The sequence below is a fragment of the Heterodontus francisci genome, chromosome 34 (genome assembly GCF_036365525.1).
Source record: "Heterodontus francisci isolate sHetFra1 chromosome 34, sHetFra1.hap1, whole genome shotgun sequence".
NCBI classification, from domain to species: domain Eukaryota; kingdom Metazoa; phylum Chordata; class Chondrichthyes; order Heterodontiformes; family Heterodontidae; genus Heterodontus; species Heterodontus francisci.
Window position 1 is genome coordinate 6,728,085 of NC_090404.1, and position 72,089 is coordinate 6,800,173.

Consider the following 72,089-nt stretch of genomic DNA (forward strand, 5'->3'; position numbering starts at 1 on the left):
GGAGACTGGGATTGTTCTCGTTTGAGCAAAGACGGATGAGATCAGATTAATCAGGTTATGGGAAGCAAGGGATGAAATTGCAGAGCCGCTGGCAATGATCTTTTCATCTTCTCTGCTGACGGGGGTGGTACCAGGTGATTGGAGGGTGGCAAATGTTGTGCCCCTGTTCAAGAAAGGGAATAGGAACAACCCTGGGAATTACAGGCCAGTTAGTCTTACTTCGGTGGTAGGCAAGTTGATGGAAAAGGTGCTGAGGGATAGGATTTCTGAGCATCTGGAAAGACACTGCTTGATTCGGGACAGTCAGCACGGTTTTGTGAGGGGTAGGTCTTGCCTCACAAGCCTGATTGAATTCTTTGAGCAGGTGACCAAGCAAGTGGATGAGGGTAAACCAGTGGATGTGGTGTACATGGATTTTAGTAAGGCATTTGATAAGGTCCCCCATGGTAGACTTATGGAGAAAGTCAGGAGGCATGGGATAGTGGGGAATGTGGCCAGTTGGATTAAGAATTGGCTAACTGATAGAAGGCAGAGAGTGGTCTTAGATGGTAAATACTCAGCCTGGAGCCCAGTTACCAGTGGCGTGCCGCAGGGATCAGTTCTGGGTCCTCTCCTGTTTGTGATTTTTATTAACGACTTGGATGAGGAAGTCGAAGGGTGGGTCAGTAAATTTGCAGATGATACAAAGGTTGGTGGAGTTGTGGATACCGAGGAGGGCTATTGTCGTCTGCAAAGGGACTTGGATAGGTTGCAGTGCTGGGCTGAAAAGTGGCAGATGGAGTTTAACCCTGAAAAGTGTGAGGTCGTCCATTTTGGAAGGACAAACATGAATGCAAAATACTGGGTTAACGGTAGGGTTCTTGGGCATGTGGAGGAGCAGAGAGACCTTGGGGTCTATGTGCATAGATCATTGAAAGTTGCAACTCAAGTGGATAGGGCTGTGAAGAAGGCATATGGGGTGTTAGCGTTCATTAGCAGAGGGATTGAATTTAAGAGCCGTGAGGTGATGATGCAGCTGTACAGGACCTTGGTAAGGCCTCATTTGGAGTACTGTGTGCAGTTCTGGTCGCCTCATTTTAGGAAGGATGTGGAAGCCTTGGAGAGGGTGCAGAGGAGATTTACCAGGATGTTGCCTGGAATGGAGAATAAGTCTTACGAGGAAAGGCTGAACATTCTAGGCCTCTTCTCATTAGAAAGGAGAAGGATGAGGGGTGACATGATAGAGGTTTATAAGATGATCAGGGGAATAGATAGGGTAGACAGTCAGAAACTTTTTCCCCGGGTGGAGCAAAGCGTTACAAGGGGTCATAAATTTAAGGTGAAGGGTGGGAGATATAAGGGGGATGTCAGGGGAAGGTTCTTTACCCAGAGAGTGGTCGAGGCATGGAATGCCTTGCCCGGGGAAGTTGTTGAGTCAGAAACTTTAGGGACTTTCAAAAGGCTTTTGGATAGGTATATGGATAAAGGAGAATGATGGGGTATAGATTAAATTGTCCTTGACAGAGGACAAAGGATCGGCACAACATTGTGGGCCGAAGGGCCTGTTCTGTGCTGTATGTTCTATGTTCTATGTTCTATGTTCTATGTAAATAGAAATGTTCAAAATTAGGATGGGTTTGATGGAGCAGATAGAGAGAAACTGCTTCCAATGGCAGAAAGGTGCTCAACAGGAGGACACTGCTGCAACGTGACTGGGAAAATAATTAAAGGGATGATGAGGACTTTGTTTTGCACTTCGACCTCTTGTGATCTGGACTGCGCAGCTTGAAAGGGTTGTCGAAGCACATTCAATGAAGCATTTAATAAATAATTGAAGGGGAAATAAATTGCAATTCTGTGGGGAAAGACCAGGGCAGTGGAACTAATTGGATAGCTCTTTCAAAAAGCTGGTATAGGTATCATGGCCGAATGGCCGCCTTCCGCGCTGTATGATGGCATGATTCAGTTGTCAGGAATTGCACTCGGTGCTGCAGCTCTATCTGACCGCACTGGAACACATCCTCTGCCAAAACAGACCGCAGTCAGTTTTTGTACGAGTGGACCATTAGGTTGTATCACTGTGCACAGTGGCACAAACCCGCACAAATACTTCACTCACTCTCTGTTCGGTACTGCCTCTCAATATTCACTTCAAATAGAAGTTCACTTCTGATCTAGTTTAGAAAGATCCAAAAGTTTACAACATGCAGTAGGAAGTTAACACAGCTCCATGTAACTCCGTACAGGTAACAATCACCTTGAAACTAGCATCTTATCCAGGTCTGCAATTGCTGACACTCTTAAGGTTAAAATTCAGCATAAGCAAAATTACTCATCAGAACGGCAGTCCGTTCTTAGATTTGTTCCATTGAATCTCAGCTGGGTTAGTTTTGTAAGAGACCCGTATATGGTCTGGTTCTGAACACTGCCGTTAACATTATATTTAATACAATTACTGACCGTCAGGTTATGATGGAATGTGTCGAACTCCCTCACGATCTGTTTTTGTCCGGTTCCAGCCCTGGTTCCCCTCACTGTGATTCTCTTGCACAGTAATAGATGGCGCTGTCTTTGGTCTTCAGGTTCTTCATGTCCAAAGTGAAGATATTATTTGAAGTTTCTTTGGACGCAGTAAATCGATCCTTAATCTCTGGGGCATAACCATTGCTGGATGAAGTATTGTAGTGAACCAACCACTGCAGCCCCTTCCCGGGAACCTGTCGGATCCAGTGCATCCTATAGCTGCCAAGATTGAATCCAGTGGTTTTGCAGGTCAGTCTCAGGGAGCCTCCGGGTTTCCCGGTCTCTGCCTCTGGCTGAGTCAACACGACATCCAAATGGACACCTGTCAAAATATCAAAACCCTGAGGATTAATCCTGGTGAATTGATTCCTGACTCTGTAACATTCCAGAGAGACTAATACTGAGACAGTAACAGTGAGAGAAACGGACAATCAAAACTACGCACGGGATAAGAAAACCAGTAACAGACTGAGAGAAATCGCCGACCTCATACTTCTGGCAATTCGGGAGAAATGGTTCTGATAAGAACTCACTGAGCAAACTGACTCCCGGAATGTTGTATTGCGGTCCCAGTGACCGGCATTTAAAAACCTGGCAGAAGGGGGCGAGGTTACAGGCCCCGCCTATTGATTCCCTGATAGAGGCGGTTACTGGATCCACGTCCCACCTTCCACATCACCAAAAGAATGGACTCATATCATTACACTGGGATATTATTAAATGTGAACTTTTTACCTCTATCTCGGGATTGATATTTGGCTATATGGTTTGAATGCAAACTGTTACTTGGTACTGAATGGAAATATTGCAGTTGAGAATGCGTTCAGTAATAAATAATTGCATTGTGGATTGTGAATTAAACCCCTTTATTAAGTCAAAACTACACTAAGGATGTCAAAGTCTAAGATTAAATTATATTAAGGGCGTCTAAAGTGACTGCTCATTGCTCTGTCTCTTGCTATCCAACCCTTCAATCTATAGCAATAAAGTATCCCCGATAATGTTTTTTTAAAATCATTTTATGCAACAATGTGTGGGATAATCGAGAAGTGATTCTATTTGCAGCGTGAATGACTGTAGTTACACTACTAAGGACCAGAGTGAATAGAAACACTTCACATCACACAAGTCTCTCTCTCTCTATTTCTCGAATGGCTGTTGATTCTGTTACCCTAAGACAGCCATTTGAAAATTAGTTGTAAAATAAGTTGACTTGCTTGATAATGAAGGAGTGACATGCAAAATTCAGATCAGCTTTTGAAAAACAGGAGCTAGTGAATCAGAACCGATAGGGCGATCAGCAAATCTATCCCCCTGCACCCAAATCATTGCAGGTAACTGTAATAGCGACAGACTGTGCAACATACTATGGTATCAGAAATGCAGCTATCAAGACTTAACGCTATGCTACATGGAAACGGATCACAAACTGGGGATTTCTCGATCCATCGGTAGCCTGGCTATGAGAAGGCAAGTTTGACAATGGAAATCATCAAAAATTAAACTGTACGGTACGCAGCTGTTATCAGTAATAAAGGAGTCTTCAATTTGAATGTAATTCACACCTCTGTGAGAAAGGTCAAGGAAATACAACGGGTTCAAGGCAATTCCACCTATTTATTTATTATGCGATTCCCACTTATAGCAATATGATGTGGGTATGGGGTTATTAAAATCTCTCTCTAGGACTTCATGAAGTACGAAATAAATGGTCTTAATTATCTAGAATCATATTTAATTGACATTTGGGTCAATTTATTATTTTGAGCTCCCATTATATCATGAAGTGAGCACTGAATTTACCTAAGATCATTCTTTCGATGTGATATCACGTAAAATGCATTCTTTTTTTTTTGTAAGAGCGCTGCTGATTAAGTTAATGTTTAAATGTTTAAATCCCATTTTTGTCCATACCTATTCACGCTAATCTGCCCCGCAGAATATTTGGCAGCAACCCAGCTAACTGCTGTCAGGGAGCCTCGAAAACCCAATGTTATTTACAGGAAGCATCTGAGGGCTCTGTGCAGTAAATCAAAGATCTGTTTCATCATTACTGACTGCTTGGCTGCAAGCCAACTTCAAACTCTTCACATTGTGAATGAAGCCCATTCATAAACAAATCTACCCAGCAACAATACTGGAGTCAATTTTATTTTTTTTCAGTTGTGGAACTATGCGAACTGTTCCCATCTCTCAGAAAAGGAAGTACTTCCAACGTCTAGACACGCTGTTAGTAGCAACAGTCCACTGGAGGATCTGTCAGCACATCATAACATTGCTATAGATATGCAGATAGATAGGTAGACAGACAGACAAACATATATACAGACCGACAGACAGAGAGGGCATCAGAGAGAGGACACATTCTGAAATAGATAAATATGCTGATTTGTATGGATGGAGGGACAGATGCAGCGATGTTGGAATAAATGGATCGTTGGATGTCTGAATGTTTTGTTTAAAGGGCCGATGAACGGATTGATTGATGGATGTATGGATTGATAGATGGGAGAATGAATGACGGATGGAGAGATGGAAAGATGGGCCTGAAAGGTGCTGTTTTACATTCTCATCTTTCTGATTGACTACTCCTAAGACGAACCCGCCCCTTTATTCCATTTGTATCAATCTGAAGACTTCAATCCTTCCTGATTTTCTGGATCACTTTAATCCACAGGTTATCCGAAGCTAACGAGCTGAATTCACAAAGAGAAACCTGAGGTATCCCTGTGGTACTGATATTCCATCTCTGCTGATGGCGAATTTTCGTCTCAAAGGGAGAATATGACTGGGTTGAGAAAGGACGATTGTAATATTTCTGAACATGTGGTCCTTTCACGCACAACAAATCACTCACCCGAATTACTTCAATCACAGCAGAAATATAGCAAACCATTAGATACATTTTTCCACTTCCCTATATAAATACTTGTTCCTCTGTGAGACTGGTACAATCCCACATAGAAGGAGCATAAACTGTAACTTTATTTACCGCCTTATATTCATTGTAAGTCATTGCCACAGTGAAATATATTCTGTGGTTTTTGCACACTGTGGTCACAAATTCAAATGTCCTGAACTCCCTGAAACACACTCCCCAGAGGCTCTCCATTCAGTCCATTCATGTACTGAATGAATTATTCCCGAATTGCACGTGTGAGTTCAGTACTTCAGTGAGATGTTCTGAGGTTAATGGTAAAGGGTCACTGTGATAAGAACATAAGAAATAAGGGCAGGATTAGGCCATTCGGCCCCTCCAGCCTCTCAACCATTCAATAAGTTCATGGCTGATCTGATTGTGACCTCAACTTCACTTTCCTGTCTGCCTCCCATATCACTTGACTCCCTTGTCAATCACAAATATGAGAACATAAGAAACATGAGCAGATGGATACATATGGTTAGAGCAGACATGGTGCAACAGCCGGACAGAGCTGCGTCTGAGACGTTGCTGAATATGGTGATTCAAATCACAATATTGAGCATGATTATAAGGCCAGTGCTCTATAGCATGAGGTTAATGCAGAATCCTGCTTCACACCCGGTTGCACTTCTGTGTTAGACTTCTTTGGTGTTGGGGAAAACTGCTGTCAGGAGATAAAGCCTCCAATAACATGCCAGTATGTCAGTATTCTGTAATCACTTCTCCACACACATTTCTGCTCCGATTTTATACCTTGACACTCTTTCCGAATGTTCCAAGGCCCTGCAAAATGAATTATTAATATCGAGGTGCAATTGGTGACGTTTTTTAGGGGAATGGCGCCGAGTTGATCGATTCCCGATTGACCCCTCCCCCTGGTATAAGAGTCTCTCTCCCATAATCGAGCATTATTAATCTGGTTTGTGCATAGTTCCCATACCCCCTCAATTCCCCACTAACAGGAGTAACAAACTGTCTCTGTGCCAACTAACAGAAACAGATAGACAGAGAGACATTTCCGAATTAATAGATATTTCCCTCTTATATGGTGGGTTGGAGGGAGGGGGTGCTGTTAATCGAGTGGCATATTAAAAAAAATGATATTTCTCAATATGTCTGTCCTTCATCGTGTTTCCCAAGCATTAGATGTTCCTCAATTCATTGTTTGTTCCAATCTATTGATACATCCACAACCATCAACTTTCTGAAACAATCGATAACTTGCAACCGATTGATGACTCTCGATGTATCAATTATTCCAAAGCCTTTCACCACTCTCAATTGATTGATGTTTCTCAATCTATCAATTGTTTAACAATTCACATTCCACTGAAGTTTCTGATGTAGAAAATGACCGACTTTGAGCACACAGCCTTTGGATTATTGTGAAGTTGTGGGTTACCTATTAAATGGTTGAAAGATACAGTACAATTCCCCGAATGGCAGAAATATTCTGGTGCTGGATTTAAGGTCATACCCACAGTCAGTTCCTGCACTACCGGCCATACTGTACATTATGGGGGAAAATCTGACAGGCCCGGACTCTGTCTGATTGAACACTGTATCTAATATTGGAAGTTGAACTGTTGAATTCCTGGAATTCCATTTACCTATTCCTCCCTGCCCTATATTTTAATTAGCAATAACCCTGGCTCGGTTGCTAGCACTCTCCCTGCTCTGTATTCCAAGATCAAACAAATTTATATGTCCCCTTTGGTTACGTTGTGGTTCACCTTGAATCTGTTTCCTCTGGATACTGACCCTTCTGTCACTGAAAATGTTTTCAGTTCATTCATTCTATCAAAACGCTTCATGATTTTGAACGCCTCTATGAAATCACCTTTTAATCTTCTCTGTTCTCAGCAGAACAATCTCGGTTCCTTCACTCTCTCCACGTAATTGAAATCTTTCATCCCTGGTACCATTTTGGAAAATCTTTTCCAGACATTCTCCAACTTCCCGAAGTCCTTCGATGCCAGAACTGGGCACAATACTCCCGCTGAGGCCTACTGGAGTTTTGTAAAAGTTTATCATAAGCATTATTTTTCAACTCGAGTAATCTATGGCCTAGTGCAATTAGAACTGAGACAAGGGTTCATGTAATATAAACAGATACATGGCGCGGTTTAATTATTACTGAGTCAGAATCTGGTGCAGTATAAATTGACACATTGTGCAATGCAGTAATAAATGGGACAGTATCTAGTGTAATAGAAAAAAAGCCGTAGTCGTGTGCAGTAATAATTGAGACGATGTCGAGTGTAATATAGACAGAGACATGACATACCGTAATAGAAACAGCGAAATCGTCTAGTGTCTTTCACATCCCTTCCTTTCCCTTCACTAATCTCCTTGGACAGTTCACAAATTCCTTGTGTATGTCATCCTCTAACATGCCTGTGGTCTCCACTTTAAATACTTCAATTAGTCTTACACCAACAGATAGCAATGAGATTACTGTTATCACAGGAATCTGTTCGGAAATAAAGTCACTCTGATTGCAAGATTTCTGGAGTAATACACTGATTTAAATCCTCCGACCTAACACCAATCTATATCCCCATCTGGGTTCCAGATTTTCATTTGATTGTCTAATATTGAAAACATATATAATTTAATCCTTTTGAACCTGATTCAACACATCCTGTCCAGACTTTGAGATCATTGTTCCTTTATAGTCTGTTATTCTGCATGTTGACAGGATTAACCTCTAAACTGTCCTACCTCTTCGGCCAGTGCATTTATTTTTAAATGCCCGACTCGAATCGAACACGACACATGTATTCTAGTTTGGTCAGGTAGCAAGGCTTTAGACCAGTGATCGAGTACAGGTGTCAGTTGTTGATGTCGAGTCATAGAGTAATACAGCACAGAATAAGGCCCTTCAGCCCTTCGTGTCTGTGCCGGCCATCAAGCACCTATCGATTCGAATCCAATTTCCAATCCAGTGCTCATCTAGATACTTCTTAAATGTTGAGAGGGTTCCTGCCTCTACCACCCCTTCAGGCAGTGTGTTCCAGATTCCAACCATCCTCTGGGTGAAAACCTTTTTCTTCAAATCCCCTCTAATCCTCCTGCCCCTAACCTTAAATCTGTGCCCACTGGTTATTCACCCCTCCGCTAAGGGAAAAAGTTTCTTCCTATCTATCCGATCAATGCCCCTCATAATTTTATACATATCAATCAGGTCCCCCCTCAGCCTTCTCTGCTCGAAGGAAAATAACCCTAGCCTATCCAGTCTCTCTTCATAGCTGAAATGCTCCAGCCCAGGCAACATTCTGGTGAATGTCCTCTGCACCCTCTCCAATGCAATCACCTCCTTCCTATAGTGTGGTGCCCAGAACTGTACACAGTACTCCAGCTGTGGCCTAACTAGTGTTTTACACAGCTCCATCATAATCTCCCTGCTCTTATATCCTATGCTTCGACTAATAAAGGCAAATATCACATATGCCTTCCTAACCTGTGCTGCTGCCTTCACCGATCTATGGACAAGTACACCAAGATTCCTCTGACCCTCTGTACTTCGAAGTGTCCTACCATCCATTGTATATTTCCTTTCTTAATTAGTCCTCCCAAAATGCATCATCTACCACTTCTCAGGATTAAATTCCATTTGCTACTGCTCCGCCCATCTATATTGGCTTGTAATCTAACCCTTTCCACACTATTTATGACACCACCAATTTTCGTGTCATCTGCGAAGTTACTGATCATACCTCCTATATTCACATCTAAATCATTAACGTACACTACAAACAGCAACGGACCCATCACCAATCCCTGCGGTACACCACTGGTCACAGGCTTCCAATCGTAAAAGCAACCTCGCCCGTCACCCTCTGCCTCCTGCCACTAAGCCAATCTTGGACCCAATTTGCCAAATTGCCCTGGATCCCATGGGCTCTTCCCTTCTTAACTAATCTCCCATGCGGGTCCCAGTGAACACGAGGTTTGATTTGATTCTCACTCTGCACATAGGAGCTGGAGAACTGAACCCAGCCAGAGTAGAGGGAGGGAGAAAACTGGCAGTGGAGGAAAGAAATGTTGCAGATGGTGCGATGGGTTTGGATTTCAGCACAGGGAGGAGGGAAAGTGTGTGGGACAGGAATTTACAGCTTTTGGGGAACAAGAGAGGAAAAAATGTTCCATAGAAGCTGGAACTGTTTGTTCTGAATTTCTATCCTGTACTGACAGTGATGACATTTGTAAACTCCTTTTACAGGGTATTAGAAGGGGAGCATTTGCAGACAGGAAATTCAAACCAAGCTTCACTACAAGATCTGACAGTCACTCAATTCATCACGGTCTGAATTTCATCGGCCTTTGAATGTGGAAGGAGAAATGTTTGTTTGTTCTGTCTGTGGGAAAAGATTTCAAACATCAGTGTGACTGGAAAAGCACCGAGGCACACACACCCGAGTGAGAGTGTTCCAGTGCACTGACTGTGGAAAGAACTTTAACCAGTTACACAGACTGAAAAACCACTCCACCATTCACATCGGGGAGAAACTGCATGCGTGTGTGGAAGAGGCTTCAACTTGTCATCCAACCTGGAGCGGTATAAGGACACCCACACCATGGGGAAACCGTGGAAATACAGGGACTGTGGGAAGGGATTCAACTACCCAGCCCAGATGGAAATTCATCAATGCAGTCACACGGGGGTGAGACCGTTCACCTGCTCTGTATGTAGGAAGGGATTCACCCATTCATATGACCTTCTGACACAGCAGAAGATTCACAGTGGGGAAAGGCCATTCACCTGCTCTGTGTGTGGGAGAGGATTTACTCGGTCATCCCACATTGTGACACAACAACTTGTTCACACTGATAAGAGTTTACATGTTTTGACTGTGAGAAGAGCTTTAAATGCAAAAAGGATACACCGACGTATTCACACTACTGAGAGACCCTTTAGCTTCTCGATGTGTGGTAAGGGATTCACTCAATCATCCCACCTTCGGACACATCAACGTGTTCACTCTAACACCAAACTTTTTAATTGTTCTGACAGTGAGAAGAGCTTAAAAAGCAAAAGGGATCTGCTGACACACCAATATTCGCACACTGGGGTAAGACCTTTCACTTGCTCTGTGTGTGTGAAGAGATTCGCCCGTTCATCCAACCTACTGAATGACCAGCGAGTTCAAACTGGGGAGAGGCCATTCACCTGCTCTGACTGTGGGAAGGGATTCATGAATTCATCCAGCCTCCTGATACATCAGCAACTTCACACGGGGCATAGACCATTCATGTGCTCTGTGTGTGGGAAGGGATTCACCTGTTCATCCTATCTTCTGACACACCAGCAGATTCACACTCAGGAGAAGCCATTCACCTGTTCTATCTGTGGGAAGGGATTCACCCTTTCATCCAACCTGCTGAATCACCAGCGAGTTGACACAGGGGAGAGGCCGTTCGCCTGCTCCGTCTGTGCTAAGGGATTCACTCAGTTATCCAACCTGCTGGCACACCAGCGAGTTCACACTGGGGAGAGGCCGCTCACCTGCTCCATGTGTGGGAAGGGATTCACTCATTTATCCAACCTACTGAATCACCAGCGAATTCACACTGGGGAGAGGCCATTCACCTGCTTTGTGTGTGGGAAGGGGTTCACTCGGTCATCCCACCTGCGAACACACCAGCGAGTTCACACGTGACTGTAAGGGTTGGATTCTGCTGTTATTGCTGCTGTTAATCACATCCAGAACTGAATCATGTTCATTTTGACAGTTGTGATTTTTTGCTGAGGTTTAATATTCTGGATAAATGGGAAATAAATCAGCTTTGTTTTAAAAGCAACGTTGTAAGTTTTTGTCTTTCCCACCTGAGTGTTTGACATCACCTGGCTGGATCTCAGAAAGGATAATCTGGGGGAAGATCGTACGGCAGGAACAGAACTTCAGCCTGGACACAGTCCTTCAGGATCACACTGAGAGGGACAAACGGCACGTTGGTCTTTCTCGTCTCTCGATTGACAGCAAAGCCCCCGTGTGGGTTAATGCTGAGGCGTGTAAGAAATGTGTCCCAGCCGCTCTCTTCCATGGTTCTGAGATCCTGGGCACGGAACAGAAGGCTCCTTTACAACTGTGTTTAGAATCAAAAAGAACAATGGTGAATGCTGGAAATGTGCTGCCAAATCAGAGATTGGAGTAAAACTGTGATCTGTTCCTGACTAAAAGTGAAACGGCAGGTTTAAGTTTAGAGACTGAAAATGATTCGTAATGATTCTGTAACATTTTAACATGTTATTGTGATAGACCTGAGATGATCATTTTTAGGCAGGCGTTAATTCATTTAATAAAATCCTGCTTCGAATAAATTGGCTGAAGTCTGCATGAAAAGAGCAGATGGAGGATTTCACAGGAACCTGTTAACTGCTGGTGCAATTATACAACAGTTAGATCTCGAGAAAGAAGGGAAGCAGGTTTGGGGACCGCAGAGGATTGAACCTCCGGGAGGCGGTACCACAGAGTTTTAAACAGGGAGCGCCGTCTCAGGACCATAATTAGAGGGCAGAACAGCTCACAGTGCTTGTATCCTCGGAACGGGGGAGTGGGGCAATTGAAACCCAACTTACTGCAAATGGTTTGAAATAAAGCTGATTTATTAGAGAGTTTGGATTTTTATTCTCCGGGAGTTGGACATCAGACTGCCTCCTGTCAATACAGAGCTGCATTGTGCGGCCGGCAGCATCTTTGAAAGAGCTGCCAATTAGTCCCACTCCCCTGCCCTTTCCCCAGAGCCCTGCATACTCTTCCTTTTAAATATTTATTCAATTCCTTTTGGAAAGTCATTGAATCTGCTTCCACCGCCCTTTCAGCCAGTTCATTCCAGATCACAGTAATTCACTGAGTATTTTGCCAGTTATTTGTGGTGTTCGTCTGTTGTTGAATATATTTGCTCAGAAGATTTAAGTTTACATTTAAATCGAGTATGCAGACGTGATGCTCTATTCACACATCGAAGGTGCGAGAGATGCTGTGAGACATTGGCTAGGTCCAATAGCTGAAAGTGATTTACGGAGTGAGTTTTGTGTTTAGTGATCCTGGGCGTGTTACTGATAACCTTCCCTGGATCACAAGGTTGGAGAGGCACTCTGGAAGGGAAGGGGAGCTGGGACTTGTACATGAGAGTAACTGAAGCTATGAGAACCGAATGATGTACAGTTAGAAAGGAGCAAAAGGACCAAAAACGGAACTGTGGCTAACAGGACATCAATCAGTCTCCTCCTGTCCTGGAGAAATCAAGGACTGAACAAGTGTGTGTTTGACACAAATCTGATTTGTTTGATAAATGTAAAAATGAAACTCCAGCCCAGTTGTAGGGGTTATTGACATCAGCAGAAACAAACTCCACTTTAAAATTGAACATGGTTTAGTCCTGGACGTGTTTAACAGCAGAATCCAATCACTGAAACAACAACAACTTGAAGTTAGATAGCGCCATTAGCATAATAAAAAGTCCTGAGGTGCTTTACAAGAGCATTATAAAATAAAATATGATACCAAACAGTCTAGTGTAATATAAACAGGGACAGGGTCTATTGTAAGATAAACAGATACAGGGTCTAGTGCAATGTAAACAGAGGCAGGGTCCAGTGTAATATAAAAAGACAGGGTCTATTGTAATATAAACAGATACAGGATCGAGTGCAATGTAAACAGAGGCAGGTCCAGTGTAATATAAAGAGACAGGGTCTATTGTAATATAAACAGATACAGGGTCGAGTGCAATGTAAACAGAGGTAGGTCCAGTGTAATATAAAGAGACAGGGTCTATTGTAATATAAACAGATACAGGGTCGAGTGCAATGTAAACAGAGGCAGGTCCAGTGTAATATAAAGAGACAGGGTCTATTGTAATATAAACAGATACAGGGTCGAGTGCAATGTAAACAGAGGTAGGGTCCAGGGCAATATAAAGAGAGACCAGGTTTATTACAGTGTAATTGAGAGTGAGCCGAATGTAAAATTAGCAGAGACATCGATGTCTAGCATAGTAATAACAAAGATAAGGCCGAATATAATATAATTGGAGGCATTTTCTGAAGTAATAACTGAGGCAGAGCCTTGTGCAATTGAAACAGAGAGAGGTTCTACATTCTGAACAACAAGCACAGGTCCTACTGTAATATAAACAGAGTTATGTCTACAACAACAACAATAACAGACAATGACCATATCAAACAAGGGAGAATCTAACCTTCTACCCTTGAAGTTCAATGACATTATCATTGCTGAATCCCCTGCTATCAACATCTTGGGGGTCACCATTGACCAGAAAATAAAGTGGACCAGCCAGTTCAATGCTGTGGCTACAGGCGCACGTCAGAGGCTGGGAAATATGCAGCGATTAACTCACCTCCTGTCTCCCCATTGTCTGTCCACCACCTACAAGAGACAAGTCAGTAGTATGATGGAATACTCTCCACTTGCCTGGATAGGTACAGCTCCAACAACACTCAAGAAGCTCGACACCATTCAGGACAAAGCAGCCCGCTCGATTGGCACCCCAACCATCTCCTTCAACATTCACTCACCACTGATGCACAGTGGCAGAAGTGCGTACTATGTGCAAGATGCAATGCAGCAACTCACCAAGGTTCCTTTGACAGCACCTTCCAAACCCACGACCTCTAACACCTAGATGGACAAGTGCAGCAGATGCATGGGAACATCACCACCTGCAAGTTTCCCTCCAAGTCACACACCATCCTGACTTGCAACGCTATCATTGCCACTGGGTAAAAATCCTGAAACCCCCTTCCTAACAGCACAATGGGTTTACCTACACCTTCAGATTTTGCAGCTGTTTAAGAAGGCAGCTCACCATCACCTTCTCAAGGACAATTAGATATGAGAAATAAATGCTGGCCTAGCCAGCGACACCCACATCCCATGAATGGATAAAAAAACTGTATTTCTAAAGAGTCTTAAAAACAATGAAATGTCCAATCAGCAGGTCACAACAGTGATCGTATTGAAACATCAACGATGCAGAGGTTGATGTTGCTGAGCATATAGTCACCGTCTGCAGTGTCAGAGCAAGGAAGATTATCGGTATCAATATTAATAATACTCAGATTACTACACACCTCAATGTTAAGAGATCAGGTATCTTCATAAATAATATGAATGTGAAATAATAGCTGAACTTATTTCAATCCACACTCCAGCGAGGATTTTAAGGCCTTGGAGAGGGTGCAGAGGGGGTTTGTTAGAATTGGAACAGGGATGAGGGACTTCAGTTCTGCAGAGAGGTTACAGAAGCTGGCATAGTTTCCTTTAGAGTGGAGTGGCCTCAAGGGAGATTTAATTGAGCTCATGGATTATGAATGATTTTGATAGTGTTGATTGTGAGATACTGTTTCCACTGGCAGGAATGTCAGTAACCAGAGGACACAGATTTGAGATAATTGGTAAAGGAATAAGGGGCAAGAAGAGGAGATTTTTTTAATACTGCGAGTTGTTATGAGCTGGAATGAATTATCTGAAAGGTTTGTATGAACACATTCGATTAGCAATTTTCAAAAGGGAATTGAATAATTACTGGAAAAGGAAATATTGTCAGGAATTTGGAGAAAGACCAGGAGAGTGGAACTGATTGGATATCTCTTTCAAACAGCTGCCACGATGGGCTGAATGGCCTCCTTCTATGCTGTCAGATTCCATGATTCAACGAATTTCAGTTGCATCAATCAACAGTTTTGTAATTGTAATCCTGAAGTTGCTATTTGTGATATTAGTATACGGAAGTTTAACAACAACTGTATTAACCAATATAAATATAAAATGTCACTTGAACACATTAAACATTGCAGTAGCAGCTTGGCTAAAGTGGCTTGACTCTGAGTCGGAATCAGTAAATTATGGATTCCCCGTCAGCTTCAGAAACTGAGTCTATTAACCAGGCTTCCGATGGGTGCAGTGCTGAAAGGGCACTATCTTCCCAAGGACATTCCGAAATAACAATCTCTCCTCCATCCCTTTTCTGTTGAGGTGGATTTAAAAACTCCCATAGTTCCACACTGTGTCCTGGTCAACTTGAACCAAGAGCAACAAAAATACATTAACAGGAATTGAACCGCTTTACGCTGTTCCTGATGTATCTATGCACAAATCGGCCACATTCATCTGGAATTAGTTACACTTTAAACCCTTTGGAACCTTCCACAGAAGGTGATGAGCTGGTGCATCATTGCAAGTTGTTTCTTGATACATTGCTATATGAAACAGTAACTGACATCGACATTTTCACAATGGGAGAAATGACAATGTCTGGCCAGCGGATGGCAGCGGAAGCCTAATTCTTGACACGAAACAGGCGCTGCCTCACTGCTCTGGAGCTTCTCTGCATATGTTGCACGGAGACCCGATCTCTGCTTCTATTACACTGGCCCCGTCTCTATTTTTAATTAAACTAGACCCTGTCTCTCCTTATATTACAATAGACCCTGTCACTGTTTGCATTAAAATATACCCCATTTCTGTTGATATTACACTGGCCCCGTCTCTGTGTTATTAAACTAGACCCTTGATAGTACAATAGACCCTGTCTCTGTTTATATTGCACTGGCCCCATCCTTGTTTTTATTAAACTAGACCCTGTCTCTTTTTATATTACAATAGACCCTGTCTCTGTTTATTCGACTGTCCACCCTGTATTTCTTTATATTACACTGGACCCTGTCTCTGTTTACATTTCACTGGACCCTGTCTCCTTTTATATTAAACTAGACCCATCTCTATTATGTTTAGTTTAGTGATACAGCACTGAAACAGGCCCTTCGGCCCACCGAGTCTGTGCCAACCATCAACCACCCATTTATACTAATCCTACACTAATCCCATATTCCTACCACATCCCCACCTGTCCCTATATTCCCCTACCATCTACCTATACTAGGGGCAATTTATAATGACCAATTAACCTATCAACCTGCAAGTCTTTTGGCATGTGGGAGGAAACCGGAGCACCCGGAGGAAACCCACGCAGACACAGGGAGAACTTGCAAACTCCACACAGGCAGTACCCAGAATTGAACCCGGGTCGCTGGAGCTGTGAGGCTGCGGTGCTAACCACTGCGCCACTGTGCCGCCCCTGTTTATTATGTTAAAGTAGACGCCATCTCATAGGAACATAGACAATAGGAGCAGGAGTAGTGCATTCAGCTCATCGAGCCTGCTCCGCCATTCAACTAGATCACGGCTGATCTTCTACTTCAACACCATGTTCCCCGCACTATCACCATATCCCTTGATATCTTTAATATCGAGTAATCTATCGATCTCTGTCTTGAACATTCTCAATGGCTGAGCCTCCACAGCCCTCTGGGGTAGAGAATTCCAAAGGCTCACCACCCTCTGAGTAAGAAATTCTTTCTAATCTCAGTCCTAAATGGCCTACCTCTTATTCTGAAACTGTGTCCCCTGGTTCCTGACCCCTCAGCAGGGGAAACATCCTTCCTGCATCTACCCTGTCGAGACTATATCTGTTTCAATGAGGTCACCGCTTATTCGTTTAAACTCTAGAGAATATAAGCCCAGTCCCCTCAATCTCTCCTCATTGGACAATCCCACCATCCACTGGATCAGTCTGGTGAACCTTCTTTGCACTCCCTCTTTGGCAAATGTATCCTTCCTTACGTAAGGAGACCAAAACTGTACAGAATACCTCAGGTATGCTCTCACCAAGGTTCTATACAATTGCACAAGACTTCTTTACTCCTGTACTCAAATCCTCTTGCAATAAAGGCTAACATAACATTTGTCTTCCCAATTGCTTGCTACACTGCATGTTACCTTTCAGTGACTTATGAACAAGGACACCCAGGTCCATTTGGACATCAGCACTTCCCAATCTCTCACCACTTAAGAAATACTCTGCATTTCTATTGTTCCTACCTCGCTCACTTCAGATTGACATGACCATGCTTTTTTTCATATTCCACATGGCCACCCCCAGTCCTAGTTTTTCCACATTATATTCCATCTGCCACCTCTTTCCCACTCACCTGCCCTGTCTAAATCCCCTTGAAGCCTCTTTTCATCCCCCTCACAATTTACATTTCCACCTAGTTTTGTGCCATCAGCAAACTTGCAAATATTATATTTGGTCCCCACATCCAAAACATTGATATAGATTGTGAGTAGCTCTGGCCCAAGAATTGTTCCTTGTGGTACCCCATTAGTAACAGCCTGCCAATCTGAGAATGACCTGTTGATTCCTACTCTCTGGTTTTTGTCTGGAAACCAAATTTCAATCCATGCCAGTATATTACCCCCAATCGCATGTGCTCTTTTTTACACTAACCTCCTGTGTGGAAACTTACCTAAAGCCTTATGAAAATCCAAATACACCACATCCACTGGTTTCCCTTATCCATTCTGCTAGTTACATCCTCAAAAAGCACGAACAGGTTTGTCAAACCTGATCTCCCTTTCATAAATCCATGCTGACTCTGCCCAGTCCTACCATTATTTTACAAGTGTCCAGTTATCACATCCTGTGTAATAGATTGTCGCATTTTCCCTACTACCACTGATGTCAGGTTAACAGGTCTGTAGTTCCCCATTTTCTCTCTCCCACCACTCTGAAAAATTACACTAGAGCCTGTCTCTGTTCATATTAAACTTGACTCTGTCTCTGGTGATATATATAAATAAATTCCATCTCTGTTTATATTATACTAGAGCCTGTCTTCTGTTTATATTACACTAGATCCCGTCTCTATTTATATTTAACTGGACCCCGTTTCTGTTTATATTACACTGTACTCTTTCTCTATTTATGTCACAATACAACCTGATTCAGTTTCTTTTAATCTCGACCCAGTATCGGTAATCAATGCACTAGGCCCTGTCTAACTTCATACTAATCCAATGACTGAATCAGTAATTTCTGCACTAGGCCCTGTCTCCGTTTATAATAATCAAGGCCCTGTATCATAAGGCCTGGCTCAGTTTATATGAATCTGGACCCAGTATCAGTAATGAGTGCACTGGACCCTGTCTCAGTTTATTGTATTCCAGGTCTTGTTGCTCTATTAGCTTCACTTGGCCCTGTCTCAGTTATTGCTGCACTGGCCGGTCTTTCTGTTTATCATAAAACCGATCATTTCTGTTCAAATTGCTCCAGCCTATGTCTCTGCTTATATTACATTCGGCCCTGGCTCTCTTCAGATTGATATGGCTATGCTTCCTTTCATATTCCACTAGGGCATCCCCAGTCCTGGTGTATATCACACGAGAACATATCTAGATTATTACTGCACTAGACCACATCTCTATTTATTTTACACTCGGCATTGTCTCAGTCATTACTGCACAAGGCCCAGTCTCAAGTTATACTACACACATCCCTGTCTCAGTCAAGAGTGGACTCTATCCTATCTCTTCTTATATTACGCTAGGTCCTACAGTATTCATGGCTGCACTATAAAACATCTCTTCGATAGATAGACAGCCAGCCAAACAGACAGGCAGACTGACATATTGACAGAAAGGAGGAAACTATAGGCCAGTTAGCCTGTCATTTGTCATTGGGAAAATGCTAGAATCAATTATGAATGAAGTAGTAGCAGGAAATTCAGAAAATTATTTAGCAGATAGTGAGGATGTTGCCAATTAAATGCAACAGGGCATAGATAGGCTGCCAGAATGGGAATTCCAGAATTAGAAAGCCATCTCACACAGACCATTCCGTTAGCAAGGCCAGAACGTCTGTCACCGAACTCACTGAACCTCTCTCTCAGAATGCACCTAACTCACTGAACATCTCTCCTATCCTCGGACTGCACTGAACTCAGTGAACCTCTCTCCTCTCTCTCAGACTGAACTCACTGAACCTCTCCTCTCTCTCAGACTGAACTTAGTGAACCTCTCTCCCCTCTCTCAGACTGAACTCACTGAACCTCTCTTCTCTCTCAGACTTAACTCACTGAACCTTCTGCACTCTCTCAGACTGAACTCACTGAACTTCTCCCCTCTCTCAGACTGAACTCACTGAATCTCTCTCCTCTCTCTCAGACTGAACTCACTGAACCTCTCTTCTCTCTCAGACTGAACTCACTGAACCTCTCTCCTCTCTCAGACTGAACTCACTGAACCTCTCTCCGCCCTGTCAGACAGACTGCACTGAACTCGTTAGATCTGTTTCCTCTCTCTCTCGCTCTCTCTCAGACAGACCTTGCCTCACTTAAAATCTCCTATTTTCTCTTTGCGGAAAATGCATTTTATTAATTTCCCCTCATTTCTCCCAGTGATTAAGCTCAATCCATCTCCCCCTTCATTAAAACCCAAATAAACTCATATGATTTATTTTTTAAAATGTGAATAGAGGTGAATGCAATGCTGAGTCCAGAAGCAATCTGTGTGCTGGTTCTTGATGCTGTCAGAGTGAATCCACCCTCACAGGCAGGAAAATTGTTCATGGTGATAATATGAAACTGACAACTGCTGTTTCATTCTCGGGCAACACAACTTCCTGTTTCTCTGCTGTTGGTTCCAAACCGCACATCTCACTTCTGAGCAGAAAATAAATCCAGGGGTCACAATCTGGTGGAAACATCTGCCAAGGCGGCCAATATCTGTCCACAGAGTCGGTGCAAAGTCACACAGATCACATTGTGGTGACATTTACAAAGTAACCTGTTGTTTCTGATTTGATTCTCTATTCCCGGTCATAACTGGCAGTGTCTGTGGATCAGTCACTGAGTTCCTTCTGCTCTCTGAAGCCTTGAGCAAGTCTTTTTCTCCCTTTCATTTTATATCATTCTCTCTGTGTGTTCTTTGTTTCCTCTATTTCTCAGCTTTTATCTCTCACCACCACGTGTTTCTGCCTTTTTTCAAGTCTCTCTCAGTTTTTCTCTGAGTCTTTCTGTCTATCATTCCCTTGTATCCCTCTCCATTTGTGAATCTTCAGATTTAATCGATATGTCCAAAAATGAGGGTTTTTTGATAGATTTTATAAGAAGAAACAAGGGTGTTCTCTTAGAGGAGAAAAGGTTAAGGGGAGATTTAATAGAAGTGTGCAAAATCCGGAAGGATTTTTGATCGAGTAGATAGGGAGAAACTGTTGCCAATAGCAGGAGGGTTTGTAACCAGAGGACACCGAGATTTGAGATATTTGGCAACACAACCAGATGGGGAGATGAGGGGACTTTTGTTTTAACACCGCGATTTGTTGTGACCTCGAATGCACAGCGTGAAAGGCCGCTGGAAGCAGATTGAACAGTAACGTTCAAAGGGAATTGGATAAGTACCTGAAGGGCAGCAAATTGGCAGCGTTATGGGGAATGGGACTAATTGGACCACTCACTTAACTTTGTGACACTCTGAATGTTCCTCTGGCGAGGTTTGAAGTTTGATTTTTTCAGTCATAAAGTTCCCTAAAAAGAAGATTTAAAACATTAGTTTCTATGAACTGTCAGATCCAGCCCCTGTGTAACCCGAGGACTGCAAAAAAGAAAAAAGATAGACTTGCATTTGTCTAGTGCCTTTCACCAGATGTTGCAAAATGCTTCACAGCCAATGAAGTACTTTTGAAGTGTAGTCACTGTTGTAATGCAGGAAACTCAGCAGCCAATTTGCAAACAGCAATGTGATATGTTTTTGTGATCTTGACTGAGGGATAAATATTGGCCAGGTCACCAGGGATAACTCCCTTGTTCTTCTTCCAAATAGCACCTTGAGATTTTTTCTCTCCACCCGAGCAAGCAGACAGGGCCTCGGTTTAACATCCCATCTGAAAGATGGGACCTCTGGCAGTGCAACACCCCCTCACTACTGCGCCACAGTGCCAGTCGTGATTTTTTTGCTTAAGCCCTGGAGTGGGTCTTGAAACCGGAAACTTGTGACTCTGAGGTGAGAGTGTTACCAATTGAGGCACAGCTGACAGGTGCAGAAGGATGAGAAGGAACAGATTATTTTTGGTTCCTCTGAGAGAGGCACCATTGTCACCCCAGATATCAGAAATCGCTGGAGTCCGTCATGTCCTCATGGTCAAAGCATTTTGTGTATCAGCTCTTAGTCAGGTGGTGTCGGTCACAAGTGCCTCTGTCATGACGTTTCCACTCCTATTTGATCACACAACTCCCTGCTTCACTCACCATAACACAGAAGCCTGCACGAGGCTCAAAACATCATTGTTTCCGGGCACCTTTTCTTCCCACTGCAGTCGAGTGTTTATTAGTCACATGCTTCCGTCAGTGTAATAACGCCTGCCGTAAAAGCAGCCTCTGTTACTGATACCCTGGAGCCAGCCTCTGTGATTATTATTATACCAGGTCCCAGTCTGTGCCGGGCCCTGCAGTCATATCTCCCTTCACAAAAACAAGGGTGAAGAGATTTTTTGGGGGGATTGGGCAGCACGTCAAACCTGCAATGATGTTTTGGGAACCCCTGCCTCGCTGAATGGAGAAACTGTGCAGAATAGCTCTGTCTGCCATTCCCATCACATCTTCTGAGTCAAAGAAGATAGTGGGCAAAAGAACTGAAAGACTAACACTTAACATTTATACTAACACTGGGAGCATCGGCCTAGATTATGTGGTTGAGTCTCTGGAGTGCGGCTTGAAAACACAACCTTCAGATTTAGGAGTGAGTGGGCCACCAATTAAACAATGCTGACATAATCTGTTCCCAGTTGCCATTGCACTGAACAGTGCCTGTGTCATTACACTAATCCTACCTCATTCAGACTGCAGTGGTCCTTGACTCTGTTATTAGGCAAAACATTTACGATTATATCAATAGATTCTGACTCATGCGCACTATGAGATGAGACCCGGACTTTCGATTTGGTGCACTAGATACTGACTGTGTTATCATCATACTGGATCCAGTGATGTGCTTAGTCAGACACTGCAGCCTGCTCCGTTATTATTGCATCAAACACTGTCTTTGTTGCACTCAAGTTAAGCCACCTCTTACTCTGGACCCTGTCTCCACTCTCATTAGTCACTGTTACTTTAGTTGTTACACTTATAACTTTGTCACTGTTATTATTCGAAAAATAAACTGCTGTTATTCCAATTCTAGTGTCTGCTTCCATTATTATGACTGTAAACCTTGTCCCTGTCATTTTTCGATAGGAACCTGTTTCTGCTATTGTTAAAGTTGACCCTGCTTCTGTTAATGTTACACCATGACCACTTGCAGTTATTACTGTACAAAGTATTGTTTCAACTATTATTCCAGAAAAACATGTTGCTTGCAGATTCACGTCAGGTCCTGTCTCTCTGTTATTACTGCACTAGCCCATATCTCTGTTTATACATGGTATCAAGCAATCTGCAATCACAGTTTGAATAAAATCCTGTGAAATACGCACATGTCTTTGTGGAACAATCTTGTAATTAAGGATGATTTGTTTTGCACACGCACACACACTCAAGCGCGCGCGCACACACACACACACACACACACACGTGCAGATAACACATTGTGTGTTCCCATTTCACTTTAGCTATTGATCAGGTGAGAGTTTTCTCGTGGGCATTCGGACCCTGCAGCGGCCCATCAGCCGGTACTGCGAGGTCACTGTTCCAGGCTGTTTCTGACACAATCACTAGGTCAGGAGAAAGCTAAATTGAAACTCCTGCAGGGTCAAAAAATCCTGAACATTAAAAACTGAGCATTTTCACAGTACAACACAAGAGTGAATTACAAACTTCAAGACAACAGAGTTTGTCACTATGTCGTGTGAAGTGCAGTGCACTATTGTTCACCTTTAGTCCTATCCCTCAACCCCAGTACATTTCTGGGAAATCGGCACAAGACTCATCCCATCCTTTGAACACAGATATTACCCACAAAATACCGGAGCAATTAGCAACTGCACATAGCTGCTGATACTATTGACAAGAATAAACATTTTCATTCAGACAGAAAAGTATTGCACTCTCCCACACAGACAAATATATGAGGTAGAAATTGGTCCCAGTTCAGTGGCACAGAAAGGATATTATCAGATTGACTGCCCAGTATCGCCAGCACCTGACATTTAATTCCATTGACAGTAGTGAAACTAAGTATCGTGCGCTGCGTAGAACGGGTGGCCAATCCCATAGCGACCGTGTTGAGCTGTCACCCGAGACCAATTTCCAATCCAACATCATTAATGACAATGTTTTTTCATCTCATAGAGACATGGCCTAGTGAAGTGATAACCTGGACAGGGTCTCGTGTAATATAAACAGAGAAAGGGACCAGTGCAATATAAACGGAGACATGGTCCTGTGTAGTAACAGCTGAGACAGAATGTAAAGTAGTAATAACTGAGAGAATAACTGATAACTAATAACTGATAACTAATAACTAATGCAATATGATCAGGGACAGGGTCTTGTGCAGGAATACTGAGAGAGGGCTTAGTGCACCAATTATTGATACAGGACCTCTAGTAATATAAACGAACACTGGGTCTGGTCCAGTAATTACTGAGACAGGGCCGAGAGCAGTAAAAACTAAGATTGGGTCCCGTGTAGTATTAACAGACATGGTCTAGTGTAATTTAAACCGATGCATGATCCAGCGTAATATGAAATGAGTCGAGTGCAGTAAAAATTGAGACAGACTGTTGTGTCATGTGAACAGTGACATGGAACAGTGTCATATAAAGTGAAACAGCGTCTAGTATAAGAAAAGCTGAGACAAGGTCCAGTGCAGTTTTAAATGATGGAGATCATTGTGTATTATAAACTGATACAGACCCTAGTGCAGTAATTACTGATACAAGACCTCGATTTCTATGAGCTGAGACATGGACAGTGCAGCAATAGGTGCGACAGGGTTACATGTAGTAGTAACAGAGAGATGGTTAATTACAGGACAGAGACAGGGCATTGTGTGATATAAACAGACAGGGCATTGTGTGATACAAGCAGAAATATGGTCCAGTATATTAACACTTGAGTTTGGGCCAATACCGAAATAACTGAGGCATGGACTGTTTTTTATATGATCAGAGACAAAGTTTATTGGAATACAAATAGGACAATGACCTAGTGTAATATAAACAGGGGCAACAGCTATTATAATATTGACTGGAGCAGGCTCTAGCTTCATATAAACTGAGACCGAGTCCAGTGTAATATAAACAGATACAGGGTCCAGTGCAGTAATAACTGAAGCAGCGCCTGTTTCATGTAAACAATCGGGCTTTCACTGACACCTGGTGGTTGCGTTTGGCCATTGCTCCTATTTTGAAAATATCGATGTCAGCTACTGTTTCTGATAGTAATACACCAAGAAACAACTAGCATTGATGCACAAGATCATCACCTTCTCTAAGAGGTCCCAAAATGTGTGGTGCAACTAATTCCAGATGAACGTGGCCGATTTGTGCCCAGAAACATCAATAATAGAGCAAAGTGACTGAACATCTGTTAATGTATTTTCATTGATCTTGGTTGATAAGGTTGTGGCACTTGTGGCAGCACCTGCCCCTCAATGATTGGCCTTCCCAGCCCTAAGCGAAGGTGCACCAAGAGAAGGCATCCCACATAAATGAATGGTTTGCTGCATGTAGATGGAAGGATGTCAAACCATGGTTGAAGGGAGGAATGTTGATCAGGACACAGTGTGGGAACTATGGGAGCTTTAATATCCACATCAACAGAGAAGAGGGAGGGGAGAGACTATTGGTACATGATTTCACCTGAAAGACAATGGGGGGCGGGTGGGGGGGGAGGGGAGGTGGGGACGTTCCAGATACTTTAAGTGCGAAGTAGCCTCCAACGGAGCCAAGGTGGGATCTTAAGCTGAAACATTGATTTAGCCTGCGTTTAATGGAAGATAATGTCTTGGTAAAAGAGTTGACACTTGGGCTAGGGTCCGGAGGTTCAGTCAGCAGCTGACTGTCACTGAAAATCGTCTGTTAGCGCTCATTGAATAGGCTGCACACCATTTTGGCAACTAGCACTTGGCCAACCCTCTCTCTAAACAACAACCAGCTGATTGGGAGTAAAACGTTGCTGCAGAGGTATTGTGTGCAACTTAAAGGTACATCACCTTTTATTGTCCATTGGTTGCTGGAAGTTTGAAGAGGACTTTTGAAACCCATCTGGAGAATTTCTGGGACACTTTTCCGACTTTTCCAACACCCTATCAACATTTATTCTTGGAAATTCTCTGAAGGCCTCACTCAAGAAGTGTAAGAGCTGTGCGACGTAACTTTATCGGAGTCAACAGGAGAAAAGAAGTACTTGATCATTGGCACCTTGCTGGTTGACTGAATGGAGGGGAGAACATGAGGCCAGGCAGAGCAGCCCCAGCTGCTGTAGGATAGTGAGACAGGAGGGTGAGGTGGTGTCCTGCCCCATTGCGGGTACAGGATATCCTTCCTCCCCAGAATCTCCTCCACCAAGACCTACAATGCTGTATCTGAGAATCTGTGCACACACTCAGTTGGTTCCTGAGCCATCCTTAAACATGTCACTGTGTGTCAGCCAGGCCACCCCACACTGAAACTCAAAGTGGGTTCATGGTCCACATATCCTGCTTCAAGAAAATTGTGCTTAATCAGCACTTGAGAGCTAAATCTGCAGGTCTCTGGTTTAGCACCTTCAGGCAAATACAATTGTGGTAATTATCAATAAGGATCAAAATTGTATGCTAAATGCAGACATTCAAACAGGGTGTTTCATTAACACAGTGCCCATTGAGTCCCTGGCTTCACCCTATCAGCAAAATAACCCGCAAGTGTTTACTTATATATGTGTTTGTGTTTGTGAACAAAACACATCATATTGCTTGCAATTCCATAAATACAAATAATTAGCTTCACTGGTTTTTATTTTAGCATTTATTAAATTCAAAATGTAATTGCAGATCGAGGGAAATGAGCAGCTACCCATCAGTCTCTGTTAAGTGTTCACCTCACCATCACACAGAAGCTGCTGTTATTTCCCTCGAGTGTGTGATGATTTGTGCAAGTGATGGTAAAAATGAAACTGCCTGTACCTGAGGTGAAAATTACAAATCTGTAAATGACTGATTTATTATTTCCCACTTTTGCAAAGGAATGAAACAGTTGCTGCTTTTCAGTGAATTCAACACCATTTCTGTTTCCACAAACTTCCCTTTTAGCCTGTTACCTTCACTATCTACTCTCCGACGTCCTCCAGTATATTTATGGTTTAGTTCATTAATAACTGAGACACAAACTAACATACTATAAGAAGTGATATGGTTTCGTGTGGTATAAATAGTGCAGTAGTAACTAACGCATGGCCTAGCATAATATAAAAATACAACATGGTCTAGTGCAATATAGGTGGGACATGATTTTGTGTAATATAAGTGGGACATGAGTTCGTGCAATAATAACTGAGAATAGCCTAATGTATTATAAACAGATAAATGGTCTCCTGCACTAATAATTGCACATGGTCTAATGTGGTAAGATGGAGCAGGCCTAGTGTAACATAAACAGAGATATGGTCCAGAGCAGAAATAACTGAGACACAGCTTAGTGTAATATGAGCAGATGCATGGTCCAGTGCAGCAAAAATCTAGAATGAGTCATGTGCAATATAAACAAAGAGATTTCGAATGCAGTGCCAACTGAGATAATTTCTAGTGTAATGTAAACAGGGACATGGTCTATTGCAGTAATAAATGAGGCAGGGTCTAATGTTATATAAACAGAGACATGGTCTAGTGCAGTAATAAATGACACAGGGTCTAGTGCAACATAAACAGAGGAAGAGTCTAGTGAAATATCAGCAGAGAATTTATTTAGTCGAGTGATAACTGAGTTAGGGTCTAGTGCAATGGAAATAGAAATATGGTTAATAACTGAGGGAGGCAGCAGGGCAATATAAGAGAGAGATGGTCCAGTACAGTAATAACTGAGTCAGAATCTTGTATAATATACTAAGAGGCACAATTTTCTGCATTGAAAACGGAGACAAGAAATAGGGCCGAGTGTAATGTAATGTAAACAGGGTTGAGTGTAATGTAATGTGTCCGACAGGACCATGTATCTGTCAATATTACATTAGTCTGCGTCTCAGTTCTCATTGCACTAGGCCATAGACCATTACAGTAGAAAAATAATCATTATGCTAAACTTTTGCCAAACACTGGTAAGCCTCAGCTGGAGTAATGTAACAAACTTTCAGAGATAAACTGGAATTGAAGGACAGAACTAACAGTGAGCAACAGAGCATGACTTTTTTTTTACTACGTAGTGACAAACTGTTGTGATAAATTTTGCTAATTCGTATTTGTGTTGGACTGTGATCATTGCTCACAGTTTCTTTTTCTTGTTAAATGATGTGTTTCCTGCAGGATTTTCTATTTCGCTTTCCTCTGACCAACTGACTGCATCAGACGGAGTCTGGAACTGTGACACCGCAAAGCCGTTTGGACTGCTGCAGGGTCCTAAAATCCACTGAATTATATAGCTCTCAGCCGCGACATCGGAACAACCTAAACGTAATCGAGCACACACAAACACACATATAAGTGTACATGCGTGTGTGTGTGTGTGTGTGTGTGTGTGTGCATGTGGATTCGACAAAGATAGATGATTATCTTCACAAATTATGTTTTAGCATTTTACTTCCTTCTCTTCAAAACGTAGGATCAGATCATTTAATAAATTTGACCAAGGCTCTAAATTTATTGCACAAGATGATTTCGCTGTTTATAGGATACGACGTCACATCTCCGTCAATATTACCCTAGATAATGTCTCTTTTAGTATTGCATTGCACAATGTGTCAATTAATTTTACACTAGATCCTGTCTCAGCTATTAGTACACCGTGCCAAGAATCTGTTGATATTACATTAGCTTTTGTCTCAGTTCTCATTGCACTAGACCATAGACTACACCAATAGAAAAATAAGGATTAGGATAAACTTTTACAAAACACCAGTAGGCCCCAGCCCTAGTGGAGTATTGTGCCCATTTCGGGGCGTCAAATTTTCAGAAGGACATCGAGGCATTGAAGAGGGTCCAGAAAGATTTTCGAAAACGATACTTTGGGTGAAAGATTTCAGTTACATGAAGAGACTGAAGAAGCTGAGCTTGTTCTGCTGAGAGCAGAGAATGTTAAAAGGGGATGTCATAGAGACATTCAACATCATGAAGAGGTTGGATAGAATAAATAGACTGAAAATATATCCAGTGGTAGAACGGTTGATAATCAGAGGACACAGATTCAAGTGGAAATGGAGTAGAATCTCAAAACTTGCAGATGACACCAAATCTCAAGGCCTGGAAAACAGTGAGGACGATGTAAACAGACTGCAAAAGGACATAGATAGGCGAGCGGAAAGGGCAGATAAGTGGCTGATAGAATTTAATACTGACAAGGGGGTGGTGATGTATTTTGGCAGAAGGAATAGGGAGAGGCAATATGTACTTATTGGTACAGTTCTAAAGAGTGTGCAGGAACAGAGGGACCTTGGAGTGCATGGGCATCGATCTTTGAAGGTGGCAGGACATATTGAGTGAGTTTTTAGTAAAGCGTATACGATCTTGGGCTTCATAAGCAGAGGCATTGAGAACAAAAGCAGCGAAGTTATGCTGAACTTCTATAAAGCTCTGGTTAGGCCACAACTGGAGTATTGCATCCAGTTCTGGTCACCACACCTTTGGAAGGATGTGAGGGTCCTTGAGAGATATTTATCAGAATGGTTCCAGGGATGGATGATTTTAGTTACAAGCCTAGGTTGGAAAAACTGGGGTTATTCTCCTGAGAACAAAGGAGATTGGGGGGGGGGGAAATGACAGAAATGTACAAGATTATGAAAGACTTAGGTAAATTAGAGAAGGAAAACCCGTTCACATTAACTAATGGTACAAGGACTAGGGGACACAGATTGAAGGTTTGGGGCAAGTGATGCAGGTGGAATATGAGGAAGCACTTTTTATGCAGTGGGTGGTAATGATCTGGAACTCGCTGCCCACAAGGGTAGTGGAAGCAAAGACAAGAAATGACTTCAAAATGGAATTGGATAACCACTTGACGTAAACAGACTTGCAGGGATATGAGGATGCGCGGGGGAATGGGACTAATTGAATAGCTCTGTGGATTCAATGGGCCGAAAGGCCCCCTTCTGTACTGTAAATAACTCTCTGACTGGAGGCGATGTGAGGGGGAAGATAAATGAGAGAGCGAATTGTTATAATCTGGAATGCACTGCCTGAAAGGATGGTGGAAGCAGATGGAATAATAACTTTTAAAAGGAAATTTAATAAACATTTCAAATTGAAAAAAAGATTGCACCGCTCTGTGGAAATAACAAGGGGTATTGGAATAATTGGATAGATCTTTCAAAGAGTTGACACAGGCCTGAAAGGCTGAATGGTCTGTTTCTTAGCCTTATCATCTAGGAGTGTATGAGTAACTGGCTCAATCCAACACTCCTTTTTTTTAACATCTATTGTTAATAAAAAGAACAAAAGAAAAAGGTTGCATTTATATAGCGCCTTTCACGACCACAGGACGTCTCAAAAGCTTTGCAGCCAATGAACAACTTGCGAAGTGTCATCACTTCTGTAATGTAGGAAATACAGCAACCAATTTGCACACAAGCAGACGAACACGCGAATTAGGAGCAGGAGTAGGCCACTTGGCCCCTCCACAAATAGCAATGTGATAATGACCAGATAATCTGTTTTTGTGATGTTGGTTGAGGAATGAATATTGGGGATACCTCCACTGCACTGTTTCGAAATAGTACAATGGGATCTTTTACACCTGAGAGGGCAGACAGCCTCGGTTTCATGCCCCATCCGAAAAACGGTATCTCTGACAGTGCAGCACGCTACTGGAGTGCCAGTGAAATTTTTATTTTCATGTCCTGGAGTAGGACTTGAAACTGGAACCTGAGAGGTGAGAGTACTACCAACTGAGCTATGGCTGATGATCAAAAGTTGATACTAATTAAAATATAGATCAAGAAGGAATAGGTAAGTGGAACTCCAGGCATTCAACAGTTCAACTTTTGATTTAGATACAGTGTTAAATCAGACTGAGTCCAGACCTCTCAGGTATTCCCCCGTAATGTACAGTGTGGCCGGTAGTACAGACACTGGCTGTGGGTTTGACCTTGAATCCAACACCAGAATCGCTCTGCCATTCTGGTATTGTACTGTATCAATCAATCATTTAGCAGGCAATCCAGAATTTAACAATAATCCAAAGGCTATATGGACAAAGTCGGTCTTTTTCTACAAAAGAAACTTCAGTGGACTGTGAATCGTTAAATATGTGGTGATCCTTAATAGATTGAGAAACATCAATCGACTGAGAGTGGTGAAAGGATTGGGATTCATCGATGGATAGAGAGACATCAGTTGGTTGCAAACTATCAATTGTTTGAGAAAATTCATGGTTGTGGATCTATCAATAGTTTGGAACCATCAATGGATTGAGAAACATCTCATGTTTGGGAAACTCGATGAAGAACAAAAATATTGAGAAATATCATTTGTTTTGAATCTGAAACCCGATTGACCCCTCCCCCTTATGTAAGAGGGAAATCCCTATTGATCCAGAAATGTCTCTCCGTCTATCTGTTTCTGTCAGTTGACGCAGAGACTGTTGTTTCTCTTGATTGCGGGGTAACGAGCGGGAATGGGAACTGTTCACAAACAAAATTAATAACCCTAGGTTATGGGGGACAGCCACTTATACAAGGGCGAGGGGTTAATCAGGAATGATAAACTCAGCGCCATTCCCCTAAAAACACATCACTAATTATACCTCAATATTAATAATTAATTTTGCAGGGGCTCAGAACATTAGGAAAGGGTTTCAAGGTATAAATGCGGAGCAGAAATTTGTGAGGAAAGCTAATTACTGAATATTCCCAAACTGGTATCTTATCGGAGGCTTTATATCCGTACTGCTGTTTTCCCGACAGTAAACAAGCCTAACACATAAGTGCAGCTGGATGAGAAGCAGGATTTTGCATTAACCTCATGCTATAAAGCACTGGCCTGAGAATCATCTTCAAAACTGTGATTGAAATCACCATATTCAGCAACGTCACCAACTCAGCTCTGTCCGGCTGAAATACCATATCGACTCTAACCACATGTCTCCATCCTGCTCCTATTATTTCTCTTATTAAAGAGTTGGAGGGAATCAAGCGTTATGGGGGACAGGCAGGAAAGTGGAGTTAAGGCCACAGCCAGATCTTATGATCTTATTGAATGGCGGAGCAGGCTCGAAGGGCTGAATGGCCTACTCCTGTTCCTATTTCTTCGGTTCTTATCACAGTGACCCTATAACATCAACCTGAGTAAATCTCACTGAAATACTGAACTCGTGAACAGTTCATTCAGTGTATTCAAAGGCTGAATAGAGAGGCTCTGGCGAATGTGGTTAAAGGAATTAAGGACATTTGAATTTGTGACCACAGTGTGTAATACCCACAGGATATATTTCACTGTGGCAATGAGTTACAATAAATATATGGCGGTAAAGAAAGTTACAATTCATATACCTTTGATCCGTGCTGTTTAGAATGGTGTGACTGGAACAGTCTCAGAGAAATAAGTGTTTATTTTGGGAAGTGGAAAACATGTGTCCAATGGTTTGCGATATTTCTGCGTTGACTGAAGTAATTCGGGTGAGGATATATTGAGAGCTTTGTTGTACATGAAAGTACCACATGTTCAGAAATATTACAATCGTCTCCTCAGAACACAGCCATATTCTCCCTTTATATGTTTGAGACGAAAATTTACCAGCAGCTGAGAAGGATCATCAGTCCCGCAGTGACATCACCAGAATTCTCTTGGTGAATTGATCTTATTAGATCTGGGTACCCTCGGGGTAGAAATGATCCCGAAAATCGGGAAGGACTGAAGGCTTCAGACTGATGCAAATGAAATAAATGTGCTGCTTCATGTTAGGAATAGTAAACCACAAAGATGTGAATGTAGAACAGCACCTTTCCTGCCCAGCTATCCATATGTCCAATCTGTTCATCAGCCCTTTAAACATAACAATCAGACATCCAACTATCCATCCATTCCTACATCACTGCAGCTGTCCCTCCATCCACATAAACAAGCATATTTATCTATTTCAGAATACATCCTCTCTCTCTCTCTCTGAGCCCGTCTCCATCTGCCTATCTGTCTGTCTGTCTGTCTGTCTATCTATCTATCTGTTGCAATGTTATGATGTGCTGGACAGATTCTCCAGTGGACTTTTGCTACTAACAGGGTGTCTGAGACACTGGATATATTTTCTTTTCTGAGATGGGAGCAGTTCACATAGTTTCACAACTGAAAAAATAAAATTAAATCCAGTGTTGTTGCTGGATAGATTTGTTTATGAATAGGGCTCATTGACTATGTTAAGGATTTGAAGTTGGCTTGAAGCCAAGCGGTCAGTAATGAGGAAACAGATCTTTGATTTACTGCACAGAACCCCAAGATGCTTCCGGTAAATAACATTGGGTGTTCGAGCATCCCTGACTGCAGTCGGTGAATTGCTGCCAAATACTGTGAGGGCAGATTAGTGTGAACATAAATGGGAAAAGATGTGATTTAACCATTTAAACATTAACTTATTCAGCGGCGCTCTTGCACAAAAAAGCATTTTACGTGGCCTCCCATCAAAAGAATGATTTTCTGTAAATTCAATGCTCAGATCATGATAAAATGGGAGTTCAAAATAATACATTGACCCACGCGACAATTAAATATAATTCGAGATAATTAAGACCATTTATTCCGTACCGTATGAAGTTCTAGAGAGAGATTTTAATGACCCTTACATTCCATATTGAGATATTGGGAATCGCAAAGTAAATAAATAAATAGCTGGAATTGCCTTGAATCCGCTGCATTTCCTTGAATTTTCTCACAGAGCTGTCAATCACAAACAAATAAAGACTCCTCTCTGCCTGATAACAATTGCGTACTGTACAGTTTAATTTCTGATGATTTGGATTGTTTAACAAGCCCTCTCATAGCCAGAATACCAATGGGTAGAGAAATGTTCAGTTTGCGATTCGTTTCCACCGTAGATAAAACGTTTATTTCTTGTGATATTTTGTAGTATAGCATTAATTCCTGATATACTGTGTTCCTGAAGCCAGTGCATGCTGCACTGTTTCGATTAAAGTTAGCTGCAATGATTTGGGTGCCGGATAGTAGATTTGTTGATCGCCATTTCGGTTCTGATTCACTGGATTCCCTTTTTCGAAAAATAATCTGAATTTTACTTCTGACTCCTTAATTATCAGGCAAGTGGACTTCTTTTACAGCCAATTTTCAAAGGGCTGGCTTCGCGTCACAGAGTCAGCAGCAATTCGAGAAATACAGAGAGAGAGAGATACTTTTATAATGTTAGGCGTTTCTAATCACTCTGGTCTTAAATCGTGTAACTACAGTTACACTGCAAATAGAATCACTTTACTAATATCCCGCATTCAGTTGCATAAATTGCTAACAAATTATTGGTATAGACTGAAGGGATAGATATAGAGAGATGGATTGACACACATTAACAGTCACTTTAACCCTGGTAATGTAATTTAGCCTGAGAGATTCACATCCCCTGTGAAGAGTTGAGGAAATAAAGAGATTTAATTTACAGTCCACAATGCAATTATTTATTACTGAACACATACTCAACTGCAATATCTCCATTTACTACCAAGTAATATAGCATTAAAACCATAAAGTCAAATAACTATCTATGGATGCAGATAAAAAGTTCACATTTAATAATATCCCAGTGTAATGATATGAGTCCATTCTGTTAGTGATGTGGAAGGTGGGACGTGGATCCAGTAACCGCCTCTATCAGGGAATCAATAGGCAGTGCCTGTAACCTCACCCCCTTCTGCTGGGTATTTAAATGCTGGTCACTGGGACCGCAATACAACAGTCCGGGAGCAGGTTTGCTCAGTGCGTTCTTACCAGAAACATTTCCCCCGAATTACCAAAAGAATGAGGTCGGCGATTTCTCTCTGTCTGTTACTGGCTTTCTTATCCCGTGAGTAGTTTTTGCTGTCCGAGTCTCTCACTGTTACCGTCTCAGTGTTAGTCTCTCTCTCTGGAATGTGACAGAGTCAGGAATCATTTCACCACGATTAGTCCTCGGGTTTTTTGATATTTTTGACAGGTGTCCATTCGGATGTCGTGTTGACTCAGCCAGAGGCAGAGACCGGGAAACCCGGAGGCTCCCTGAAATTGACCTGTAAAACCAGCGGGTTCGATCTTGGCAGCTACAGCATGCACTGGGTCCGACAGGTTACCGGACAGGGGCTGGAGTGGATAGTTTACTACTATACTTCATCCAGCAACAACTATGCCCCAGAGATTAAAGATCGATTTGCTGCGTCCAAAGACACTTCAAACAATATCTTCGCTTTGGACATGAAGAAACTGAAGACCGAGGACACCGCCATCTATTACTGTGCCAGAGTACTACGTGGGTTGGCACAGCAGTTACAGTCAATACAAAAACTCCCTCAGCACTAATTAATGAGTCTGGGTCAGTGCTCGCTTTTACAATCCAACTGTATATGCAGTGAAGTACTATTTGTGTGCAGCACTGTCCACCTAGCACAGTTTATTATGGATAAACTGATTAATTATTCATTCATCAGTTGGTGATTTCAATAATTGCTGATATGTTACTGTGTGAAATATAAAACATCAGGGAAATTAATAAAGAGTGAAAAGAATCATTAACACAATTATAATTTTACAAAGAACCATCATGATTTTATTTTGCCACTGGAGTGTGGATATTTAAAATAATGATGGATTTCTCTCTATTCTGTGCAGAGTCGGTTATTGTGTGACCCAGCCCAGGGAATGTAACAATGTGACGCCATGGACTACTGGGGACAAGGGACCATGGTGACTGTGACTGCAGGTAAGAAACATTCATTTATTCAGTAACTGTTTTATTTGTGTTTTTATTTATATTGCTGTTTATTTTAATGATAACTTACTTCACTGAAATGTGGACTCGGTGGATTCCGTATTGAGATTTGTTGCGATGTTTCATGTGATTTGGCTGCAAAGGGATTATAGAATTTAATGTGATTTGGTGTTTATTTGTTGATGGGACTGTGTCTGGGCTACTTTAAATACCGAACTGTTATTAAACTGTTTGACATTTCTGTAATGATTTATCTTGCTGACATTTAGTCGCTGCAGGTTTTCTAGTCTAGCGCAAACAATAAGTATTTAAATATGTTTGAAATAAAATTATAGGCAGAAAGCTTCAACGGTTAAAAATAGTCTTACAATATTTTGATCTATCTTTATTTGTGGGACTTAAATTGCAATCTATCAATCTACTGCTCAGGAATGCAATGTAATACAATGAATTTTGATGTAATTAAAAGCTACATAAAGAACAAACTTGCAGCTTTGGTCAGATTTAAATTAATATATTCTTAATTATTATAATGCTGTGATATCAGGCAATATCAATGGACTATGCTATAGTCTCATATTAATTTATTAAACATGTTCTGTCCACCAATAGTTCTGCGACCATTGTTTTATATATATGATCATTTTAATAATTAGTTAGGTCAGGTATAGGCGAGCTCGGTGGATTCTGCATTGAGATTTTTTTTGCAATATTACATTTCATTCTGCAGAAAGTATTTGTAGAATTAAGCTGCTTTCCATGAAATGTACTGTGGCGGGAATCAGTTCCTCAGTGATGTGATTTGGTGTTTATCTGCTGAAGAGAGTGTGTTAATTTGAATCAGTAAAATTTGTGAAACAGTTTGATGTTTCTACATTGTTTAATCTCGAGCGAGCGGCTGCAGATTTTCTGATCGAATTGAAACGTTCTACGTGTTTAAAACTGTTTGAAAGAAATGAGAAATAATATTTTAAGATATTTCATGGCATTTTAAAAATTTAAGTGATAATTATAGGTTAAACGATAAAACCATGGTTTGTGACGTGAAAGTACGTGAAATGTTACTGCAATTACAAGCTGCATAATTGGCAGGTTTGCAGATTGGAGAGTAAAGTTAATGTAATTCAAACAGTTTTACTGCGGCAATATCTCATCATATAAACCAAATATGCTTTAATATTAACATCGATTCATTATTCATTAATCGACTTTCACCGTTCTGGTGATCAGAAATGTTATGGGCTGGAGACAATTTTAATTTATGCTTGAAATTATTTCAATAAGAGTGTACTTATTCTCGTGCTGTGTTTAGTTTGATGAACGATTTTGAATTAATTGTTATATTTCTGATTATAACAGGTGAATTATAGCTTGTATTTACTTATAACTTCAATAGGAGTTGTAAATTGCAGTTCGTCAGTGCAATATATCTGTCCGGTTATTACATTCTTTGCGTGCAGCCCAAACCATGTTGTTCCTGAAATGTCATTTGTTGTTGGATAGTGAGATAATTATCACTAATCTCATATTAACCATTTTCCCGGGACAGGAAGTTGTTGCCAGTCAAAGAATTGTTCATATGATTTTATTTAAATTGAAGAAACTTGCAAACTGCGTAAGGCTAGAGACAAACAAATAACACCTTGAAATTCAAGCAGATTCAATTAATTACAAAAGGTTAATGTTAGTTTTGAATTCAGTAACAAAATCCTGTCTCCCACAGTTATGCTGCACACAGGATAGAATTATAGACAAAGAACAGATTATACCTGAGTGTTATGCTTAATTCTTATCAAATATTAAATTGATCAGCAAAATCTCGGCCATATTTACTCATTAAGTTTGAAATGTCGCTGGATGATGTGAAAGAATTATTCTCGTCCAATTTTGCAGTGATCATTTTGGAGCTTCTTTCAATAAAAAATACAATATATTTACCAATTAATTTACGGGGATTGTGTGCATTACGAGAGTAAAATATAAAAACATTGTCTGATTAAATAGATGCATGCCCAGTTACTGATCGCAAACTGACCGTATGTTTTTGATTTTTTTCTTAAATGGTTAAGATTTATGACAATATTTAAACACCAAAGTCCTGCTTTCACAAACAGACAATGTTACAGCCCATGAACAGTTAGTGAGATGTGACCCTGGCCGGGCTTGAAACTATTTAAAATATTCCACTCCTAAATCCATCGTGTGAAATACTCGCTGAGACTAGACGGAGTTTATGATAGATCAACACATTCAGAGACATGTGCAGTTTACAAGTTTGTGGATTGAAAGCAGGGCGGGAGTAGAAATTATTGTTAATTTCAAATTATTGAACTGTGATTCGATTTAAGTTAAAGTAATATATTTTTCTGAAAATTTTCATCTATTAATATGACGTCTATTTTTTAATATTGATTAAGTGTCATCATAATTAAATTAAACCCGATAATTTCACAGAAACTGGTCTTGAATTAACATCAACTAATGTTCAAAATTACAGTGTAAAATCAGGTAACCTAAATATTAACCTGGAATATAATAGCGCTAATTCAGTAAACATAAATGACCTCCTCGGATTCCAATGAGTGCAATATCGCAAGGGCCGGAGAGAATTTTGAATTATGTCTAAAAATAATTTAGAGAACAATATATTTCTTACTCAACTGTTCTCAGCTGATTTTAATTAACTTTGTGTATTGCTTCAATTAGTTTTTGGTAACATTTAGTTATGAAATTGTATCAAACCAGTGGGTAATCGGTTTGCAATTTAATGTTTCCTGATTTTCTAAATTCTTACTCTGTCACTGAATTGCTGTCACGGACATCAAAGTTTCCTGAATGTGGACTGTTTTGATGTACTCATTTTTACGGAAACTACATCACAGAATCACAGAAGAATACAGTGCAGAAGAGGCCATTCGGCCCATCGAGTCTGCACCGATGCATTAAAGACACCTGACCTGTCTACCTAATCCCATTTGCCAGCACTTGTCCCATCGCCTTGAATGTTATGACGTGCCAAATGCTCATCCAGGTACATTTTGAAGGATGTGAGGCAACCCGCCTCGACCACCCTCCCAGGCAGTGGCATTCCAGACCGTCACGATCCTCTGGGTAAAAAAGTTCTTCCTCAAATCGCCCTTATACCTCCCGCCCCTCACCTTAAACTACCGTCCCCTCGTAACTGACCCTTCAACTAAGGGGAACAGCTGCTCCCTATCCACCCTGTCCATGCCCCTCATAATCTTGTACACCTCGATCAGGTCACCCCTCAGTCTTCTCCGCTCCCGTGAAAACAACCCAAGCCTATCCAACTTCTCTTCACAGCTTAAATGTTCTATCCCAGGCACCATGCTGTTGAATCGCCTCTGCACCCCCTCCAGTGCAAACACATCCTTCCTATAATGTGGCGACCAGGATTGCACACAGTACTCCAGCTGTGGCCTTACCAAAATTCTGTACAACTCTAACATGACCTCCCTGCTTTTGTAATCTATGCCTCGATTGATAAAGGCAAGTGTCCCATATGCCTTTTTCACCACGTTATTAACCTGCCCTTCTTCCTTCAGAGATCTATGGACAAACACGCCAAGGTCCCTTTGTTTCTCAGAACTTCCCAGTGTCAGGCCATTCACTGAATACATCCTTGTCACATTACTCGTTCCAATGTGTATCACCTCACACTTTTCAGCGTTAAATTCCATCTGCCACTTTTCTGCCCATTTAACCATCCTGCCTATATCTTCCTGTAACCCAAGACTCTCAACCTCACTGTTAACCACTCGGCCAAACTTTGTGTCATCCGCGAGCTTACTGATCCTACCCCCCACATAGTCATCGATGTCGTTTATATAAATGACAAACAATAGGGGACCCAACACAGATTCCTGTGGTACGCCAGTCACTAAAACAACCGTCTGACATCACTCTCTGTCTCCGACATCTAAGCCAATTTTTAATCCACCTTATCAAGTTACCTGTATCCCATGTGCATTTGCTTTCTTGATAAGTCTCCCATGTGGGACCTTGACAAAGGCTTTGCTGAAATCCATGTAAACTACATCAACTGCACTACCCTCATCTACACACCTGGTCACATGCTCAAAAAATTCAATCAAGTTTGTTAGGCATGACCTCCCTCTGACAAAGCCATGCTGACTATCACCTAATCACATTTTGCCTCTCCAAGTGGAGATAGATTCTCTCATTCAGAATTTTCGTACACGTCTTTAAGATTGCAAACAGACAGGGAGAAACATTTGGAGGTTGAAGGGATTTTGGAAATGACTATCAGTTTAATTTCAAAGAGCGTACAGACTTGGAGTGGTCACAATTTGTCAATTGATAAATTAGAATCAAACAGCTTCATTGAAATTGACAGATTGAACAGATCTAACTGCTGAGAGCTCGATTGTTGCACCGTTTGTGCCTGTTCAGTTTTTGTGCGCCTGCTTACTGTGTCGGGACGAGGAGCCCTCCCTACAGGCTGTAAACAGTCTGATTCGTTCTCCTACAACTTGATCTATTTATTTAAGAAGCTTGTATCTGTGAGAAACCTAAAATGTTGACTTTACGTTTGATGAGGCGCCTCAGCAATGAGATCAGTATTCCAGTCTGTGACAACAGTTCAAAATCATGACAGACAAACTGTAGAAGGAGATTTGGTCAGTTTGATTCGGCAATGCAGGGGAAGCTTTGCTGCATGCTTAATGCATACTGTAAATGTCCTGGATCCGTTTGATGAGGCAAGCGTAGAGGGAGAAATTACTCTGTACGTAAACCTGGTTCAACCTGTCCTGGATGTATTTGATGGGACAGCGTAGAGGGAACTATTTTTTTAAATATTAAACTAGTGCTGCACCTGACCCAGAGTGAACGTGTAGTGTGGAGGCAGCTTTCCTCCGAATATAACACTTGCGATATCTGACCTTACAGCTCATGGCAGGGCCGGACAAGGGGGTCTTTACTCTTTCGCTTAACTTTCCTGTACCTGACCTGAGAGTGTTTTCCCAACAGTGTTGAAGGATCCTTTGTCTGCATCTAACTTAGAACTTGTGAGTTCTTGACCCAGATACATGAAAATAAATTGTTCCATTGCCCAGATAAAACAATGCACATTAATTGGTATTAATATTCTTTCATGGCCAAATTTTAATAAGTTAAAAATATTTAAAAATGTTAAGCATCAGATAATAATTGAATGAAATTGGTCTGATTTTGAGAGCACTTTCAGAACAAACAGTTGCAGGAAGTGACTGTAACGGTCCAGAGAACAGCACCTGTTCTGATCTGATGAGAGGCTGAAAGACCTTTTGACGATTTAAATGGAGAAACGCGAAGAGTCCTGCTCCAAATAACCATCATGATAATCTCATGTTGAAAGCCAGCATTTCGTTCAAGTATTTTCAAAAGGTAACAGGCAGTGATAAACTCTGATGAGATGCTGTTATTGGATTGGGTCACAGCAGAGGGCACAAAGCCACTGAAGTAAGCTTCTGTGTAACTTTTGAAGTGATACAGTTAGCCTGCAATCAATGTCAATCACAATAAACTTTAAATCTCTGACAGTATCTGATTGACTCATTTGTATTAAATCCCTCAGATCCTCTTATTTTAAAAATCCTCTTACATTAGATTAGGAATACAGAACTGAAACAGGCCCACCGAGTCTGTGCCGAACATCAACCACCCATTTATACTAATCCCACATTTCTACCAAACATCCCCACCTGTCCCTATATTTCCCTACCACCTACCTATACTAGTGACAATTTATAATGGCCAATTTACCTATCAACCTGCAAGTCTTCTGGCTTGTGGGAGGAAACCGGAGCACCCGGAGAAAACCCACACAGACACAAGGAGAACTTGCAAGCTCCACACAGGCAGTACCCGGAATCGAACCCGGGTCCCTGGAGCTGTGAGGCTGCGGTGCTAACCACTGCGCCACTGTGCCGCCCATTACAACAAGCAATAAAAACATATGCCACAGAGATGTTCAAATTTATGAAGCCTTTCCTCCCATTGAATTTGGAAGAGCTAACTCTACTAAGTCGGTTAGGATCACAGAATCTTCTCGTACGTAATGTGGCCATTCAGCCCGCCATGCCTGTGTTAGTTCTTAAAGAGCTCTCCAATTTAATCCGACAAGCCATTTCCCCTCTCATAACCATGCAAATTAGTCTCCTTCTAGGACATGTCCTGTTGCCTTGTGCATTCCAGATGCACTTACAGGGCCTGCACAGACACGACGGGTTGAATGGTCTCTCTTTGTGCTGTAACCGTTCTATGCTTCTTTGAAAATCACCCTCTGCAAGAAAAGAGACTTCCTTCTGCAGCCACCACCCCGCCCACACTCCGTTTTGTTGCCAATTATTTATTTTGCCACTGAACCACTTGCCATAGGAAACCGTTTGTACTTATCTGCTATATCAGAACATCCCATAATTTTGAATATGCCTATTCGGTATCCAGCAAAGGAGAACATTTCGACTTGTATAATCACTCTATGTAACTGAACTCCCTCATTCCTGACATCATCCTGGTAAACTCCCTCTGCACTCTCCCCAAAGCCTTGACCTCCTTCCAAAAGTGTGATGGCCAGAATTGTGCAAAAAATGCTTGAGCCTAATCAGTGATTTGTAAAGCTTTAATATGACTTCCTTGTTCTTTGTATTCAATAATCCATTTTACAAGACCAAGTGTTCCATTTGCTTTCTTAACCGTCTTCAAAACATTGTGAATATGCACCTCATGCCCCTCGACTGTTTTACCCCCTTCAAAATAGTACCACTTACATTGCATTTGCTTTCTATGTTGTTCCTCAAAAACTCCAGCACTTCACATTTAACCGAATTAAATTGCATCTGCTCTGTCTCTGAATATTTCACCAGTCTGTCTATGTCCTCCTGAACTCTGTTGCTATCCTGCTCACTATTTGTTTCGTATCATTAACGAACTTCGAAATTCTACTCCCCAAACCCATATCCACATCATTATATGAAACAAAAAAAACAATAACACTACGACCAACCAAGGGGGATCACAATGCTTAATTCTTTCCAGACAGTTCACTCTCTGCTTCCTGTACCGTCGCAGGTTAACACCATCTCTTTAACCCATGCAGTTCTATTTTCTGAATGTCCTCTTATGTGGTATGTTATCTAATGTCATTTGAAAGCCCATATGTCCAACCTTGATGCTACCAACATCGACAATCTCTTTTCCATACTGTTGGTGAGCGAGCTTTCAATATCTGACCAATAAGCCTCAAGTGTTTGAATTGTCCACACAAAACAGAAGTGAGAGTTGACCATGTCATCAATAACACTTCAGGAACTTGTGTCCTTCCTTGCCTGGAACCTACTGATATTCACTCGAAGTATAATGTGTAAGTAATGTCAATATCAGATATCTATAGAAGAAACCTGTCCTGACGTTCACGTTATGGTCGGTGCAAGCAACAAGAAGATGTGTCCGTAACGACACAGTCAGCAGCACCAGTTCTCACTGGTGAGGGGTGGGAAGATACTTTGGAAAATTAAATGGACCATTTCAAGAACAACATTTCAAGAGACGGATTTTTAGGAATCGGATTTAATTCGTATTATTAATTGAGCTGGAGGGAGAAGCAAACTCGGGAGAGATCCATTCAGTAGAATAAGATAGAACACAAATCACAATCTTCAAGTACTCAGAAGGAAAGTGATATTCAATGCCGAGTCATCTAAAACTTTAATTCCAGAAAGGAGGTTGTGAAAGATTCCCTCTGAAATCTGTGTACTAAATGATTCAGTCCATGTTTCAAAGTAGACTTCAACTATTTATTGAAAAAGTTCTTTATTGTTGTGGGAATATAGAAGATTAAAATGAAGTCTGGTAGAGTTTAGTTTAGATATACAGCACTGAAACAGGCCCTTCGGCCCACCGAGTCTGTGCCGACCATCAACCACCCATTTATAATAATCCCATATTCCTGCCATATCCTCACCTGTCCCTCTATTTCCCTACCACCTACCTATACTAGGGGCAATTTATAATAGCCAATTTACCTATCAACCTGCAAGTCTTTTGGCTTGTGGGAGGAAACCGGAGCACCCGGAGAAAACCCACGCAGACACAGGGAGAACTTGCAAACTCCGCACAGTCCGTACCCAGAATCAAACCCGGGTCCCTGGAGCTGTGAGGCTGCGGTGCTAACCACTGCGCCACTGTGCCGCCCAGGCGTGATGTGAATCACGAATGTTTACCCAGAAATTCAGAAACCAATTTGCCCAGATCAGTGAGTTGGACTGCAGAGGGCACTGATTTAAAATCAGCGTGAAAGGAATGAAGGAAGAGGGTATGAATCTACTTTTCTACACAGGGGTTGTTAGGATCTGGGATGTCCTATCAGAAAGAGAGCTGTAAACAGAATCCAAAACAGCTGGATAAAATGGAGCTTCAGAAAAGAAGATTAGGAATTGGAATAAAAACAAGAAATGTTGGAAATACTCAGCAGGTCTGGCAGCATCTGTGGAGAGAGAAGCTGAATTAACGTTTAAGGTCAGTTCTGATGAAGGGTCTGACCTGAAACGTTAACTCGGTTTCTGTCTCCACAGATGCTGCCAGACCTGCTGAGAATTTCCTGTATTTCTTGTTTTTATTTCCGATTTCCTGCATCCGCAGTATATTGCTTTGAATTAGTAATTGGAAGGTCAGCGGGATCGCTGGAGTGATCTTTCACAGGCTTGATGGACCGAATGGCCTCTTTCTCTGCTATCATTTCTATTATTTTATAATCCTGGGTCATGTACATGCTCGGATTTGTTGTAGGTTTTTTATGGGAAAATAATGAAATGACTTTGCCTGGGAGTCAAGTTTCGAGTTATGAACTCTGTTTATAAGCACACAATGCGATGCCTCTTTTTAAGAGTAGTCGCAATTTGACGGTGGGGAAAGGTGGGGGTGGGCGTGGGTTGGAGGGGGTGGGGGTGTTTGGAGAGATGGGGGAACCCAGTATTCAATTTGCAGAGAGTAAATTTCCCAAAACTGCAATTAATAAATGCCGAGTGCTTTTTTTTTTTTTTGGCAAAGTGCTGTTGGTTTGGAAATAATTACTGGTGGAATAGCGGGGAAACTCCTCTTCCAGATTAGTCCAATGGAAGGTACTTTATTGCGAGGACTTCTAAAGGCTCTTACTTTTGTAATGTGACAGGTCCTGAAAGAGAGGTGTTTTCCTGACCAGGGCACCGACATGCGATTATCATTAAATGATGGAACTGATAGAAGCACAAATGCGGATGAAGGTTTTAATCGGAAAATATTAGAATCAGTTTCTAGCTGGAGTGAAATTCCGAGTTGTCTGGTTACTTAATAAGCAAAAATCACAGAGTCTAACTTGTTCAATCTGCCATTCTTTCCCAGCGACACCGTCTCCCCCAACCCTTTACGGCCTGTGCTCCTGTGAACAACCCAACACCGGTGGCTCCGTGGCCTACGGCTGTTTGGCGATAGACTACATCCCCCAAATCACCAGCGTTTCCTGGAAGAAAGATAAACAGACGATCACCACTGGACTGAAGACTTACCCATCAGTGATGAACAAGAAGGGAACCTACACCTTGAGCAGCCAGTTAACCATCACCGAGTCAGAGGTGGGAAGCAGCAAAATCTACTGCGAGGTTCAACGTGGAGAGTCACTCTGGATCAAAGAAATTCCAGGTTAGTGTTGTGGAAACTGTGAAAGACAGAAAAGCCATAATGATCTTTTGTTAAGCTTTGGCTATATCACATTTAGAGCATTGTGCACAGTTCTAATTCCTGGAGATTCCAGTTAGTGTCTGCTTGACATCAAATAATCTGTTAAAATGTAAGAACAGTTTGCAATAGTTATTAATTTCAACGAGAAATGTCTAACATGTTTTTCTTGAAGATTGTCAAGGTGACATCATCCATCCAACTGTTATCCTCACCCAGAGTTCCAGTGAAGAAATCACAAGCAGCAGATTTGCAACTGTCGTGTGTTCAATCATCGATTTCCATCCAGAGTCAATAACCGTGAGTTGGTTGAAGGATGGACAACCTATGGATTCGGGCTTCATCACCTCTCCTGCCTGTGAAGTGAACGGAAACTTCTCAGCGACCAGTCGGCTGACAGTCCCCACTGGGGAATGGTTCACCAACACGGTCTATACCTGCCAGGTCTCTCATCAAGCGGTCACCCAAAGCCGAAACATCAGCGGATCTCAGGGTAAGAGACACAAACCGAGAAAGCTCCAGATCATTCTGTTCCCTGATGAATATCAAAGGGAGGAATTTATTGGAATTAATACAAATCACAGAACAATTTCTAATTTACCATCATGTAGGGTTTTTTTTTGCTTTGTTGCACTGTGAGTGATGAATTAGATTTGCTCATGGTTCAACATGTTATTACATCACCAAATAATGGTTCCCTCTGCTTTGATGCAAGAACACAAGAAATAGGAGCAGAAGTAGACCATTCAGCCCATCGAGTCTGCTGCGCCATTCAATACGATAATGGATGAGCTTGAGCTTCAATTCCACTTTTCTACCCGCACCCCATGTCCCTTGATTCCCTTACAGACCAAAAATCTATCTCTCCCAGCCTGAAATGTATTAAATGATGGAGCATCCACAACCGTCGGTGGCAGAGAATTCCAAAGTTTCACAACCCTTTGAGTGCAGCAATTTCTTCTCATCTCAGTCCTGAATTATTGGCTCCTTATCATGAGGCTGTTTTCCCGTGTTTTAGAGTGCCTGACCAATGGGAACAAATTCTCAGCTTCTCTCTATCAAGCCATTTCAGAATCTTGTATATCTCAATTAGATTGCCTCTCATTCTTCTGAACTCCAGAGAATGTAGGCCCAATTTACTCAGTCTGCCGTCACCGGACAAGCCCATCAACCAATGGGGCCAATTTAGTAAATCTTCGCAGCACTGCCTCAAGTACAAGTACATCCTTTCTTAAATGTGGAGGCCAAAACTGCACATAGTATTCCATTTGTGATCTCACCAAAGCGCTGTGCAATTTTGGTAAGACTTCTTTATTCCTGTGCTCCAATCTCCTTGCAAAAAAGGCCAACATGCCATTTACCTTCCAATTAGCCGGATGCACTTGTATGTTGAATTTGTGCGTTCCTTGTTCGAGTACCCCCAAGTCTCTTTGAACATCAACACTAACCATTTTCACTCCTTCCAAACATATTTGCCTTTTCTATTTTTACGACCAAAGTGAACAATTTCAGAAATCCCTATATAATACTCAATTTGCCAACTTGTTGACCACTCACTTAACTTGGCTATATCTCTTTGCAGCCTCTCCATATCCTCCCCACAGCTTACCTTTCCACTGAACTTTGTATCATCAGCAAACTTAGATACATTACTCTCTGTCTTTTCTTCCAAGTCATTAATATAGAGTGTAAATAGCTGATTCTTGTGGCACCCCACTATTTACTGCCTTCCAACTTAAAAATGCCTCATTTATGCCCACTCTCTGCTTCCTGTCTGTTTACCAATCCTTTGTCGGGGCTGATATACTACCTCCAGCACCATGAGCCCTAACCTTGCCTATTATTCTTTTTTGTGGCACCTCACCGAATGCCTTTTGAAAATCCAGGAATACTACATCTGCTGGCTCCCCTTTATCTACCCGACTCGTTACATCCTCAGAAAACACTAACGCATTTGTCAAACAGCATCTCCCTTTAGTAACACCACGCTGACTTGTTCTAATCATACTATGCTTTTCCAAGTGTAATGTGAAGACTTCTTTAAAAATAGTTTCCAGCATCTTTCCAACGACTGACGTCAGGTTAACTGGCCTGTAGTTCCTTTTTTTTGCTCTACCTCCTTTCTTGAAAAGCGGCGTTACTTTTGCCAACATCCAAGCTGATGGGACCATTCCTGAATCTAAGGAATTCTGGAAAGTCATAACCATCACATCCACTATCTCTGCAGTTATCTCTTTTAGAATCCCAGGATGTAGGCCATCTGGTCCTGGGAACTTGTCAGATTTTACTCTGCCAAGTTACTCCAATACCTTTTCTCAGCTGATATCAATATCCTTAATTTTCTCACTCTTTTTAGCCCCAAGGCTACTGCCTGTTTCTGGTATGGAACTTGTGTCTTCTACTGTGAAGACAGACACAAAATATTTGTTCAATGCCTCTGCCACTTCCTCATTCCCCATGATGATTTCTCCTGTCTCTGCCTCTAAGGGACCAACGTCTACTTTAGCTACTCTGTTCCTTTTTATGTACTTCTAAAAGATCTTCCAAACTATTTTTATATTGATGGCTAGTTTACTCTCAAATTCTATTTTATTCCCCTTTTTATCAACTTTTTGGTGGCCCTTTGCTGTTTTCTAAAACTCCCAATCCTCAGTCTTACATCTAATTGATGTCACATAGTGAGTGAGGTGGCCTTGATATCAGGTTTATCTTGAGTTGGCTGATCATATTCAGAGCGGCAATAAGTGGCAGGACGTTTCCTGGTTACAGCCTCGGGATCAAGCGCCAGAAAGAGTATCGATTTAGAAAACTGTGTTCAATTCAGAACTCCGGAGTTTAGGAGGAATCTATTGGCCGTGGGAGTGGTGCAACAGAAACTGACTTGAATTGTAGCGGGGCTGAACGGGTTAAATTAAGCGAACAGATTTAACAGGCCAATCTGGCATTGCTTTCAGGATTGAAGGGGGGTGTAATTGAGGTGTTTAAGATGTTTACTGCAATTGATGGAGTCGATGGAGAAAAAAATATTTCCTCTGGTGAGGGACTCGAGAGCAAGGGGGCATAACTTTCAAATTAGACCAAGGTTATTCAGGGATGATATCAGGAAGCTAACATTTACACGGTGGGTATCAGTGATCTGGAATTCTCTCCCTCAACTCGCTCTTTATGTTTGGCATCAATTGTAAATTTTAATGTTGAGATTGATAGATGTATGCCAGGCAAGGCTATGAAGGATTGCATATGGGGAGACGGGATTAAGATGCAGGTCAGCCATTGCCTAATTGAATGGCGGAACAGGCTGGAGGGGCTGAATGTCCTACGCTTTTTCCTTTGTTTCTATTACTGCCCTCTTGTCAGATCGCCTTCTGACTGCAGACTGACATATGAGGCGTTCTGACTCATGACAGATATTCGGAAACTGCCTCACACTGTTCTTGAAAGTTATTCTGCACTTCAAAAAGATTCCTTAGAAGTGCATTTTCCCGATCTTTCACCCCTCCTCCGATTGGTTCCGACATATTTTCCTCTCCCCAAATATCGTGACATGGCGCCAGAAAATTAAAGTTGTTTCCTCTTGGGCCTAAAATTCAGGATATCATTTGACTCTCGTTATGAACCAGTGTGAATTAGATATTTAGCTCGTGGGTGTGAGAGCCATTATATTCAGAGGACATGTCATCCGGGGCAAGGACTGTTAGACGGGCGGAAATACGAACAAACGAACATCCGAATTAGGAGCAGGAGTCGGCCCTTCGAGCTTGCTCCGAAGGGATTTTGGGAAGAATTTTATTCAGTGCACAACACAGTTTCTCCCGCAATTATTCGATTTTTACGCCGGGTACTTGCTTCAAAGCCCCATTACAGGCTTCTTAGGGTGCAAGTGCACAGTGCATGTTATAGAATCACCCGGAAGCTTTTTCAGGTTGTTGTCCTTCCAATAAACGATATTATTTAAGCAACAGCTTGAGGTCGATATCTCGAAGTTGATTTATTCTCCGAGAGACAGTGAAGGCTGAATATTGGTGTCTGATTCTGAAGATGAATCTTTGTTTTATTTCCATTTCTGTTTTACAGTTCCTTGTTCCTGCAATGATCCAGTAATTAAACTACTGCCACCATCAATAGAACAGGTCTTACTGGAGGCGACGGTGACCTTAACCTGCGTCGTGTCTAATGCTCGTTATGGCATCAACGTGTCCTGGACACAAGAACAGAAGCCTTTGAAATCTGAGATTGCCGTGCAACCCGGAGAGGATCCCGACAGTGTGATCAGCACCGTAGACATCTCGACACAATCCTGGCTGAGTGGGGCTGAGTTCTACTGCGTGGTGAGCCATCAGGATCTGCCGACTCCTCTCAGAGATTCCATCCACAAGGAAAAAGGTGAGCAGTGAGATTGAAGCAATAAGTGAGAGGTTGTGCTTATTTCCGGTGTTTGTTCAAGGAACAATTCGTCCTATTAAGTGTTCTCATGGATTATTCTGATAATTCAATTGTAATTCCACAAACGAAACCCTCTGGAACCAGAGGTGATGCATTTAAGGGGAAGCTAGATAAGTAGATGAGGGAGAATTGAATAGAAGGAGATGAAGTGAGGTGGGGGGAGGTTCGTGGGCGGCATAAACACCAGCAAAGGCTAGCTGGGCTGAATGGCCTATTCCTGTGCTTTTTACTTCTATGTAATTTTCCAGTCTAATCCTTTAAGTTCCCTGCGAATGGGGTTGCATCCACCTCTGCTCCGGGCTGGAAAACAGGACCGGCTGCAGAGGGGAAAAGGAAAACCTTTAAAATTCAGCACAATGCACATTCCTCTCACAGCTAATCACCGGTTTCATTGTCTCTGGAATTCTCCAGTTTATTGACATTTATTTTAATTTTTCTGCAGTAAAAGATTTGCGGGAACCGTTCTTGTCTGTCTTCCTGGCCCCGGCAGAAGATGTCGCCGCTCAGAGGTTCCTCTCCCTCACCTGCTTTGTGAGAGGTTTCTCCCCCCGACAGATCTTCGTCAAGTGGACCGTCAATGACAAGTCGGTGAATCCCGGCAACTACAAGAACACCGAGGTGATGGCGGCGAACGACAATAGCTCCTTCTTCATCTACAGCCTGTTATCCATTGCAGCGGAGGAGTGGGCCAGTGGCGCTTCTTACTCCTGTGTTGTGGGACATGAAGCGATCCCCTTGAAGATCATCAACAGAACAGTTAATAAATCCAGCGGTAAACCGAGAATTGTGAACATTTCCCTTGCAGTGTTGGACACCGTTAATTCATGTCAATGAGAATCTCTTGATTGCATTTTAATTCTTAAATAAAAATCAATAAATACCTTTTCCTCCAATCACGATTTAAATACACAAGCGCTCAATTAATTCTGCTTCCCACATTTGCTAAGGATAGGTCTATTCATCTAAAGTAGGATATTTGCAGATCTCGGGCCCAAGTCTTGTACAATCAGTACTCCCAGCTCAGATACCACAGGTTAGTGACAGAGCAAAACTGATTCATTTCCAGGATTCCGTCAGGTACCATCAGCAACTTAGCTTTCCTCCTGCCTTGTCGGGGGGATATATGAAAATTTCCCTTCTCCAACGAGCAAACAAAGCGCATTTATATATCGGTATTCCTGCTTCTCGTGTTGTCCACCCCTTCAGTATTGAGGTCAGTTTGCAGTTTCAGCATCAAATGCTCTGGGAACTGAACCGAGGGCCACACACAAGTACGATCTGTACTCACAATTCTCCATCAGAAAGAGGGGAAAGTACAATTTATTAACCTACTGTAGATGCACTTACTAAACAGAGAGGGGGAATGGGTAATTGTTAGTCCACTGTTACTCCGTTTCACCAATAGAGAGCGAAGGCAATTGTGGACCTACTGTAATAGGCCCCCCACCCCTCACCAATTCCTCGACAGAGAAAGGAGTAAGGGCATTTGTTAACCCACTATACTCCCACTACCCCTGCAGAGAGATTGGAAGCCAACTGCTCTTCATGATCGGATTCAATTGCCATCAGTTCAACGTCGGCTTCTGGTTCACTGGGCGAAGGTTTAAACGTTCCACTTGGGAAGCATATTGCAAAATATATCTTTATGCAACATGATATCTTAAAACTTTTCCCTGTTGGCCACGTTCCCTGACAGATTAAATTCCAATAGTCTAAATCTAACTGGTGATTTAATCATCCACTATACCTGTTGTGCCGAGGCCCATCATTTTCATTGTTGCATTTATCCAGCTGATGTCGTATTGCATCTCGCACAGAATAGATTTACGCACAGAACGATAAAGAATATTCTCTGCAGTGCACACCGTCGGTGCTAGACGCGATTATTTGTACTCTCTGAAACTTCGAATAATGATAAAAATGTGCAGGCACACGGACATAAACACACACATAAACACACTCACATGCACAAACACACATATGCATGTGCACGCACAAACAAACCCAAACGCAGATATAAAGATTCCCACAGTCACATACGCAAACACGAACATAAATGCACACGTTAGTACAGTCTCACGAAAGCAGAAACCTTGACATAAAATCAGACACTATCATACACATTAACACATAGATGGACACATAGGGCGGCACAGTGGCGCAGTGGTTAGCACCGCAGCCTCACAGCTCCAGGGACCCGGGTTCGATTCCAGGTACTGCCTGTGTGGAGTTTGCAAGTTCTCCCTGTGTCTGCGTGGGTTTTCTCCGGGTGCTCCGGTTTCCTCCCACAAGCCAAAAGACTTGCAGGTTGATAGGTAAATTGGCTATAATAAATTGTCACTAGTGTAGGTAGGTGGTAGGGAAATATAGGGACAGGTGGGGATGTTTGGTAGGAATATGGGATTAGTGTAGGATTAGTATAAATGGGTGGTTGATGTTCGGCACAGACTCGGTGGGCCGAAGGGCCTGTTTCAGTGCTGTATCTCTAATCTAAATACACTCGCATATTAACAGACTCACGTATATATGCACACACACAGATAAACAGATATCTTAACACATTAACACACTCGCTCACAAACAAATAGACACCAATATTAACATGGATACACAGGCACGCACATAAGCACATACATTAGCACACATGCACACATAAACACACATTAACATATGCATTGATACATAAACGTAGACATCAACAAAAACACACATTAGCACACTCATGGGGACACAAGCAGGCATAAATAACACATTATCACACACATGGACATATAAACACACATTGGCACACAGGGAAACATAAGCACATCCATCAACACAGAAACACACACATTAACACACGCATAGGGACTCAGACACCCACATAAATAAACATTAACCGCTCATAAACAAAGATGGACAGAGACATACACACACACATCCACACACACCACATACACACATACACACACACACACACATACCACACACACAGACGGCTCCTTTATTAGAAAGATCAATGCACATTGGCACATTAACTCAAATTAACATACATAGACAGGAATTAACATATAAACACGCGAATTGACACACACATGTGCACCTAAACAACTACATTGTCCCACACATTAACACTCACACACACACGTACAGATGGAAACAGAGAGTGATGCAAAGGAAGATACTCGTACACATTTGCACAAACAATAAATGCACAGACAAAAAAGCCAGGCTGTTGACGAAAGTAGAATTCAAATGCACTAATTGAATTAACACCATCTCCAACAATTTCCCGAATGCATGGTGGACCTAAAAAGATAATGAAGCACAATTCCCACTTCGAAACTGAGGAAAATAAATGATTTTCACGCGACATTCATCACATACAAACAAGAATGGAACTCACATCCGAGCTTTTACTCAGCACAATTGACAATCTACAAATAAGTAGATATCCGAACCCATCTTCAAAATAATTGTTATTGATCAGCAAACCTCCCACGATATCTCATATCTCACCATAATAATCCCTTAAGAAAAACCGCAACTGGATCTAAAATAAAAAAGCGCCTGAAACTGAAGAAAAACTGACACAGTTTCCAATAAGGCCTGGAGGACGATCATAAAGGAAGAACGATTGTGGAGTTGGCAACAGAGATAGATTACTGAGCATGATTAACTTAATAGCCACACATTGAAAATTAAATTAGAGAACCAATAATAGCTTAAGGAAGAGACATTCGAATGCAAAATATATGCTGGATTAATAAACTATTTGAATATATTTCCTCCTCTATATCCGCGTAGATTCCTCAGACCACATCTGGATTGAAGACAATGAGGAAGAGAGCGGCAACATCTGGACAACCGCTTCCACATTCATCATCCTGTTCTTCCTGAGCATTTTCTACAGTGCTGCCCTCACTCTGGTGAAGGTGAGAATATTCAATCCACTCACACTTCAATTTAACTGAAGTTGTTTCACATATCTCTAAAAGTTTCATAAATTTAACCTTGAGATGAATGTCCCGAACCACGAAATCTCTGCTTCACTCCTTTATCCCTCTTTTACAGGTCAAGTGATCGATTGAATTGCGCTGCCCTGGAGTTTCCTCGTTTTTAAACATTTCTGCATAACGAAAATACTCTAACAGTAAAATGCCTTCATTTTATGGTTGTGAATCTGTAGCTGAGAGAATCATAAATAGTATTTCCGTTTTCATCTTTAAAATATGTGGGATAATCGTGGCTCTAATGTAACTGCATCTTTGAGTTTCACCTTCATTTGAATTTCATGTGTAAATAAGTAACTATTCCTTATTCACATGTGGTCCCTTTTTATGTTGAGCCCCGTTTTCTCTTTCTGCTCTGTTTGTTTTACACAGAGCTGACAGCTCAGATCGTATGTGTTCTGTACTCAATGTGACGCAAATTTGTTATATTCATTTTGTACCTTTTTTAAAATCCTCCCTGTAAAATGTTCTTTTTTAAAAAATTGTTTATAAATATTGAGTAACACATGGACTAACTTGGACTTGGCTGAATTCCTTGCCCGAAGAACCCTCGACACCGCTCCCTTTTCCCAATTACACGTTTCCTGACTTTCCTGACAGCTATTTTGCACCAGTCCTGTCCGGGTTGTGTTTAATCCCAAGTGTCTTGGGTGAAGGAGCTGCAGTGCCATCCAGAGTCCCTTCAGAGTAAAGACACCTTTCCTTCTGCCGTATTTTGCCAATCCCAGAGGCAGAATGACCGGACAGTGACCAGGAGCACCTCACTGACTTCTCCCGTCTTATGGTCTGTCACAGTCATGTGCCAGGTTATATTAAAGAGCAGTGCTCTGCTCCATCGTAGTCTGATATATGGAGGAATACTGTCCCATCAAACTTTTCCAGGACAGGCACGGCAGAGGTTTGATAGATGAGCCTGGGGCACATCTGACACAAAAGAGAGCACAAATTGGAGGAATGATTCCAGGAGACTGAGGTCTATCAGATACAGAAACTCTGTCTTCACATTTTCTGTTATTCACACAACCCACACACTCCAGCTAATCTGCTTCACATGCACTTTCCACTTTTCTGTTATGCACACGCCAACTTTCTGCCTTCACCTTTTCTGCAATACCTGTAACCCCTGCCCCTCTGTCACATGTTTCTCTGATGACCTTTCTCTCTGTTCTACTCGATTCCGTCTGATACCAAAACAAGAAATGCTGGATTCACTCAGCAGGTCTGGCAGCATCTGTGGAAAGAGAAGCAGAGTTAACGTTTCGGGTCAGTGACCCTTCTTCAGAACTCTGATACCATCTCCCTGAACTCACTGAACATCACTCCAGGGATCCTCTCTCCCTGCTCAATTCCCTCTGATACCATCTGCCGAAAAGTCAGCCCCGGGATCCGCCAGTGAACTTCACACTTTCACAACCTGAAGTTTCTCTCCTCCTTCGTCACTGTCTCATCAGATTCTTTCTGCACCTCCCGGACACGGGAACATCACCAGAGGTTTCTGTTCCGACCCCAGTATCTTCTGACATTGTCTTTTGAATGCTTTTTTCTCTGAACTCCTGATGTTCAAACGCGAGGTCTCCTGGGGTTGAATATCAAATCAGATTGAGGCAGAGAAGAATTAACGACCCTTCTTAAGGGCTCAGAATTATATTTGTGACGGGGTGGCGTTGATGCTTGAACTCGTTCTCTGTCCCAATATCTCTCCCCACTCCTCCCCCACCACTATCATTCCGGGCCATCCTGCCCTCTAAGCTGTACTTAGCTTTAGCCGCCCTCGCTGTGTCTCTCGGTCTTTCTGCCCTTTTCCAGGCAGGGGAAGTCTCATTGGTGACGCCCCCTTTAAGATGGAGAGACGAATCCCTTCGGGGTCACAGCTCTGAGTTCGGGGTCACAGGGGCTGGGAGGAGGATGGAGACGGCTCGTGACCCCGACCCTGAATCAATGGGGGAAACAGCAAAGCACAGTACGGTGACGAGTGGGAAAGCATTGTGACGTCATCCACTGCAAGTCAAACCGATGTCCGCCATGTTTGTGAGATGTAACATACTGCCAATATTTGCCGTTTATTTAAAAGAGCAACTGATTGAAACGAAAACCGACTTCACTTTCCATTAAAATGACCGCTCGATTTTAATCTATAAAAGTGAAAGTTTGGTCCACGCGGGGATATAAAAAGATTTGGTTAAACCTTTTGTGGATGTGCGCATTTGTTGCGGGTTGTCTCAGAATGCATCGCGGCCCGTGCCACAGATAGGGGCCTTTCTCAGCCACTGTCAATTATGGGACTCATTGCCCTCAATGGTCCAGTCATTACCAGAGTTAATATAAACCCAACTTCCTTCCAGCCAGTAACTGCTCGGGGTTTTAGTCCCCATAGACTTAAAAATGAGGTGCCAATCTGAGGATGCGATAACACAGAACTGCATACATGCTAAACAGCGGAAGCAGCATGCGATACACAGAGCTAAGTAGTCCCACAACCAATGGATCAGATTAAAGCTCCACAGTCCTGCCACATATAGTTATGAACGATGTTGGACAATTAAACAGCTAACAGGGGAAAGAGGCTCCAAAAACACTCTCATCCTCAATGACGTGGGAGCCCAGCACGTCCGTACAAAAGACGGGGCTGAAGTGTCTGCAACCCGAGTGCATCTCACTCTCCAATCAGTATTCAGTTCTGAATACTAATAAAGGTTTTGGTTCATCTGGGGAGTGCAGCCAGATCCACGTCCACGGCACCACGCTTGGCTCAGCTGGGCAGAGGGCGAAAAGAAGACTACAGGAGCCACAGGGATAGGAGATTCGATTGTTCGGGGAACAAACAGCGTTCTGTGGATACAGATAAGAATCCAGGATGATGTGTTGCTTTCCTGGTGCCAGGGTCAAACATGTGACTGTATGTCTGCAGCGCACCCTGATAGGGAGATCGTAAACAGACAGCAGTCGTGGTCCATATTGGTATCAATGACATTGGCAGAAAGGGGGATGTGGTCTTTTTAGTCTGAATTTAGGGAGATAGGTAGGAAATTAGCATGCATGAGCTCAAAAGCAGTAATCTCCAGATTACTCTTAGTATCACGCGCAAGTAAGTATAGAAAGAGGAGGATAAAGCAGGTGAATATGTTTTTTATTTCATTGATGGGATGTGGGCGTCGCTGGCTCGGCCATCATTTATTACCCATCACTAATGGCCCTTGAGAAGGTGGTAGTGAGTAGCCTTCTTGAACCGCTGCAGTCCATGCAGGGTAGGGACACTCACAGTGCTTTTAGAAAGGGAGTCCCAGGATCTCCCCCCCAGCGACAGTAAAGGAACGGCGATATCGTTCCAAATCGGGATGGTGTGTGGCTTGGAGGGGAACTTGCAGGTGGTGGTGTTCCCAACAATTTGCTGCTCTTGTCTTTCAAGGTGGTAGAGGCCGCGGGTTTGGAAGGTGCTGTCAAAGGAGCCTTGGTGCGCTGCTGCAGTGCATCCTGTGGGTGGTACACACTGCTGCCACTGCGTGCAGTGGTGGAGGGAGCAAATGTTTGTGGATGTGGTGACAATCAAGCGGGCTGCTTTATCTTGGATGGTGTCGAGCAACTTGAGTCTTGTTGGAGCTGCACCCATCCAGGCAAGTGGAGAGTATTCCATCACACTCCTAATTTGTGCCTTGTAGGTAGCGGACAGGCTTTGGGGCGTCAAGAGGTGAGTTTCTTGCTGCAGGATTCCTCGCATCTGACCTGCTCTTGTAGTCACGGTATTTATATGGCTATTCCACTTCAGTTTCTGGTCAATGGCAACCCCCAGGATGTTGACAGTGGGGGATTCAGCGATGGTAACGTCATTGAATGTCAAGGGGAGATGGTTAGATTCTCTCTTGTTGGAGATGATCATTGCGTGGAACACCCTGCCTGCAACAGTAGTAGACTCGCCAACTTTAAGGGCATTAAAGTGGTCATTGGATAGACATATGGATGAAAATGGAATAGTGTAGGTCAGATGGTCGGCGCAACATCGAGGGCCGAAGGGCCTGTACTGCGCTGTAATGCTCAAATTCTAATTCTAATTCTAATTGCCTGGTACTTGTGCGGCACGAAAGCTATTTGCTACTTATCAGCCCGAGCCTGGATATTGTCCAGGTCTTGCTGCATTTCTACACGGACTGCGTCAGTACCTGAGGAGTCATGAATGGTGCTGCACATTGTGCAATCATCAGCAAACATCCCACTTCCGACCTTATGATTGAAGGAAGGTCATTGATGAAGCAGCTGAAAATGGTGGGGCCTAGGACATTAACCTGAGGAACTCCTGCAGTGATGTCCTGGAGCTGAAATAATTGACCTCCAACAACTACAACCACAACCATCTTCCTTTGCGTTAGGTACGACTCCAACCAGCGGAGAGTTTCCCCCTGTTTCCCATTGACCTCAGTTTTGCTAGGGCTTCTTGATGCCATACTCGGTCAAATGTTGCCTTGATGTAAAGGGCAGTCACTCTCACCTCACCTCTTGCATTCAACTCTTTTGTCCATGCTTGAACCAAGGCTGTAAAGATGTCAGCAGCTGAGTGGCCCCGGCGGAACCCAAACTGAGCGTCACTGAGCAGGTTATTGCTAAGTAAATGCTGCATTGTCGCACTTTCGACGGCACCTTCCATCACTTTACTGATGATTGAGCGTGGACTTGTGGGGAGGTGGGGTGGGGGGGAGGTGGGGAGGCGCGGGTAATTGGCTGGGTTGGATTTGTCCTGCTTTTAGAGTACCAGACATACCTGGGCAACTTTCCACATTGCCGGGCAGATGCCAGTATTGTAGCTGTACTGGAACAGCTTGACGAGAGGAGCAGCAAGTTCTGGAGAACAGGTCTTCAGTACAATTGCCGGGACGTTGTCAGGTCCCATACACTTTGCAGTATCCAGTGCCTTCAGTCTGGCATCTGTGATGCTGGGGACTTCAGGAGGAAGCTGAGATGGATCATTCACTTGGCACTTCTAGCTGAAGATTATTGCAACTGCTTCAGCCTTATCTTTTGCACTGATGTGCTGGGCTCCCCCATCATTGAGGATGGGGATATTTGTGGAGCCACCTCTTTCGGTTCGTTGTTTAATTGTTCACCACCATTCATGGCTGGATGTGGCAGGACTGCAGATCTTAGATCATATCCGTTGGTTATGGGATCGTTTAGCTCTGTATATCGCATGCTGCTTACGCAGGTTTGGCAAACAAGTAGTCATGTGTTGCAGCTTCAGCAGGTTGACACCCCATTTTGAGGTATGCCTGGTGCTGCTTCTGGCTTGCCCTTTTGCACTCTTCATTGAGCCAGGGTTGGTTCCCTGAATTTCCTTCAATCATAAGATCAGAAGTGGGGATGTTCGCTGATGATTCACAATGATAGAGTGGGGAATACGCTGGGCCATGAGGTTACAGATTGCAGTTGTAAAATTCTGCTGCTGCTGATGGCCCACAGCACCTCAGGGATGCTCAGTTTTGCATTGCTAGGTCTGTTCGAAATCTATCTCATTTAACACGGTGGTCGTGCCACACAACGATGGAGGGTATCCTCATGATGAAGACGGGACTTTGTCTCCACAAGGACTGTGCAGTGGTCACTCGTACCAATATTGTCATGGACAGATGCATCTGCGGCAGACAGATTGCTTAGGACAAGGTCAAGTATATTTTTCCCTCCTATTGGTTCATTCACCGCCTGCCAAAGACCCAGACCTAACAGAACACGGTATCTGTACGAAGAATGCCGAGGTATTTTTCTGTGTAGGTTTCAAGAAACAGTAGTACAGGGCGCTGTCAGCGAGCTGCAGCCCAGTCAGGATGAGAACAGCTAGAATTGTGAACGTTTCCAGAATGACCGTTAACTTCGTACATTCCATAGGAATATGCCTGAATTCCGAAAGTGGAAGCCATGTTCTGGCTCTGACGATAAAGCTGCACAGAAGACCTCACATTGGAGTTTGAATAGATACAATTAATGCTCATCGAAACTCCTTCCAAATATTGGGCTTCTGTTGGCCACTGCCTGACAGAGTGTCCATAACTCACTCCTGCAAAAAATATTCCTGGTTAACCATGGATGCAGAACGTCGAATAGAGAATAGATAGAGAGACAGATAGATAGATAGATAGATAGATAGATAGATAGATAGATAGATAGATAGATAGATAGATAGATAGATAAATCGATAGATAGATGGATGGATGGATGTGTAGAAGAGATAACATGCTTCTCATTTTTAAGGAAACCTTGGTGCGGAGACAAATGAAGCAGCCGAAGATGAATTGATTGACTAACAGGGGAAGAGTGGGATAGTTGGAAATATAATAATACAGGCAGATAGGTAGACAGAGAAGCTAATAGAACTAGAGGTAGGTGAATGTACGTCAGTTCTATCAGTTGTGGAATGTGCAGAAAGACGCAGTAATAAACACAAATATAACAATCAAACAACAATACCAGAGGAGCCCAAAAAGCGAAAAGCTCAAACTCCATAATGGCCACAGTATCCCCACACTGGGACCCCGCAGTTCAATATTCAGATAAAAGGTTAATAGGCAAGTTAAGGGCTTATTGAGTTGAGGGTAATATATTAACATGGATAGAGGATTGATTTATGGACAGGAAACAAAGAGTGGCCATGAATAAGGCATTTTCAAGTTGGCAGGCAGTGAATAGTGGAGTGCCACAAGGATAAGCTCTGGGGCCTCAGCTATTTACAATCTATATTAATGACATAGATGAAGAAACAGAGGGTAATGTATCTAAGTTTGCTGCTGCTACAAAAATGGATGGAAAGGTAATCTGTCGGGAGGATACAGAGAGGCTGCAAAGAGATATAGACGGGTTAAGTGAGTGGGCAACAAGATGGCAGATGCAATATAATGTAGGGAAGTGTGAAGTTATTCGCTTTGGCGGTGAGAATAGAAAAGCAGAATATTTTTTTCAAGGTGTGAGACTTGTCAGTGTTGATGTTCAAAGAGACTTGGGTGTACTTGTGCAAGGAACACATACAGTTAACATGCAGGTACAGCAAGCAATTAGGAAGGCAAATGGCATGTTGGCCTTCATTGCAAGGGGATTGGAGTACAGGAATAAAGAAGTCTTACTAAAATTGTACAGGGTTTGGTGAGACCGCACCTGGAATACTGGTTGCAGTTTTGGTCTCCAGATTTAAGAAAGGATATACTTGCACTGGAGGCGGTACAGCGAATGTTCACTAAATTGGTCCCTGGGTTGAGAGGATTTTCTAATGATGAGAGGTTGAGTACATTGGGCCTATATTCTCTGCAGTTTAGAAGAATGAAAGGCGATCTCATTGAAACATTCAAGATTCTGACGGGGCTGAATAGGATAGGAACTGTGAGATTGTATTCGTGGATCGAGGAATCTAAAACACGGGGACACAGTCTCAGGATAAGGGAACGATCATTTAGGACTGAGATGAGGAGAAATTACTTCATTCAAAGGGTTGTTATTCTTTGGAATTCTCTACCCAAGAGGGTTGTGGATGCTCCATCGTTGAATCATTTTTAGACTGGGTAGGCAGTTTTTTCGTATCTCAGGGAATCAAGGGATATGGGGAGCGGACAGGAAAGTGGAGTTGAAGTCTAAGATCAACAATGATTGTATTGAATGGCGGAGAAGGCTCTATGGCCCATATGGTCTACTCCTGCTCCTATTTCTTGTATCCTTGAATGTGAAGATCTGAGACAGAGGACCCGTAAGATCACCGAATTGGCACAATATTTGTGAAGAATCATACTTATTTCACCGACAATGTTGTATAACTTTGACCCGTTGATAGTGAAGGAAGGAGAACGGGTGCAATGATCAGTGAGATGATGTCAGTCAGGTGTTGACTTGGCTCATGTGCTTTTTTGTATTCATTCCCCGGACCTGGTTGGCGCCGTTAAGACCGGCATTTATTTTTCATTTTTACTTGCACTTTTACAATTGACCGTCCTGTGAGGCCACGACACAAAGCTGTTAAAGTGTACGACGATAGTTTTGGGGCTGGAGTCTTCATCTCAGGGCAATTGGAGACCGGAAATAAATGCGGCCTCATCAGCAAGAACCGCAGCCCAAGAATAAATTGACCCCCATTTCTGGTAACCAGTCAGAGGTAGTCTCCCTCTCTCATAGGTCATATTATCTCGAGGGCTGTGAGCTGATGGGCCCAATTGGTTTAACTTGGAGCACGTGATTTATCATTGAAGTGTATTGCTGTGAGCTGCCAATGCTTCACAGCAAAGGAGAGAGTTATGGAAGTCAGTTGTACCCGGAAAAAAATACACACTGGCTGGAACTTTCAGAGATCATGTATTCCGAATTCATCCTTCTTATTACCCTCACCTGCATAACATTTGGTCAGTCTTGAAAGGTTGTCATAGTCCAAACCGTTCTTAAGCACAGGTTCTTAATCAACTCACAATTACTCGTAATCTATACCTTCAATCTTTCCACCAGATCTGAGTCAGGGAGATTCTGTGGCTCAGGATTGTAGTCCTGAAAATGGGACAGACTTTGAGAATGTAATGTAGCTAGTCGCCAACAGCAGGCGTGCAATCTGTACTGGCACCGGAAGTATCCTGATACTCCCCCGGAGATGATCGTGTGGTGAAGTTCTCGTAACAGTCAGGGAAAAGCAAAAAAATATTGGGAAACATTTCATTTCTGAACTAAACCCATAGTCAAAAGTGTCTATTTTAACCAGTGACGTCCAGCTCAGTAACACGGCGCTGTACATTTATGGATTCGCCCCATCATTCCGATACATTCCTATAACCCAGCCCTCCTCTTGTTTAAAAACTGTTGTGGTCTGTTGTGGCAGAGGCTGAGTTTCAGTTCGGTCAGATAGAGGTGCAGCACAGAGTGCAATTCCTGAGATCTGAATCGTGCTATCAAACAGCACAGCAAGAGGTCTTTGCCTATCTCTCTCTGTTGGTGTCTCTGTATCACTCAATGTGCTCAGTCTCACCTTTATCTCTCTCCCTCTGTTTGTGTCTCTCTGTATCACTGTGTACAGTTTCAATTTTATCTGTCTCCCATTGTACTCAGTTTCACCATTATCTATATCCCTATGTAGGTGTTGCCATATCTCCATGTGACACTCTGCAGTCTACAGACTCTGTGAGGTACTGCCGGACAGATTTGAGGGACGTTTGAGTGTCAGAAACCTCTGATTGGAGCATTGAGTGTTGATTTTAATGGAATATACGGTAGCAGGAAGGATGGTTTCGCCGATCGATCTGATTCTGTGCTGAATCTGTGTGTCCGATTGGATTCTGCAATTTTTTTCTCAGCCGCTCCTGGAAACAGTTGGGTGACAGTTTGATCCGTGGTTAATTTGGTTTCCTCTCGGTATGTATTTGAGCGCCTGACAGCATGCTGCACATTGTGGCTGCACCTGCCCGTGATTCTACACAATCCCCAGACAGGAGCACCCACCCACAGTCCAAGGGCAGTTTTTGTACAGGGGTGAGACTGCTTTCCATCACTGTTAGTCTGAAGGCGCAGTAATACACGGCTAAGTCAGTCAGCTGCAGACCCGAGATGGTTAAATTGGTGAATTTAGTCGCGGTCTGGAGCTCAGCAGAGAAACGAATTCCAACATTTTCTCCTTTCAGTTATCGTGTCCCAAAACCGTCTCCACACAACAAACTGAGGGTATTTTTCTGTTTGTTGCCGATACCAATATAACTAATACCTGTCTCTCACTGGTCCATTAGGTACATCTTCTAGTCACTGCTTCACCTTCTCTCGCTCTCTCTGAAGACTGGGACTGAGTAAAAGTATCACCATCACTTTGATCTGTAACATGTGTTCAGGAAGAAGACAAGATCGAGAATTAAAAGGCGTTACTGAAATAATATTGACACAGTAGTTTGGAGGCAACATAATTGAAGTCATCCTTACCAAGAATAAACACCGCAACACAACCCAGGCACTGAATATCCGCATGGCCACTGACCAGACGGAACCTGTCGGTCTCTTTAAAAGGCCAATCCTGCACTGGAACAGTTCCATCAGAGACTCCTGTTGGTTAACGTCACTTCCTGGTTCCATTGTTCCCCTCGGATGAAGCAATGAACAGTCCACCCACCATATATTGAAATGAGATTTTAATGAGGGTCAAAGCTCTTTTGGGCCACTGAAAGAAGTATCTCATGGTGGAGTCAGTGAGTCAGTGAGTGCAGTCTGTGATGTGAAGAAAGCATGTTCTTTCCTGAGGATTGGGTTTATTTAACAGGCCTGAATCAGTCACACTGAGTGTTTGTTTATGTTCATCGAGAGCATCAGCTTCATTATCATACACTTTCCCTGTTTACACTGAACTACCCCCTTTGTGGGATGGACGTCCTCTGGTCGCTATCTCTAGCAAAACAGTGATCGCATTTAAAAGAATGAGCTTGCGTTTTCATTTAATCAGTTTTCACAAGAGATTTCCCCAGCGAGACCAGAGGAAATCTTCACCTTGTGTGTCCCCAACAGAAGGTTCATCAAACCAACCCCCCGGCACCCACCTTAGTCACATTAATCTACATTCAAACCCTGCCTTTATCTCTTTGAGATAGTATCTTCCCGCCATCATCTGACAGTGTTGCTAATTTCCCGAAGGATATTCAGCGCCTGGGTTGCATTTGCGGTGTTTAATCTTGAGTCCGTTCCCCAAATATCTACGGAGCCTGTGAGAATAATGTTCGAGTGTAACTAACAGGAGCGCCATCCAACTGTGCTGAAATTAATCAGGATTGGGATTATGGTGGTTAGTGACATAGAGAAAAGTTTTCTTTTATTCTTTCATGGAATGTGGGTGTCGCTGACAGTCCAGCATTTGTTACCCATCCCAAATTGCCCAGAAACTGAGTTCAGAGGGCAGTTAAAAGTCAACCACATAGCAGTGGGTCTGGAGTCACATGTAGGCCAGGCCAAGTAAAAATGACAGAAAAAAAGGAAAATACTGCTGATGCTGGAGTCTGTAATAAAAGTAAGAAATGCTGGAAATACTCAGCAGGTCTGGCAGCATCTGTGGAGAGAGAAGGAGAATTAACCTTTCAGGTCAGTGACCCTTCATCAGACAAATATTAGAAATGTAAAAGGTTTTAAGCAAGTAAAGCGGGGTGGGACAAGAGGTAACAAAAGAGAAGGTGTTGATAGGAGAAGATCACAGAGAATAACCGGCCAGAAGGTCATGGATCAAAGGCAAACCGGATGTGAATAGTCTGCTGAAAGACAAAGCATTAGTACAGAGGGGGTGTGAATTGACTGTCAAATGAAAAGCCCTGGCTGCAAGCACAAACATAACAAAATAATGGGTAGGCACAGTGGAAACAAACTAAATAAACTAAAATCAAATAAACAAAGAAAAAATAAAAAAAAATAAAAATTAAATTAAAAGGGGCGGGGGCGGGGGTAGGGGTGGGGGGGGGGGGGTGGGTGGTGGTGGTGGGGGGGCGGGAAGGGGCGTCATGTTCTGAAATTATTGAACTCAATGTTCAGTCCGGCAGGCTGTAATGTGCTTAATCGGTAAATGAGATGCTGTTCCTCGAGCTTGCATTGATGTTCACTGGAACACTGCAGCAATCCCAGGACAGAGATGTGAGCATGAGAGCGAGGGACGGGGTTGGGGTGTTGAAATGGTGAGCAATCGGAAGCTCTGGGTCATGCTTACGGACTGAGCGGAGGCATTCAGCAAAGTGATCACCCAATCTGCATTTGGTCTCCCCAGTGTAGAGGAGACCGCATTGTGAGCAGCGAATACAATATACTACATTGAAAGAAGTGATTGGGGCCTTGGATAGTGAGGAGAGAGGAGGTCACAGGGCAGGTATTGCACCTCCTGTGATTGCAGGGGACGGTGCTGTGGGAAGAGGAAGAGGTGGTGAGGGGTAATGGAAGAGTGGACCAGGGTGTCGCGGAGGGAACAATCCCTTTGGAATGCTGACAGGGGAAGGGAGGGGAAGATGTGTTTGGTCGTGGCATCACGCTGGACGTGGCAGAAATGGCGGAGGATGACCCTTTGGATATGGAGGCTGGTGGGGTGGAAAGAGAGGACAAGGGGAACTCTTGGCAGGTTTCCTTCCCTGGAGGACATTCGTGAACCAGATGTGTTTTTACGACAATTGATGATAGTTTTTATGGCGCCATTACTGAGACTAGCTTTCAATTAATGATTTCCAATTCATTTTGCATCAATTAATTGAATTTAAATTCCAACCGCTGCCTTGGTGGGATTTGAACTCAAGTCTCTAGGCCATTACCTTGAGCATCTGCACTACTAATGCAGTGATATTACCACTACATCACCGTCTCCTCCTTAAAGTCCTAACCCGGGTTACAGTCCTACCTCCATGGGTGTACCCTCCATTCCACATTTTCATATTTAAGGCATTTTTCGTTCAAGCGGTAGCTTTGCAAAACTACCAATTCCTTCAGTGGCTTTAGGTTTTCATTGCACTAGGGATGGACATAAAATGCTTGTCTTGCCAGCGACGCATACATCCCAGGAAAAAATTAAAATATTATCAGCAACTCATTCATCAGCGTGGTAGGGAGAGATTATGATGGTGAATATCAGAGAATAACCGACAAGGATGATGGTTTAATCGGCCTCACAGCACCGCCGGATGAGCTACTGCAAAGCCCGAATGTCCACTCAAATCTCTTACTCTCATCTGCTTGATCGGAACAACTTTAAAGAACACACACAAACTGTTTGCTTTAGACATAATTTTTGCATATCAATTATTTAACCAAATTCCCTTTAGCTTTTGAATATTACTATTAAATCTGCTTCTACTGGCCTATCAGGCGGTGCATTCCAGATCATAACAGAGCATGGCATAAAAATGTTGTTCCACATGTCTACAGCAACAACTTATATTTATATAAAACCGTTAATATAATGAAACGTCCAACCAGCAGGTAGCGTCAGTGATCCTGCTGAGGCCAATGTTGTTGAGCACAAAGGTCACCGACTGTTCGGTCAGAACCAGGAATATTACTTTTAATCAATATTAATTATACTCAGATCACTGCACAGCCCAATAAAGTGGGAGAGGGGACGAGGCGATTTTTTTTTATACAGCGAGTTGTTATGAGCTGGAATGAATTCCCTGATTCAGATTCAATAGTAACTTCTAAATGCAGATAGGATAATTACTTGACAAGGGGAAATGTTCTGGGCTTCGAAGAAAGATCAGGAGAGTGGAACTGATTGGATAGCTCTTTCAAAGAGTCTTCACCGTGGGCCGAATAGCCTCCTTCTGTGCTGTCAGATTCCATGATTCAATGAATTTCAATTGCATCAGTTTTGTAATTGTGCTCCGGAAGTTGCTATTTGTGATATTAGTATATGGAAGTTTAACAGCAATGACGTAATATAATGTTAATGTAAAATTATTGATAGAAAATGGCGGCTGAATATATTAAGCATTTTAATAGCAGCTTGAATAAAGTGATTTGACTCTGATTTCAGAATCAGTAGATTGCGGATTCCACCTCAAATTCAGAACCTGAGCATATTAACTAGTTTTCCAATTGGTGCAGTGCTGAAAGGGTACAAACGTTCCGGGGACAATGTGAAACAATAATCTTTCCACCACCCCTTTTCTGTTGAGGTGGGCATTAAAGCTCCCATGGTTCCATGCTGTGTCCTGGTCAACATTCCTCCCTTTAATCGAGATCAACAAAATGCCATTAACGGGAATTGAAAACTATGCTCTATTGTTGATGTTTATGTGCACAAATCGCCACGTTCATCTGTAATTAGTTACACTTCAAATACGTTGTTAACTCCCGCAGAGGATAATGAGCTGAGACATCAGTGCAAGTTGTATCACTGTCTCACCTTTAAAAATTGCCCTCTGTTGGTGTCTCTCTTTATCACTGTGATTAGTCTCTCCTTTATCTGTGTTCCTCATTTGGCAGCTCTGTCACTGTGGTGTACCTGAACTTCCACAAAACATTTGACAAAGTGCCGCACAACAGACTTGTGAGCAAAGTTATAGCTCATGGAATAAATGGGACAGCAGCAACATGGATACGAAATTAGCTGGTTGACAGAAAACAGACAGTAGTGGTTAATGGATGTTTTTGGACTGGCGGAAGGTTTATAGTGGAGTTCCCCAAGGGTCGGTGTTAAGACCTCTGCTGTTCCTGCTATATATCAATGACCTAGGCCTTGCTGTACGGGGCAAAGCGTCAAAAGTTGCGGATGATACAAAACTTGGAGACATTGTGAATTGCGAGGACGATAGTGTAGAACTTCAAAAGGAAATGGACAGGTTGGTGAAATGGGAAGACAAGTGAGAGACGAAATTTAAAGCAGAGAAGTGTGAAGTGATTCATTTTGGTAGGAAGAACACGGAGAGACGATATAAAATAAAGGGTACAATTCTAAAGGGGGTGCAGGAGCAGTGGGACCTAGATGTATATGTGCATAAATTATTGAAGGTGACAGGACAGGTTGAGAGTGCGGTTAATAGAACATACAGTATCCTGGGCTTTCTTAATATGGGCATAGAGTACAAAAGCCATGGAGTTATGTTAAGCTTATATAGAACACTAGTTCGGCCTCAGCTGGAGTATTGTACCAGTTGTGGGCGCGACACTTTAGGAATGATTTGGAGGCATTGGAGAGAGTGCAGAAAAGATTCACGAGAATAGTTCCAGGGATGAGGAACTTCAGTTGCGTGGATAGATTATAGAATTTGGGATTGTTTTCCTTGGAGAAGAGAAGGTTGAGAGGAGATTTGATAGAGGTATTCCAAATCATGAGCAGTCTGGCATAATAGATAGAGAGAAACTGCTCCCATTGGTGGAAGGATCGAGGACAGGAGGGCACTGATTTAAGGTAATTGGCAAAAGAAGTAATGGCGACATGAGCAAAAACGTTTTCATCAGCGAGTGGTTCAGATGTGTAATGCACTGCCTGAGAGTGTGGTGGAGGCAGGTTCAATCGAGGCATTCAAAAGGGAATCAGACTGTTACATGAAAAGGAAAAATGTGCAGGTTTCGGGGGAGAAGGCGGGGCAGTGGCACGAGGTAAATGGCTATTTCGGAGAGCTTGCGCAGTCACCAATGGCTGAATGGTCTCCTTCTGTGCTGTAACATCTTTGTGATTCTGTGATTCTCTAACAGAATGGATGTTAGAATTTGTACAAGTGACCAGATTATGTATATTTTTATCAACAGACTATCGAGTGTTACAGAGACAGGTTGGAGAATCCCCTCCACTCAGGACAGGTGAACTCACCAATTTAATGCGAATGGCTCTTGGAGCGCAATAAGACTTAAAAAACCGAGTTTCTGATAGACAAGTCCCAGATCCGCCAGTGGGTGAAGCTATCTCCAGGAACCTGGGCTCAGCAATTAATGGCCGACTCTGTGTGTGACCTGTATAATGCTGGCAGAGATCAGCTTCTTCACACAGAGGCTGCAGGGTGATTACTGCTGCTTTGCCGCCATCTGCTGCAATAAATCAGCATTTCACCACTGCAATTTTTCCTTCAATCGGAGAATTTTTGTTTAGGAGTTCATTTTGTAAGACATTGAAAAGGAGACTACACAAAATCCGTAGTGATAGTTATATAATTGGTACAGGACAATGCCCAGTACACAGACAGATTGTTAAGAATCAAACTTGATAAGGCAATAGATACTGCAGCAAAAACAAGAAATGCTGGAAATCTGAAACAAAAACAAGAAATGCTGGAATCACTCAGCAGGTCTGGCAGCATCTGTGGAAAGAGAAGCAGAGTTAACGTTTCGGGTCAGTGACCCTTCTTGTTTCAGATTTCCAGCATCCGAAGTATTTTGCTTTTACAATAGATACAGCAGTATTGACATGACCCGTTCCAATTGGGAGCAGAGTTGATCTCTTGTTCTGCACTTACTCAAACACCGACCTTTCATGGTATTTGAACTGTCATGTATTGTATATTTTATAGTCTTAGTCACATCTTGCTAATGTGATAACATTTCACTGTATTCAATTTACTATTAATTAATACTAAACCCTTTAATTAAATCATACCAATCGCTTTAGTGAGTCTGCACATCCTTTTATGGTCGTTGTACAGTGTCCTTTTCAGGGTTCGTGCTTTACTATTGCAACCTTTCTGATGCTGCTTCTATCAACGTTTTGGATTCAGACCAACTGGCCCGGTGCCTAGAACACACCACGCCTGTCCTTACAGATTATTATTCCATTAATCATTGTTCATCAGCTTCTAATCCTGTCCTGAAAATGACCCCTTAGAACCTGATTAGATTGTAAATTCTTTGTTTTAATATGTATAAGTGCCTTTAACATTGAGAAGAAGTTACTGAATGTAATTTCTCCTTTCAGTTTATTTCCAGCCGACTGGAGTGTCAGGTCTGGTTGCGACTATGGCACAGAACCAGAAGTAGTTTTCTATTTGTTTCACTCAGGTTTAAGTTTAAGGATTAGAACAAACAATTCAACCAGACATCTTACTGTGAAATTAACTTAAAGATTGTTACATTAATCATAAATATTAATCTTGTGCTGTATTGTTAGTTGCATAGCTGTTGATTTGGCTGCTTTTACACTCACACTCTCCTGTGATAAATACTGACTCTCCCCTTACACCCCACACAGCCCGCCATTCCGTTCACGTTGACACATTGCGGCTGTGTTTTTGTACGAGGCTCCCTCTGGGTCCTGTCACTGCGTCCCTCAGCCCGCAGTAATACATCGCGCTGTCAGACAGCCGCAGGCCGCGGATGGTGAAATTCCCCTCACTTTTCGAAGTGTCGAGAGATGCAGAAAATCGATTGCCCACGCCCTCTGCTCTGAAAACATCTCCGTAGTTATGCATGTAGATGAGGAACGAAGGGCCTTTATCCCGGTCCGAATGATACAGTTGCAGGGAATAGGAAGTACCAATGGTCGAATAGCTGTAATTAATGGTCACCGAGTCTCCTTCAAACTGCATCGCTGTAACCACTAACACCTGCAGAAATTTAGAAATACAGAACTTTAAGCTTTTATTGTCACTTTATTCTAACCAATATCATCAGCGGCCGGAACACATTGCAAATAGCGAAAAAAGCGCAATTAAAAGAACGTCAATGATGCCTTTAAGAAGAAGATTGTGTAAATTGTAAACTGTACCAGTTATGAGACCTGCAGCTGTGAGGAATCCATACAAAGTAACAACCAACATGTTTGCAGAGAGTTGATGGCGGATTTGAACAGAACGGGTTGAATCTGTAATTGTTTCAGTCAAGAGTTGGGAAGATGTTAATTAACTTCCGGTCTCACTACCGATTTGGTTCGTTCCTGAAAGAGTCAGCAGGTGACAGCCAATCAGTTCAAACTCTTTTCTTCTCCAATCGATCCAATCAGCTCACAGGTCCATTATTCTCCAATTCATTACGTCATGGGAACCGGATGAGAATTAAATCCAATATTGACCTGTAACAGGTTCAATCTGTGAGGTGGAGCAGTGAGCGGAAATAGTTAATGTTGTTTTTATATTAAAAGAGCTGCTCATTGACCATGGGCACCATCCACATCATGATATTAAGAGGAATATTACACAGAATGGCATAGAGTCTGCAACACAGAAATTCGGCCAACTAATCTTTAGTTTGGTTCCATTTCTATTATCTGTTAACAATCCAGGTTTCAGATCTGATTCAGTGTGAGGAGGTGAGTCTTTTGCTGATCTTTGTACGGACTGACTGGGCCACTGTAACAGTGTGGAGCTCAGCGCACAGTGATACATTGCAGAATCAGAGACAAGAGCTCCGGCGACATTTGAAGGGAGCGTTTTCTTGACTTTGTCCAAATCAGCGGAGAATCGGTTCAGAAATCTAGAGATTTATCTCGCTGCCCAGTGCTGTAATTCTGCACTAAATATTTCGGAGCTTCCCCGGGATACTGGATGTACCAGAACAGAGTTGGGTTAGTTTTGGTTGTCATAGAGTCACAGAGAGATACAGCACTGAAACAGGCCCTTCGGCCCACAGAGTCTGTGCCCACCAACAACCACCCATCGAGTAACTGCAGTTCAGTATTATGCTCTGCCCTTCCGGAACCGTTAACTCAGACAGATCCTGGGTCACTGAGCCTGCACCACTCGTTTCTGTAACGAACACAGAAGTTTAAACTGGAAAATATCAGACAAACGACTGTTTAAAATTCATATATAACCCATATTTGGAAAATGAGAGAAAAGATTATGTACAATAAAAACAAGAAATGCTGGAACCACTCAGCAGGTCTGGCAGCATCTGTGAAAAGAGAAGCAGAGTTAACGTTTCGGGTCAGTGACCCTTCTTCGGAACTCATTATGTATGAAAGATTATGAAAGATTATGTATATTTGGTCCACAATTACCTCTCAGAAATGCTCGCCACACAACCCAGATGCTGAGTAGCCGCATTGTCGCTGTCCACTCTGTAAAAGGGGAGTTGGATATTTGAAGACATCCATTCTAATCTCCACCCTCAATATCTGCTCTGTCTCAGGATGCTCTCACCTCACTTCCTTGTGTCCCCAGTGGTGCTGTGAGACCAGTAGGTGGTGAGCCGACTGTCAGTGAATGGAAACACCCCAAGCTGGGCTACAGTCACTGTCCTTATAGGGG

General features: G+C 42.6%; 1 protein-coding gene and 1 gene segment (V, D, J or C); both read left to right on the top strand.

Annotated features, from left to right (window-relative positions):
- Nucleotides 1-10,005: 10,005 nt before the first annotated feature.
- On the top strand, nt 10,006-11,088 carry LOC137348553 (zinc finger protein 229-like). The gene has a single exon (XM_068013854.1). The coding sequence runs from the start codon at nt 10,006-10,008 to the stop codon at nt 11,086-11,088; it is 1,083 nt and encodes a 360-aa protein (XP_067869955.1).
- Nucleotides 11,089-34,312: 23,224 nt separating this feature from the next.
- Nucleotides 34,313-50,372, top strand: LOC137348965 (Ig heavy chain C region, secreted form-like). The segment is given in 7 exon segments: nt 34,313-34,411; nt 34,541-34,859; nt 35,253-35,299; nt 44,711-45,007; nt 45,219-45,536; nt 49,118-49,426; nt 49,929-50,372. Coding segments are annotated over 7 exon segments (1,728 nt in total).
- Nucleotides 50,373-72,089: the final 21,717 nt, after the last annotated feature.

What these genes read in the sequence shown, in the direction of transcription:
- LOC137348553 (XM_068013854.1), top strand. Translation starts at nt 10,006, where the DNA reads ATGGGGAAACCGTGGAAATACAGGGACTGTGGGAAGGGATTCAACTAC.